General features: G+C 36.0%; 13 protein-coding genes and 1 pseudogene across 13 annotated transcripts in view; 11 read left to right on the forward strand and 3 right to left on the reverse strand.

Moving 5' to 3' along the window:
- Window positions 1-537: 537 nt before the first annotated feature.
- Window positions 538-1,593, forward strand: LOC148657846 (olfactory receptor 52D1-like). The gene has a single exon (XM_088641885.1). The coding sequence runs from the start codon at window positions 538-540 to the stop codon at window positions 1,525-1,527; it is 990 nt and encodes a 329-aa protein (XP_088498011.1). The 3' UTR covers window positions 1,528-1,593.
- Window positions 1,594-7,089: 5,496 nt separating this feature from the next.
- On the forward strand, window positions 7,090-10,319 carry LOC148657847 (olfactory receptor 51E1-like). Its single transcript, XM_088638291.1, has 2 exons — window positions 7,090-8,059; window positions 10,027-10,319. Exons 1-2 carry the CDS (start codon window positions 7,090-7,092, stop codon window positions 10,317-10,319), a joined length of 1,263 nt encoding a protein of 420 aa, XP_088494417.1.
- Window positions 10,320-14,746: 4,427 nt separating this feature from the next.
- On the forward strand, window positions 14,747-15,736 carry LOC148657848 (olfactory receptor 51E1-like). Its single transcript, XM_088638292.1, has one exon. The coding sequence runs from the start codon at window positions 14,747-14,749 to the stop codon at window positions 15,734-15,736; it is 990 nt and encodes a 329-aa protein (XP_088494418.1).
- A 2,798-nt stretch (window positions 15,737-18,534) lies between these two features.
- Window positions 18,535-19,503, reverse strand: LOC148657849 (olfactory receptor 1E16-like). The gene has a single exon (XM_088638293.1). It carries the CDS (start codon window positions 19,501-19,503, stop codon window positions 18,535-18,537), a length of 969 nt encoding a protein of 322 aa, XP_088494419.1.
- Window positions 19,504-20,972: 1,469 nt separating this feature from the next.
- LOC148657850 (olfactory receptor 52L1-like) lies at window positions 20,973-21,962 on the reverse strand. The gene has a single exon (XM_088638296.1). It carries the CDS (start codon window positions 21,960-21,962, stop codon window positions 20,973-20,975), a length of 990 nt encoding a protein of 329 aa, XP_088494422.1.
- A 6,272-nt stretch (window positions 21,963-28,234) lies between these two features.
- Window positions 28,235-29,236, reverse strand: LOC148657851 (olfactory receptor 52D1-like). Its single transcript, XM_088638297.1, has one exon. The coding sequence runs from the start codon at window positions 29,234-29,236 to the stop codon at window positions 28,235-28,237; it is 1,002 nt and encodes a 333-aa protein (XP_088494423.1).
- Window positions 29,237-36,454: 7,218 nt separating this feature from the next.
- LOC148657852 (olfactory receptor 52K1-like) lies at window positions 36,455-37,512 on the forward strand. The gene has a single exon (XM_088641886.1). It carries the CDS (start codon window positions 36,455-36,457, stop codon window positions 37,436-37,438), a length of 984 nt encoding a protein of 327 aa, XP_088498012.1. The 3' UTR covers window positions 37,439-37,512.
- Window positions 37,513-40,614: 3,102 nt separating this feature from the next.
- Window positions 40,615-41,598, forward strand: LOC148657853 (olfactory receptor 52K1-like). The gene has a single exon (XM_088641887.1). It carries the CDS (start codon window positions 40,615-40,617, stop codon window positions 41,596-41,598), a length of 984 nt encoding a protein of 327 aa, XP_088498013.1.
- Window positions 41,599-44,815: 3,217 nt separating this feature from the next.
- Window positions 44,816-45,798, forward strand: LOC148657854 (olfactory receptor 52K1-like; annotated as a pseudogene).
- Window positions 45,799-48,620: 2,822 nt separating this feature from the next.
- LOC148657855 (olfactory receptor 52K1-like) lies at window positions 48,621-49,604 on the forward strand. The gene has a single exon (XM_088641888.1). The coding sequence runs from the start codon at window positions 48,621-48,623 to the stop codon at window positions 49,602-49,604; it is 984 nt and encodes a 327-aa protein (XP_088498014.1).
- Window positions 49,605-51,242: 1,638 nt separating this feature from the next.
- LOC148657856 (olfactory receptor 52Z1-like) lies at window positions 51,243-52,226 on the forward strand. Its single transcript, XM_088638298.1, has one exon. The coding sequence runs from the start codon at window positions 51,243-51,245 to the stop codon at window positions 52,224-52,226; it is 984 nt and encodes a 327-aa protein (XP_088494424.1).
- A 1,966-nt stretch (window positions 52,227-54,192) lies between these two features.
- Window positions 54,193-55,197, forward strand: LOC148657857 (olfactory receptor 52E8-like). The gene has a single exon (XM_088638299.1). It carries the CDS (start codon window positions 54,193-54,195, stop codon window positions 55,195-55,197), a length of 1,005 nt encoding a protein of 334 aa, XP_088494425.1.
- Window positions 55,198-61,010: 5,813 nt separating this feature from the next.
- On the forward strand, window positions 61,011-62,020 carry LOC148657858 (olfactory receptor 52E8-like). Its single transcript, XM_088638300.1, has one exon. It carries the CDS (start codon window positions 61,043-61,045, stop codon window positions 62,018-62,020), a length of 978 nt encoding a protein of 325 aa, XP_088494426.1. The 5' UTR covers window positions 61,011-61,042.
- A 3,743-nt stretch (window positions 62,021-65,763) lies between these two features.
- Window positions 65,764-66,317, forward strand: part of LOC148657859 (olfactory receptor 52K1-like) — a 1,011-nt gene continuing 457 nt past the window's right edge. Inside the window, exon 1 of the mRNA XM_088641889.1 lies at window positions 65,764-66,317. This exon is cut by the window's right edge and continues 457 nt beyond it. Coding sequence (XP_088498015.1) covers window positions 65,791-66,317 — 527 coding nt within the window. The 5' untranslated portion in view covers window positions 65,764-65,790.

The following is a 66,317-nucleotide window of genomic DNA, read 5'->3' on the forward strand; positions in this document are numbered from 1 at the left end:
TCCCCAAGCAGGAGAATCCAGTATAAAACAGGGAAGAAAGTGCTGCTTGTTAACACTGCAGGTCCACTGTGAGCCCCAGCTCATGAGAAGATTTTTAAGGTATGTGATTAATAATGTTAAATGTGACTTGCTATGTTAAACGATAAAGACTTGTTATACATATTAGACAAATTATTATAACTACTTCTACCACTATTATTATAAAATGTGTACAGTATATTGCTTAGGGCCCAAAACTTATGTTTTACTAGAAATTGTAGGGAATTTGATAATCTAATAATAATTGTAGGGTATTTAATAATCTATTTTTTTCTTTAATAATAATGCAAGGCTAATGACATGAATAAAATAATAAAAAAGATATAATTCTGTATAATTCAAAATAGCTCAAAGTATACATTTTATCAAAACGATAAGGTGATTGATAAAGCTGAAAATGGTGAGATGATTGATTTGTAAGAAAAAATTGATACCAATATGGGATTGTCACACATTTCTGTTTCTAGGTACCTTATGCTGAAGCAGAGGACAATTACAATGCAAAACACTTCCTACGTGACAATATTCTTCCTGACAGCATATGACAACAGTGGGGGTATTAGATATTTGTATTTCACAGCTACTCTATTGGCCTTTCTTTCAATACTCTTTGCAAATGTCATTCTGATAACAGTAATCATCAGGGAAAGGAAACTCCATGAACCCATGTATATATTTATTTGTAGCTTGTCTCTGAATGGGCTATACGGTAGTTGTGCGTTTTATCCAAAATGCATGGCTAACATTCTGTCAGACTCCCCGTCCATATCTAGGATTGCTTGTTACATTCAAATATTTTGCATTCACTTCTATGTAGGCTTTGAATATTTAATTTTGGCCCTGATGGCGTATGACCGATATGTGTCTATATGTCATCCACTGAGATATAACAGCATCATGACCCCATCAAAGGTGACTCAGCTTTTAGTGTTTATATATATGTGGTCCCTTTGCATTTTCTCTGTACTTATATCTTTAACTATTAGGCTCCCACTGTGTGGGTCAGTCATACACAAGGTTTATTGTGACAACTGGTCGGTTGTCAGACATTCGTGTGTGGATGTGTCTGTGAACAGTGGCTATGGTTTGTTTGTCACAACAGTGTTTGCTGGGTCATCATTTCTTCTGGTTTCATACTCTTATCTCAGAATCCTTCTAGTGTGCAAGAAAGCTTCAAAAGAAGCTCAAGCTAAAGCGCTGCAGACCTGTACCCCTCATCTGTTGACCTTCATGAACTACAGCCTTATAACCTGCTTTGAATTTGTTTATCAGCGTTTTGACTTGAGTAATATTCCTAATGTTGTTCGTGTTGTTATTTCCATTGATTTCCTCTTGCTTCCACCTCTTTTGAATCCCATCATATATGGGATCAAACTGCAGGAGGTAAGAAAGAGGATAATAAAAATGTTCCACAGCATTAAAATTAACTCTCTTGCAGGAGTTATGGAAAGGGAGCAGAAAATAATGAGTCTGTCTGATACTAAGTAAATGACTTAGTAAATAATAAATGTCATTATGACTTTATACAGGAAATTCTGCTCTTCTTATAAAGTAGTATAAATATCCACCCCCCACCTCCAGAATTGAGGTCAAGGGCAATGACCTTCTTTAAACAGTTTAAAAGAAGTCACCATTTCACTAACATGTAACACACCACAATAGTCACTTTATGATAATCTTTGCCAATGAAAAGCTAAATTTGGCATGCTGAAAAATACAGTGATATGGCACAGTGAAGTGCTGTGGACAGGATTTTTTTTGTTCAGGCTGTATGCCTGCATTTGTGTGTTATGTGCAGTAAATTATGATTTAATACAAATGGATTATGTTCCAAGTGGTTATTTTCTATCAGGGGTAAGTGTTTTTGTCCTGAAGGGAAATTTTTAATGATTTTGTGACGATGCATGTGTGGATTTTTTTTTTGACAAGTAATGAACGATAACTTTTTAATGTTAACTGTATTTAAAACATGATCATGGACAATCCTTTTGTTTAAGTGTTATTTATGATTCAATGTCCACGTTTAACCTCTGATTACAACTCCAAGATAAAATGTCAAATATTCCCCAAGCATATTGGTTCAATAACCAAAGAAGCAAATTGTAAAATCCATTTACAATGTCTTTACAATGTATGTAACATTAATTTTGTGATGAAACCTTTATTTTGTGATTTTTGTGATTTTTGTCTTCTTGTGATTTTTGTGAGCTCGCAGAAAAGACGTTTCATTGCCTGCAACTACTGCTTCATGCTGTATTGTTGTGCATTTGATAAATAAACTTTGATTTGATTTGATTAATACAATGAAATAATTACATCTGGAATCAAGCCTATACTACTGTCCAATCATAAAATATTGGTTATGATTGCATAATGGTTGCATCATTGAATTATTACATGTCGTTTCCTACTCTTACATCAGGACCCTGGCAGCGAGTCTGAAGACTTTAAAGGAAACTTGATCTAAAGCTCTACAAACCAGCGCCCCTCATTCACTGACTTTCACGAATTATTGATAACTATTTACTATAACAAATGTCCGGTTGTGAAGATATTAAATTACAGGGTATTAATGTTATTTGACACCTAATTTTTTTAGGTACAAAGGGAAAGGCAGCAATAAAAACAGTGCAAAGAGAGAACACAGCACCTTTTTTTTAATGTGGCACAAAAGCTAGAGGTAGCAAAACAAGAACATACTGTATGCTTCCCCTAGTCCTCTGATTGTTTCCTCTGTAATGACAGCCAAGCAGCTGTGCCACTTACTGTATAAGCTACAATTAAACTGCTACATACAAGAGGCTCATCTACCAGAGAAGGAACATATTTATTGTGTATTAACTGAATTTTACACTATTCTACATGAAGAAAGATATATGATGTGTAGAAGGGGTTAACTGATTCCTTTCTGCACAAGGACTGGACTTCTTGTGACACCAGACATTCCAGGTTTAGAGTTATGTAAGGAAAGGGGGATTACAGATAAGGATTGCAGATACCCCCTTCTCAAGGAAGGAAACCCAACACTGACCATTTGGCCAAAGTCTGTGAACTGTCCGAACACCGTGACCTCCCCTCATTACCATAATAATGAGCTACGTCAGAAGCAGCAGAAAGGGGCTATATAAACTGGAAGTTTCGTACCAGCACTTTGAACAATACTTCGGTTTTTTTGTTTCTTGCATGCAATAAAACTCATCTGTTTAACTTCATCTCGGGATCCAGAACTTATTTGTGTTACAACATACACAATGTCTTGTACATTATGCCACTATAATAAAAAGTTAAATGTTTAAATTAAGGAATTTCCTCTAAGTCTTATCCAGGAGAAGACATAGTGCAGATTTTGAGAGTTTATAGAAGACAATAGAATTTGCAGTATAATCTGAATTCTAAGAAACATATTTTAATTAGAGTAAAGCAACCTAATTCCACACATATATAATCCATATTATAAAAAATCCAGACAAGGATCAAAAGTCTTCTTATTAATTGCATAAGGTTACATGGGGAGACTATATCAGTAGTTGAGCCTTCATTGCTAAACATTATCACAAGCCAGACAACCCATAAAACACTTCTGATTATGGAGAACTAACGCAGACCTACTGTATGTACAAACTTCACTTAACTTGAAATAATCAAAGCTAATAGTTTGGCATTTGTATAAATTAATTAAATTGGATGGTAGCTCATACAAAGAGAGGAACCTTTATGTTTTTGCAGTAATGGGGATTGAGCAGCAATATTAAAATCCTCAATAGAACCCTTTACCATGATTGCACGTAATATGTCCAGCAAAACAGAGACTAACAGCTTTGGATAAAATTCAGAAATACTGTATGTCAACATGATCCCTTGATTTTTCATATCCTGCACCTCTTCTTTTGGTACTGACAGAAATATAGCTATTTTTAAACTATTTTGACTCTGGAAATGAGATGGAGATGTAGGCATCCTCTCACGGGGCACCAATAAATGTAGGGGTTTTGTGCTTGACTGGGACAATTATTAATTGTAGCATTAAGTCACAAAATGATTCTTTGATGGCTATTAGAATCAACCTTGCAGGATAACTCAAACAACGCACACACACGGATACTATTACACGAGAATACATTTATTAATGCATAAAATGTGCATATAAACATAACAGATCTTATAGTGAGAGTTAGCAGAGTACAAAAGGTATATACTCAATCACGAAGAGTTACAAACCAAGAGGGACATATATTCAGTATATCATTCATTTAGACCGCTTCGTAAATGCACTTGGTTACAACTTCTACACTAGATACTCAAAAGCAAGTACTGTTTATCACTCATAGGAATTAAATTGATATCAACTCAGGTTGAGGTAACAATTGAATTCTCGAGCTGTAATGCAGAATGTTGAATACCCATCCAATCTGTGTGGATTCAGATCTCCTGCGGACACAAAGAAGCAGTGGCAGGCTTGTGTCCAATCGGCGCTCTCTGGCTCGGTGCCAGGCAGTGCTGTTGTGGCTTCCAAAAAGTGGGAGAGATTCCTGCTGCGATGCTCTAGCAGTGGGCTCTCTGAAGACTGGCTAGTTAGTTCTGGCTTACTAACAGAGTTGTGCACATGAGAAAAGTAATTTGTGGGTCCAAGCAAGTCACATTGTTTAGACAGAACGAAGACCGGTTCGTTCGTGATGTAGCGCTAGTTCTGAATACTTAGATTCAGCTGTCCACAGCTCCGACCGTAGTTCACTTGGTGATCAGGTGAGCTTTCGCGGTGGGTTCACGAGGCTTGCTGCTGATGCTAACCTCAGGTGGATCCTTTGGTTACGCGCTGGAAACCTCCATTCTCGACTCTTAGAACAAAGGAAAGTCCTGCACTTGGACACACTGACCGTTACGTGATTGTCCGAGCTGAGTCTGAGGATGTCCAGGAGGAGCTGAGTTGAGAATGTCCAGAAGGCGCACGGAGGCGCTCTGTGTTGCCTGTTTTACCTGGTGGAACTACGGCTGTTCATTGGTTGAAAGTTTCATGGGCATTCGAGACCCACGTGGGGTTAACCTGCCCTACCAGTTCCTGATTGGCTGATGATGAGTAACAATGCCCTCTGACCTTAGAGTTGTAAACAACTTTGAATAAGACTCTCCCTTGGAATCTCAGACAGTAAGGCGCCAGAGATGACCATTCATTAGGGTGGCTGATGTGTCTCAGCTTTGGGAGTTGTTCCTTATCAGGACACTCTATCAGCTAGAAAAACACCTTAATTGTGAACCAAATGGAATGGCCTCTCTGTATCAAGCACCAGTGAGATGAAGGAGAGAGGGACTGGCAAGGGAGCAGCAAACTTAATTACTGTACTTGAATAAGCCTTGATGCTACAGAGAATTCCCAATGCTTCCTTGATTACATAGGATGTCTGAACTATAGAATTGATCTACACAGGATCTACTGGTAATTACATGTTTGACAAATAAATTGTCAATTATCTGCAAAATATGAATAGCAAAAAAAATGCAGTTAGTTGCCATGTCGACTTGTTCACAAATTAATGTAAATCCACCAATAAGAAATCCACATGGATTAAATAGTTCTATTTTGTCATTTTCCTTCTGTTGTATTTTACTTTAACTATTTTGTAATTATCTTGAAATATTTATTAAACTAAACCTTGAGAAAATGTAAATGTGTTAAGCAACAAATCAGCCCAATGGAAATACTTGCTTGTTCCTTGCTCTGTTAGCTTTTCTAAATCAGCGTACCTGTAATATCCTCAAAATTTCTTAGAACTTTATTATAGCAACAGGTCAGGTTTTTGAAGACATAGAGGCCCTTAGCTTGTTTGAATAAAACCTAGTGTAGACAGATCTAAATAGCAACCCTGTTGTTTTGAATGTTAAGGTTTTCATCTCTAGGTCAACATGTATGCCCTGAACAAGTCAAAAGTATACACCGTGCTTTCAATATCAGAAAGCCTCTATTCCCAGTGAATGTTGCAGTAGCCCAGAGTTTGTTGGGAAATTCTGACTATCACAATGCCAGAGAACAAACAACAGTATGAAGCAGCCAATCAAAAATTATTGGCATGAGTTTTGGAATATGGGTGAAAACTGGAGCACCTGGTAAAACACACAGGAACACTGGAAGAACATAAAAGTCCATGCAGAGAAAGTGCCCCTGTCCTGAAGGAGAGTTGTAAATTAGCAAAATCATTGAACTAATATCCAGTACTTCACTAAGTTCAATTCTGGTTAAACAGTATAATTGATGTGGTTTGATGATGTTTCATAAGTGTAATATTATTTTATCAATAAAACCGCTAAGGACATACCTGCACGTGACATTTTAATCTTTACAAATGAGCTCAATATCAAAGGAATTGAAGTGCACAGAAGATCCCTATGGTGTATTTTCTGTCCAGTTTACACTTCTCACTGTTACACAGAGTTATTTTGTTTTGTCTTTCTGTTTTCATTAACAAGATAAGGACAAAGACGTAAGGTCATCAGCAATTAAGTGATTTCCACAAGGAAAACAACAGAGCAGAAGATATTCCCCAAGCAGGAGAATCCAGTATAAAACAGGGAAGAAGGTGCTGTTTGGCCACAGCTCATGAGAAGATTTTTAAGGTATGTGATTAATAATGTTAAATGTGACTCGCTATGTTAAACGATAAAGACTTGTTATACATATTAGATTAATTATTATAACTACTTCTACCACTATTATTATAAAATGTGTACAGTATATTGCTTAGGGCCCAAAACTTATGTTTTACTAGAAATTGTAGGGAATTTGATAATCTAATAATAATTGTAGGGTATTTAATAATCTATTTTTTTCTGTAATAATAATGCAAGGCTAATGACATGAATAAAATAATAAAAAAGATATAATTTTGTATAATTCAAAATAGCTCAAAGTATACATTTTATCAAAACGATAAGGGAATTGATAAAGCTGAAAATGGTGAGATGATTGATTTGTAAGAAAAAATTGATACCAAGATGGGGTCTCTGTTTTCACACTTTTCTGATTCTAGGTACCTTATGCTGAAGCAGAGGACAATTACAATGCAAAACACTTCCTATGTGACAGTATTCTTCCTGACAGCATATGACAACAGTGGGAGTATTAGATATTTGTATTTCACAGCTACTCTATTGGCCTTTCTTTCAATACTCTTTGCAAATGTCATTCTGATAACAGTAATCATCAGGGAAAGGAAACTCCATGAACCCATGTATATATTTATTTGTAGCTTGTCTCTGAATGGGCTATACGGTAGTTGTGCGTTTTATCCAAAATGCATGGCTAACATTCTGTCTGACACTCCATCCATATCTAGGATTGCTTGTTACATTCAAATATTTTGCATTCACTTCTATGTAGGCTTCGAATATTTAATTTTGGCCTTGATGGCGTATGACCGATATGTGTCTATATGTCATCCACTGAGATATAACAGCATCATGACTCCATCAAAGGTGACTCAGCTTTTAGTGTTTATATATATGTGGTCCCTTTGCATTTTCTCTGTACTTATATCTTTAACTATTAGGCTCCCACTGTGTGGGTCAGTCATACAAAAGGTTTATTGTGACAACTGGTCAGTTGTCAGACATTCGTGTGTGGATGTGTCTGTGAACAGTGGCTATGGTTTGTTTGCCACAACAGTTTTTGTTGGGTCATCATTTCTTCTGGTTTCATATTCATACCTCAGAATCCTTCTAGTGTGCAAGAAAGCTTCAAAAGAAGCTCAAGCTAAAGCGCTGCAGACCTGTACCCCTCATCTGTTGACCTTCATGAACTACAGCCTTATAACCTGCTTTGAATTGGTTTATCAGCGTTTTGACGTGAGTAAGATTCCTAATGTTGTTCGTGTTGTTGTTTCCATTGATTTCCTCTTGCTTCCACCTCTTTTAAATCCCATCATATATGGGATCAAACTGCAGGAGGTAAGAAAGAGGATAATAAAAATGTTCCACAGCATTAAAATTAACTCTCTTGAAGGAGTTATGGAAAGGGAGCAGAAAATAATGAGTTTGTCTTATACTAAGTAAATGACTTAGTAGGTATCCTTTATCTCTTCCCAAAGCAGGAAGATAATATTAATGAGTAAGTTATCTTTTCATTTTTAAATGTTCTTAAAGAGTACTATAGCTAAAGAGCAAATGTGACTTAAATATGAACTTTAATCTTTGCAATCTTAAGAGAAGAAGGTATAGTTCAACATTCTCCTTTAAAAATTAATTCAGTTTGTAGCAGATGTGTGATTCCAAGGTTGGTATCCTGACTTTTTTTTTACATCTATCTGATAGTAAGGAACTTATCAGAAATATTAGTCCAAGAATTAAACAGTTTGATTCAGATAGCTTGCCCTGATGTACCTTGATGTTGAATGATGTAGCCACTTGCTCATTAAAATTTGATTAATCTCTACATGACTGGATTTTTAATTTGAAAAGTTGTATAAAATATAATAGAAGGTAATAAAAATAGCTACATATTTTGTAATAGTAATAATTATAATTAACATAATTATAATTAGCAATGATAATGTACCAATATCTAAAAGTGTTCTATGGTCACATTTGTAAAAGAAACAGACAGACTGTTATTTTTTGGTCTCAAATGTAAATGGAAGAGGTTGTCTTAATTGTCTTAAAAGTCCAGAACAAAATCTTGAAACTAAAAAGTAAAACTAAACAGAATTTAGAACATACTGGATTTTTCAGCATGTTTTTTTTTTCACTAGGTCAGGCTTTCTTTCAGAAATGAACAAATAAGCAGAGATGTTTACATTGAAGAATGTACAAATTCTTTAATGATCACTGTGGTCTTTGACAGGACAGAATGTACTGTAAGTTAGAAATGTTCCTAAAATAAGCAATATTTAAGCCATGAGAGTCTATGATCAGATATTTTTACCAAATATTTCATTTTCTAACTTTAGCATTATTCATTGATATCCATGCTTAGATATTTTGATTTTCATGGTTTAATGCTTTGTCACAATAGTCTTTTGAATTTTCCTATGCACACACTGCACAATGTAGCTATACAGTACCATAAGAGATTGCAAACCCCAGAATGAGTGAATATCCTTGCTAGAATGTGAGTGCCTCTATTTCTTCAATTTGGAGAAAATGAAGTTTATGATTATGGAAAACAGGAGAAAGTTTAATTAATTAAGTACATACTGTAATTAAAAGGCCAAAAAGAAATACTGCATGCAGTGCCTATGGGGAAGTCCAGTATAAATGTGGAATTCCCTGTGGATAGGTCAGACTGTCCTCGACTGGACACTAAAATACAAGAATATCAGGATCTAAACAATCAGTGATGACAAAATCAAAATTTTATTGGAATTATTCTAGTATGCAATCTATCCTAAGGAGGAAGAAAGCAGAAAAATACAACTTTAAAAATCTGTGTTGAAATTGCCTTGGTTTGATGACTCATCTCCCCTGTCCCTTATAATCAAAGACGCATATCTAAAACACAGGGAAGTGATACCATTTACAATATTTGTATTTTGATCAGTTAGGTAATATTGAAATTCACCTTTCTTCCAGTGAAAGACAAAATTTCCATCGTGTGGAAAAACCTTTCTGTATATACAATTTCTGTAAATAAGATGTTTTTTTTTGGTTTTAATTGTTTCACTTTAACTGAGATTTGAGAATTGAGGAAATTCATTCATGTGTTCAAGTACTACAGTACATGTTTAGAAAAGCTATTGAAGTTGTTTATTGTAATTGTTCTGTTTATTGTTACTGTATTTTAAAAGAAGAGTAAAATAATAATGTGAGACCTATTATCCTTGTTTTATTTCCACAATGACTCGTGACTCATATATTTTTCAAACATTTATGAATCAATAGATATATTTTGTCCTGAATAAAAATATTTAAGTATTTTGAAAACACCTTCATCCCCTTAACAAAAAAATGCAGGTTTACAATTATTAAACTTTTATTAAGCTATTAAGTTCTTAAATTATTAAGTTCGGCAGAGCTGGAGTCGTGGCTCAAGCAATCCTCCCAGGTGTACGGCTTCAGTGGTTTTAGCCAAGCGACGCGGGAACAACTTGGAGAACTCGGAAAAACTCCAGGGGAGTGTGCAGTCGCCTGGACTACATCTTCGAGCGCATGACCTGCTCCCTGGAGTCCGCAGCTGTGTCCCCTGTGTACTATTCCGACCACGACTGTGTCCGTGGGTACTGGAAGCTGAACCGGGAGGTGCTGGAGGAAGACTGCTTCAAGGCACTATTCAGGGAAAACTTCGAGAGCTGGGCTGACATGAACTGCAGCTAGAGCTGGGTAGTGGAATGGTGGGAAGCAGTGAAAGAGATGACTGGAACCCTGGCGCTGTCCTACTGCAGATGGAAGGCGGCCAAGGAAACGAAGGAAGCTGCACAGCTCCAGAAATAACTGGAGAGGAGTACAGCTCAGCAAATGGGGGGGGGGGGAGGAGCCTTCAATTCAGCCCAAGCAAGGGACCTGAACAATCACCTGATTGAATGGACAATCACCTGATTTAGAAAGTTTGTTTGATGTGAGTTTGATCATTTGTCAGGGCGTGTACTTATTGCGAAATGTTTTTTTGTGAAATAAAGGTTATTGTGTTAGGAAAAAAAGTATGTGTGTGGCTGCCCCATGTTTCCCCATCCTGGTCTGTGGTTTCAGGTGTCCACCCTGACCTGCTTGGCCAGGGATAGTCAGGACTCCACATCTTCACCGTGTCTTACAGGTTTCTTCTTATTGGCTGGTGAGAACAGTCTTTACAAGGATAGTGAAACTGTACCATTCTGACTAATAAAATAGCACTTCCATTACCACTCTTCTGCGTGTTTATTACCCACTGTCACGACTATAGTCCCCCCTCCTTAAGGGTGCTCCAGCCCTTTCACTAAAGACTTCATTCTCTGCACCTGTTTCCCATTCCCTGCCCACCTTAAAAGCCAGGCGCTGACGCTCTTCCGGGCTCTGCATCTGATTTCCATATCGTGCGAGTCCGGGACCAGGAAGCGCCTGGTCCCATTAAGGTTTTAACCTCGGTTCCCGTTCCTGTTCCCCGTCCGCCGGTTCCGACCCGGCCTTCGTGGTTTTAACGTCGTGTTTTGATGGATCTCCTGGTTTTGGACTTACTCGTGTGTTTTGGATTTTCCCTAAGGATTACTCTTGGATTGTTCGCCTCGGCCACACCTCCCCCGTGCACCAGCGCACCTTGGACACGCCCCCTTGTCTTCAGCCCCGTTTTCCTGCATGACGTTTCCCCAGTGTTTCCCCACTCCGTCGGACTGTGTCGTCCGCATAGGGTCCGGAAAGAACTGTTCGTTACACCCACATTACAATAGTTAAAGCAATTTCATTAATGATCCCTACGGATTAGTTTCCAGTTACATTTTGTTTTGTAAAAAACAAAGCTACTGGTTCTTAACAAACACAAATTAACTACCAGTTAATTTCCTCAAGGAAATCCTGAATATAGATTTTTCCTCAAGCATAAGAACAGACTATAAAGCAGGGGGAAGACGCTTGCTGTTATTGTAACAGACCCTTCATACGCCGCTCTTCATGAGAAGACTTTTCAAGGTATTTTTGTTATTGATGATTGCTATGAACACGTAATTATAGTATATATTCAGTATATAGTTTTTTTGGCGTCACAAGAGATATTGAGTGAAACTGGCTTTTTAAATGAAAGTTAAGAAGCTTTTCAAATGTGAGCTCCAAATAAAGTAACAGACTGACAATGTAATTTGTCTCATTTGGTTCAGCATTTTATGTCACAGTTGTTAAGGTATATTTTTCACTTCACTTTTTCAGAGGAACTAATGTAACTAATATAACTTTGGTTTGTAATAAACATTATACAGCCTTATATGTAAGCCTTATATTTCCTTTCTAAGATATATACAGTATATATTTCACTAGGGTATAGTTTTTCATTCATTCATATTTTTCTTTTTATAGTGTACAAATGGTAAAATTACGAAGAAAAAAAAAGGTTTAATACGATAGCCAGCACACACGCATCTGTTTCGACTATAATTTTCATGAAAAATAAGCAGCGTTGGTGTACCAAGATCATATGTGGCAAATGTGTGCTTTTTCATGATGGTGTATTCTACAGTATGTGGAAATCCAAGAGGTCAATAGAGTAAGTATTGTCTGCACCTTATCAAAATGGTATAGAGAAAAGTTAACGATATGCATTACCGTTACAGAGTACTGGCCAGAACAGCTCTTCCCAGATTTCATGATTTAAATTAAATACATAGAGTGAAATGTTATTCAGATCTATGTGGAAATGTAAGTAACAGGTCAGCAGAGTTAGTAACATTTGCACCTATCAAAATGTTAATGGTCTGCTTTGTTGTTCTAAGGTACTGGTCTGAAGAGGAGAGTATGGACAACTCATCTCAGATTACTTCATTTACTTTAACTGCATATGGTGAGATAGGAAGGATTAAATATTTGTATTTTGTGATTTCGTTGCTGTTGTATGTAATTATAATTGTCCTAAATGTAGCTCTCATAACATTAATCTATAGAGAGAAAAGTCTTCGGGAGCCCATGTACCTTTTCTTGTGCAGTTTAGCAGCAAATGGATCACCACCTGCTTCGAAGTTACTCATCAGCATTTTGACCTGTGAAATGTTTCCAATGTTCTACATATTATCATGTCAATAAATTATTTTTTGTCACCCCCTCTTTTCAATCCAATCATATACTGTATGGGATTAAACTGCTGGAAATAAGAAAGAGGATAATAAAAATGTTCTTTTGCATCCGAATTAAGACTGTTGTTGGAGTTACAAAACCTTATCACAAAATAACCAACCTGTCTTCAACCAAAGCAGTTCTGCACCCTATCAAAAGCAGGAAAGATACATAAATGACTTGGTCATCTGTCTTTTGCAAACTATCCTCATTCAGGAGTATTGTGAGTGATAGAGATGGCACTTAAGCTCTTATTGACTAAACTCTACAAAAATATGAGACAGTGTGTCCATATTAATGTTCTTAATAAAACATAATGTCCTGTTTTACACTATCCACAAGACTGAAAATATGCTATAATCAAATGAATTCTAAAGGATGGACAGGTGTAATGAAGTTAAGGGAGTCCTCTTAAAACCAGGAACAATTTTGGTTTTACAGGACACATTAATAGTGTAAGTTATAATTTAGAGTCTGAAAATTAGTTGGAAACTAGTGGGAGCCACTGGACCTAATTTTCATTCATGTATTTTATTATATATTTCTCAAGAAATAATTATCTTTTTGTTTACCATTTAAGTATACTGTATGTGTTTATGTCAGCTGTCGGGTTCATAGTCTAGTGAAAATGTGTTTAATTATACCATAAATATTCTTAAAAGGATATGTGAATATTATCCTATCAGGTTCCTTGTAATTTAAATTCTCTCTGACTTTTGAGGTTGTAAGAGAGCAGACAAATTGCTGTAAAAGCTCTTTAAAGGTCTCATTGTAACCTGAGAATTTTCTCTTAATGTGAATAAAAGTAATTTCTTGTGTTTTAGTGTTCTCATTATTTTAATATACTTTGTGTCATATGTGCTGAAGCTTTCCATGTTTTGTTTTGCGCAATGTGACTTACATGACTATTAGCAAAAAACAATATTCCATTGCTTACACAAAACAACAGTAACTTTTAGACAGGCACACATCATGCGTTTCATTGTTTAAGAGAGTGCAGGATTAGTGCAGTGTACTTACCTGGGCAGAGGTTGGAGAGGTTTCGCCGTGAAGGCAAGTTGTGTTAATGCACCTGAGACTGAAGTGGCTGGAGAGCCCTGGGGAACAGATGTGCTAAGAGCTGGAGAGGAAGGGATCAAGGCAGGGAAGAATGGGAAGTGGGAAGCAGAGTAATAATCTAATGCACTGAGAGGGAGAAGATGGGCTTCAGCTAAAATCCGGTTAGGTGTTGGTGAAGCGCAATTTTTTTTGATTATTTATGATATTTCAAGCTTTCAATATTTATTCTCCACATCTTTTCTAAAACTTAGTATACAACATTCCTGAATGGACCCTTTGTAAATGTTTTGTTTTAATGATGATTTATGGAGGCACAAAACAGACTATTTTTCATTTCCTAGTACTGACTCAGCAATTTAAAGTATTATCTTTTAATAAGTCTTGGTTTTCATCAATAACATAAACCCAATGCCTTAATCTGAGCACTAATTAACTAATTTCCTCTAGGACATCCTCAGAATAGAATTCATGCATTATTCCCCCAGCGAGAGAAAACAGTATAAAATACAGAAGAAGGAGCTACAGTGTAGTTATCAGAGAAGGATTTCTGTTGGCCTCAGTTCTAAAGGTGAGTCCAGCATTTATACTATGTATTTTTGAACCACTGATGTTTACAAAAAATATGAATACATAGTGTTGAACTGTCAAAGATATACAACATTCATGAATGACAGATATTCAACATAAATAAATGATCTAGATATGTTAGGTAGTAACATAGAGGTAGTAAGAACATAATGCTTGGAAATTACCCTACTAATTGAGGAACTGATTGGGACACGTTGTTTTGTAGAATAGTTTGAAATTTATGAAAACGTTTTCTTATACCTAACCTTAATATTGTTGTTGTTCTCTTAATAATTTTATAACTGCGCTTTCACTATACAATTCTACCCTAATTGTTTATAGGTAAATTCTGGACAGCTGGAAGAACGTTACAATGTCAAACTCAACCCCCGTGACCATATTCTTTTTTGCTGATTATGAGGCCACCGGCACTAATATGTATGTCTACCTTACAGCCACCCTATTAGCTTATCTTTCCATCATCTTTGTAAATATGCTTCTTATAACAGTAATTACCAGAGAAAGGAAACTCCATGAGCCCATGTACATATTTATTTGTTGCTTGTCTTTAAATGGACTATATGGTAGCTCTGCATTTTATCCAGAATGCATGACCAATCTCTTATCAGAAACCCCATCTATATCTAGGATTGGCTGTTTTATTCAGTTGTTTGTCATTCACACATACATTGGCTTTGAATATTCAATTTTGGCCCTGATGGCGTATGACCGATATGTGTCCATATGCCATCCATTGAGGTATAACAGCATTATGACCCCATCTAAAGTCACTCAGCTTTTATTGATTGTATATTTGTACCCCGTTTGTATTTTTTGCATAGATTTTGCTTTAATTGTTCAGTTACCACTATGTGGATCTCTCATAGAGAAAGTATACTGTGACAATGTTTCAGTCATCAAGCTTTCATGTGTGGACAGTTCTTTTAATAATGGATTTGGTCTGTTTGTTTCAACAGTATTTATCGCTCCCCCATTTCTAGTGATTTTCTACTCCTACATCAGGATCCTGACAGTGTGCCTGAAAGCTTCAAAGGAAGCTCGCTTTAAAGCTCTAGAAACTTGCACCCCTCATTTACTGACTTTCATGAACTATTGCATCGCCACCTGCTTTGAATTTGTTCATAAGCAGTTTGACTTGAGCAATATCCCTAATATAGTGTGTGTTGTCATGTCAATAGATGTTCTTCTGTTCCCCCCTCTTTTCAATCCAATTATATATGGGATTAAAATGCAGGAGATAAGAAAAAGAATCCTAAAAATTCATTCCAGTAGAAAAAATTATGCTGTTGAAAGAACTGTGAAAAATGAGCAAAAAGTAGTGTGTCTTTCACACTCTGTATAAACACCTTTGGCATTTCTTCAATAAGGACTATCTGCAAACTTCAGGCACTACGGGGGTTTTAACAGAGCTGGGATGAAAACATTCACTTGGGCTTTGAGAGTCATGTTCCTCTGTGAACAAATTCAAAGCCTTTAGCAGGCCTTCTGAAGCCCTGGTTTTGAAATACCGAACATAAGGTTTTATTTAAGAAAGGCATCATGGACTTCAGAGCAGTTTTTCATCATCTTTGGTTAGCTACAGGAAGTGAAGTTAGAGAGAAAATCCTTACAGATTCTATGAAATTCTGCTACGTCATGTTTGGACTTTTTTTATTGTTTTGAATAAAATAATATAAACCAGGTTTTTAGTTAATATTCAAATTGTGAGAAGTAAATGGGAGAACCCACACAAATTAGTGATGAAACGTTTTATTTGAAAGTACAGTATGTATTGTAGCATGTCATCATGACATATTATTCTAATTCTTTATTGAAATTCATAGCTGATTTTTCAAAAGCATTTCTAAATCCTAAATTATAATTAATCCCCCATGGATTTGTTTTTAGCTCCCAAATTATTTTAGATTTAGTTTCACATATTCAAAAGGTTACTTGTGAATAATTTGGCAGCTACAAAACAAGTACCATGAGAAATTAATAAGTTATTACTTAAATCTGTGGTTCAGTTAAATTAGGATGAACCGATGTTTTCATGTCATATGTGACTTGATAATGTTACATTTTTAAGCTCAGATCTAAATGCCTTTCAAACTTCTCAGGGTTCAAGTTTATAACTTGGCATGTGAACACACTACGACTGTTTTTACTGCACTGCTTCACCTTGCAGAAGGAGTTTTTGTATGGACTTTTGATACAGTTTTGACAGTGTTTCTGAACCTACTGTAACCGTTTGTTTTTTTTTTCATTTTTTGAGAAACTGCTAGAAATAGAAATGATATAAAGTACTAATTGTTCTGTGTAATTTACAAAACATTAAATCTGGAGATTACTTTAAATAAATATTGGCAGATGGTTTTAAACAATAACAGAAAGAATTAAAACAAAGCATTGACTCTTCGTTAGAGAAAATTTCAATTTTCTCTCTCACTGTGCAGTAAAAGCTGATTGTTTCTTCTGAGTCCACATGATTTGAATCCTTGCATGTGTGCTGTCCAGCTCTGTCAGCAAGTAGGAGTTCAGCCTCTGACAGCCCCGATGGAGATGACATAAATCTCATGGGATGTTCCGTTTTCTAACATTTGTTTTTGTAAGCAATCTTGTATGATGTGCAATTGCAACAATTTGTATTCATTTTCAATGAAAGACGGGGTTTAATGTTTATGTTTTAAACATTGCCTGTTGTCTCTGTCGTTCTTTCCTATACAATTGTATTGTTTTTTTGTACTACTTACCGTCTGAGAGCTAGCTAAATAGCATTTTGTTATACCATATACCTGTGTATGAGTATAATGAGAATAAACTTGAACCTGAACATTAATTAAAATGAATGTAAAATAAAATGCTGATTGAAAAATCATAAAATAAAGAACAAACTGATTATATAATTTCAACAGGAACTGGAATATGTTTACATACTGTATCACTGTTTTGCATTGGAACTTTTAATGTGCTTTAAATTCAGTTAGGATTCAGTTAGGAAACAATTCTACTTGAAGGATTTTTAGGATCTGAATTAAGCCTGAAAGTTCATTTTATAAAATGTCCTGTCAGGAATTAATACTGTTGATGAATGACAATAATGCACAAACATTAGTTTTTCTTAAAAGTGGAAATTTATTTGGTAACATTTACAATAAAAGTATAAAACTCAAGGCTGATTTCTTTACAGTACCTCAACAGGTTTTGAGAGACCTCTAAAAGCTTCTAAACATCAGGGTCAGTGACACTGACAGAGTAGCAGCGGCACAAAACAACGAAAGCAATTTTCAGACTCACACAGAAGACATTTTGTAAAACCCGGCTATGCAGTTTTTTGTAGAACAACAAAACTATTTTCCCTGGATGCATGTATGACATCAAACTAACAATGTTAATAGAAATAAATTAAAATTAAACAACCCATTAGTAGTATTATGCTATTATGCGTTTTTCAATTCGTTGCTGCAAAAAAAACTTTTAAACTAGCCACACAGTAATTGTGCTTGGATCAGTCCTCAGAGGTAAAAAAAAAAACTCCACACCTGAAGAAGGTCGAAACCTTGTGTTTTCTCTCTTCTCTTCTCAGCGGGGAATAAACTTATTACTTATTCTTCTTAAGTATGTGTAATACATGCAAAACGAGTGAATAGATTTACTTGCTTTCTCAGTGACACAATAGATTTTCTCTGCCTGCTCCAGGATCCTGTCTTCTCTACTGGGTATAATGTATTTTCTGTCATGTATAATTCATTAGACACGGACCAGTTAGACCATTATAACTGGACTGGAAAAGCTCAGTATCTTCCTGTCCTTACTGCTTCGATGACAAGCAGGAGACTTTACTGCTTGGTTTTAAATGAGGCGTATCTGGGCTGGGAGATGAATTGTTACAATCGAGGGAGCGGACTGGCATTGGAATTCGATTTCATCCATTCACTTCAGTGGCTGGACACTTCCTCAGTTAAAAAGCCTATAGTTGTATAAATATTTCAGAATACAAAAGTACTTTTTTGTTACAACACATTCTTTTCCGTCAAAGAATTCACAAAGATTAGGTGTTTTTTCATAGCATAGCATTCATGTCCCGATTTCAACATTACTATATAGCATTAAATGTTACTATATGTCTCTACAAATGTATATTGTATCAATCCAGTATACCTAGGAAGTTACATGACATGAAACAGATGAAACAGTGAAAAGTCTTCTGGTACTTAGCATCTTTAAAATAGATTTCCTAATTTCTTGTGTTCGTAACCCATATATTACAGGATGTAACAGAGGGGGAATTACCACAATATGTAATGACATCATTAGATTTACATATGTCGGCACGTAAAGTTCCAATCGATTGTAGATAACAGAGAAAAGAGTTGCCATGGAGAAATTGGCAAAAGTGATTAAATGGGGGGCACACGTGCTCCAGGCTTTCCTCTGTGCTTCCTTTGAAGCTTTCACACTTACTATAAGTATCCTTTGATAGGAGAGCACCACAAGAATGAAAGGCAGGACTACTAAACCTGTCGTGAGCAACAGGCCAAATGCATTGTTCAGTCTCGTGTCCGCACAGGACAGGTTCACAACTGCTAAGTTGTGACAAAACAGTTTATGGATGGTAAATCTGCACAGGGGAAGCCTTGAGGTCAACCACACATGTACAGATATGCCAGAAATGGGAAAGAAGTAGGAGAAGGCCAAAAGTTTCCTTACTTTTGCAGGAGTCATAATGTTGTAGTACTGCAAAGGTTTACAAATAGAGATGTAGCGGTGGTATGCCATTACAGTTAGAATTGCATATGCACAAGTGCCATAGGTAATGATGCAAAACACCTGGACTAGACAGCCAACATAGGAGCTTCCTTGAACATCCGAGAGTAGATGGTCCATTAGCTTAGGATAGAAAGCAGAGCTTCCGTACAGTCCATTCAGTGCCAGGTTAAATAAAAAAATATACATGGGTTTGTGGAGACTTGATTCCAGGTAGATCACTAGCATGAGAAAAACATTAGCAAACACTGTTAGAAGGTATGTTAATAAAGCAAAAGTAATGTACAGGTACCTTAGGTTGCCTAAAGAACCATATGAAGTAAAAATTAAAGTACCATAATAGGACGAAGAGGAGTTGCTCATTGTGCCAAATCAATCTGTCAAAAAAAAAAAAGAATTCTGAGACAGATAAACACCATAGAGAGAAAATGTAGACAAAAAGAGAAATTTTGAAAAACGTTCTGTTTTCCGATATGGGCTTTACAGTCAACCACATTTTATACACATTTATACTTAAGATATTCACTGAAATAATTCCAATATTGTGGAGGTAAAACTATAAAAAAAATATTTCAATTTAAAATCTGAATTTAAAAAATGTATTTTACTGCTACTACATTACCGTGACTGTGATCTCCTTGCTAAGGATGATGTGAGTAATGACTGCCAGAGAGCATGGTTTTATATGTACAGTCTTGTACCTCAGTGTATAGACACAGTTTTGTAATCTGATTCTATTCTAAACCCCCTCTGAGAACATTTCATTAACAGAGTACATTTGGGTTTAATTAGAAGAAGAGTGAAGTTGAACAGTAAGGGTAATCTTGAAAAAAGAATCACAAATATATTCCAAATTAACTACCTAATAAATATAATTCAAGTGAGGGGCTGCAGAGGGTGTGAGCTGAAGTGGAGATAGTAGATTATTAAAGTCAATAACGTTATTGTCATAATTGTCATTACTTTTATTATTGGTACTAATGCAAATAACAAAAATACCCAATTGGAAAAAATTATCAATTGAATGTTTGGTATTTTGGTTGATTAAATAGGATCTCTCCTGTCTGTGTGGCCTTTTGTAGATTTTTTTAACATCACAAGAAATTCACAAACCTAGTCGCTGAATCACAATGGATTGATTTCCTAGTGATATAACAAAAACGACTGCACACTTGTTACTTTGATGATTTTATTCTATGACTTTATTTTTACAGTTACCATGTAGCAAACCTTAATGTAAGCAAGAACATTGATAGTCTAGTAAAGTATGCTGTAATGGAATTTGCTGATCTGTTAAATTAGCAATCTATAATCGGATAAGAAGGAATTGATGAGGGACAATATCCTTTAATATGGGTACAATATTCTTTAATAAAAAGATAAACAATCGTATAAGTTCCTTAAAAGTGATACAGCCGTACACATTTCTCCATGACTCTCATTCGAATATTAACACCATAAAAATAAATCGTGTGTGAGTGGAAATATCATTTATCTAATTATTTAAATTTTGATTTAAAATTAATTTACAAGGAGTCTAAACATAGTCTATTTAAACACTTTTTTGGCAAAGCCAACAGCTGTGCTATGCCCCCATTCCAGAGCTTACTTTTATTCCTGAATTCTGGAATAGAATATAAATAATGCCATGCAGGATCATGTGCTGAAAATGTGGGCTGTTGATACTTTCAACTTGTAGTTTTCCACGTCGGATGAGAATGTCGTCACTCACTAACATTGTCTCCCCTGAGTCTGCAAGCTCCACAAAGAGACACAGTTCAACGTTCAGTCATTAATGGCACTTTGAAATGTCCATAGAGACCTGAATCTCTTTAATTTTTAATCACAGCTGCTAAGGACATTTTGTGAATTGGCACCCTTGGTTTATCATCTACAGCTGTTTTTCTGAAGATTTTTAGAATGCTTTTCCAAATATCTTGTGTTCTTATTCCATATATTATTGGGTGTAAAAGCGGAGGAATTACAATAAAATGCACTGACATGAAAACATTAATGCTGGTTGGCAGCTGATAATCAAAACGATTATAAATGACAGAGAAAAGAGAAGCCAAGGTGAAATTGATGAAAGTGATCAAGTGAGGCGCACATGTGCTCAAAGCTTTCCTCTGCGCTTCCTTTGTAGCTTTGAAACACACAAGCAGTATCTGGACATAAGAGTGAAGAACAACAACAAAGGGGAAAGCTGCAAAAACCACAGTCAGAAACAAACCAAAGACATTGTTGGCATTCGTATCTACACAGGACAGCTTGACAACTGCCCAGTTGTCACAGAAAAGTTTATGGATGGTAAATCTGCATAACGGAAGCCTTCCTGTTAATGTAATGTGGATCAACATACCTGAAACAGGAAGTAAATAAGCCCCAGTCAAAAGGCCCTTTACTTTTGAGGGAGTCATGATGCTGTAGTATTGTAAAGGTTTACAAATGGAGACATGCCTGTCGTATGCCATTACTGCAAGAATTGTGAATGTAAATGCACCATAAGTGGTTACACAAAACACCTGAACAAGGCAGTATATATAGGAACTCTCCTGACCGCCTGAGAGTAAGTTGTCCATTAGTTTCAAATAAAAAGCAGAGCTCCCATACAGTCCATTTAATGCCAAGTTAAATATAAAAATGTACATGGGCTTGTGCAGACCTGGTTCCAAGTAGATCACTAGCATAAGAAAAACATTTGCAAACACTGTCACAAAGTACAACAGCAAGGAAAAAAGTAAATACATGTACCGCAGGCTGTCAAGAGAGCTGTATAATGTAAACAAGAGGGCCCCATAGGTGGATGAAGAAGAGTTGATCATAACGTCAGAGCGAAAGCACCTGTGAAATAAAGCACATTTAAAACACAGTTCCACAAATGCAGAAAAAACAAGCAAGACAAGCACACACACACCTAAGATACAAAGGCATGATAACAAAATCAGAACTTCAGCCTTGCATTGTGTTTTTTTTTAAAAAAGCATTGTCTCTTCTGATGCAGATAATGTCCTGCCATTACCTTATCTGTCGTGGCGTTTGTTAGGCCTTGATTAGCTGCTGTGTAAAGAGAGGGCTAGGGATGGAGCTTTATATCTTTCTCCTCACGTGGCCACTCTTGTGTTATGTGTTTCCACTGCTCCCTGGTTAAAGGCTTTTCCTTCATCATTTTCACTGTAGCTTAATTAGTGTGCGTAGGGAAGAGAGCTGGGGGAAATACATTGACCTCTGAACACCAGAACTGCTGGCAATGTCTTTAACAATTTACATTAAAATAGCTCTCAAATATTTCATTATTAGTTTTGCCATTTTTAGCTGCTAAATTTGGAGGTATTTACGGTTTATCAGTAGGCTCATGACATACAATGTGTAAAGCTGGGCTTTTTATTTTTTATTTTTATTCACTAATTTTATTAACTATTTTTATTTATTTTATTTTTGCACTGAAGGGAGAAAAAAAGCTTAAAATACATTGTATTATGCCTTTCATATAACATACTTTGTGCCATGGTTTGGTACAGTATTTTAAATGTTAAAATTGTCCTCTGTGCTTTCCTCATGAGGACAATACTAGTGTAGGGCTTTTCTTGGGTATGCATTACCTTCTGTAGTACACTAAGCTCAAAAATAAAGTTTGAATTTTTCACTTTCCTTTTAAAGTTTTATACCACTGCTAATGCAAGAGATGGTGAAGTTCACTAGAAGAAGGGTGCATTATCTGCATCTACATTCTTTTCACTTAATGTTAACCATAAGGTTTTATTTTTTTCCTACAGTATACAGTTAGGACTTGCAATGAGCAGACAGTAACAGGTGAAGTCTGACAGAATGCAGGTAACAAATCATAGGGGAGTGTTAAAATCTGGGCAAGGGATGGGTTTCACAGATCTCTGACTTTATACTTGAATTTAAGCAATTTAAAGGTACTGAGAAAAAAGACGTAGATAGAAAAAAAAGGATTTTACACAGATTTTACACTACTAGAAATGATTATTTTTTTTATCTGTATTTATTTTCCTTGGCAGTTTTTTTTTTATTTTGAACTCTAATAACAAAGAGAAAATATTCTACTCATTCATTTTATGTTTTTTTATTGATATTTATTTTTTAAATAAAATGTTGTCAAAAGTACATAAAACAAGTTTAGCTATGCAAAAGTAGCAAGGGTTCTAATTAATAATGTACTGTAGTAAGGATTGATGTAAGGTACAGCAAGTATGAACTCTAAAGCGTATGGTGAATCAGATTAAAGTGTATCTACAAATAATTTAGTGACATAATGCAGAACCCTGAGCCTGTAACTGACTGTAAAAAGATTATTAAACTCTTATTTACAAAACTTAATCTAAAGTGATAACCCTTGCCCTAGTGTAAATTATATGGAAATGTACAATATTACCATTGTATTTTTTTCCATTTGGAAAGGAACTTAAAATATCAAATGACCAACAAAAGAATGGAACACTCTGGATGGTATGGGCTTTAATAGAAAAGTGTCAAACAGAAGTTCGGTAAGGAGGTCAAGTTCCAATCTCGTCTATTTTTTCCTGCCAGCGTGAAAATATCATGCTCATTGCAGAACCCCGATAAAGATTAAGCTCATCTTCACCTTTATCAGCAGACTTGCAGAAGCTCCTTGTTTCATCCGTCATTAAAGCAGGGAGTTCTGGCATCCACATACATTTGAAGCTCACTGTTCAAATCACACCTATTTTCTAACTTAATTCGAGCTTGAGCAGGCTATTAAAATACTAGTGTAGTGATGTGGAGTTATTATTTACTGCAACAATCAGAAAATCTAATGGTTAATTAAAAGAGTACTCGACAATGGACCTGAGGTTTTGGGAAGAAAATGGACTACCGACTTGATAGTGTCCATCTGCACTATACTGTAATCCTTATACAGTATGTTCAGCTTTGATGCAGTTTTACGATGTCACTAATCAAAGGGGCCCATAAGCACATTCCTCTACATTTAGAGAGGCCCATACTGCCTTATCAAGGCAACAGAAAGATTATTAAAAATCTTTATTATCACTTAATTCTTAGTGTAACAATAGGTCTTGTTACTAAACAAGTTAAGATTCATTATGATGTGTTGACACTACACACTACAAAAAGAGGGTTTTACTTTGAAAATACAGGTTGAGAATCCCTTATCCCAAATTCCTGGGACTGAAAGTGTTGCGGATTTTGGATTTTTTCTGATTTCTGAATATTTTTAGATTGATTGCATCTATAAAATGGGACAGCTTGGGGATGGAACCCAAGTCTAAACACGATATCCATTTACATTTCATAATAAAGCTTATTCATATACCCTGAATGTAGTTTTATATAAATTTTTAATAATTTTTTAAACATAATACCATCAGAAAGATAAGATATCAGTCTCCACCTACGATGTCATGTTTTGATTAAAAGGTTACAGTACACGTACGCCACTTGTATTTTATTTTTTACTATAAAGGTATTAACTTTTATGTAAGGTATAAAAACAAAGCATTGAATATGATTACAAGTAAATAAAATGAAAACTCATAGCAGTGTACAACAGCAGTGCGTGGTGGAACTATCCCGCACTTTGTAGAGGTTTCCATTTGTGGCGTGTCATGTCAGCATAAAAAAAACTTTCAGATTTTGGAGGTTTTCGTATTTTGGAATTTCGGATTAAGGATTTTCAACCTGTATTAGTTTCGAGAAGATATCTGCTTTAGTGCAGGTTGAAAGACAGTCATTTGTTCCCTTTAAACAGGAACAATTTATTTTAGAACTGCTTGTATTTTATTTAAGATTTTTATTTAAGTGAAAAATTCTCTTGTCAATCTAAACGGCGCAGTTTTGTTTGTGACAAGAACTGCATTTACCTACACCACATTACTTTGCAGAATGACTATGGGCCTGAATTCTGTACAAGCTGTGCATTACTTCTTCATGGAATATTCTTTATATGTAGTAAAATCAGATCGTGTTAACTATGTTATATAAATGTCTCTAATTAATGTTAATACAATGAGAGAGAAAAAGATTTTGCAAAGGAATAAAATACTGCCAATTGCAGTTTTTCAGGTTTCAGGTGCAGTTCTAGGTCATATATCCACTACATTAAACATTATGCAGTATTTTGAACAGTGGTGCCTCAAAACAAAGACTAGAGATTGTTTTCATCAGGGCTGGGGGCAATAATTATGGTATTGCAGCAGCATCTGCTGTCTGCTTTTGTTAACCTAAGGAAACCATATCATTCCCCACCCCAGCTCATGCAAACTGACTGAGACCTGATTGAGGCCAGTAATTATGTGATTACTGCGTCATTTGAGAGATTCCATCTAAACCCTGTTTGTGATGGAGGATTTTAGATTTAGAGAACAGAACAGAGTGCCGAGTCCCTGGCTATACTCACAGTTTTATTCCAAGCCGACTTTAATCTAGAAGCCTGAGCCTGCAGTGCTTTATAAAATAAAGCATGAAGCAAAATCCAGTTTTGCTTAAATCTAGAAGCTAGTCATTCATGGTCAGTGCTTATTGGGTGCAGAGACAAAAAACAGTGCCAGGTGCAGCAGATTGTCATTAACACTGCAGAGACCAGATGTCAGCACAAAGGTGAGCAGGAGGTATTGTTAAAATCCAGGTGAGGGTTCTTGCCACTCCCAAAGGAATAAAATGAGAGGGACATAAACATATGAAAAACAAAACATAAGGCAGAGGTATTAAAGAACTGTTTATGCCACATACAGTACAGTACATAAGTTTCCTTCTGTTTATATGATGTATTTTTACATTTTACAATCATAGTTTTTGTTTGGAAAATTAAAAAGTCTCATGATAAACAATGATCAACATTGCCATCTTCCATAACCTTTATTTTATATAGCATGTTTTGGAACGCATCAAAAAAGTAACTTATATTCACTTATTTTCACAAAGTGAAATTTATATAGGTTTTTGTTGTTTATGTAGAGCAACAATTTATCTACTCTGCAATAAATGTGTCAAATGTGTCTTAAAAAAAGACTATATTACATTTTACAGCTTTACTGTAAATGTGTGTTTTAAAAAACATTTAAATAACTGTAGTGCTGAAATAAATGATCAATTATAGTCTCATGCATTTCTATGCTAAGTGTTTACTTAATTGTTAAGTATTTTGCAACAAATGGTCCTAGCTTAATATATTTACATTTCTTTGCATTGATCTACAGTACAAAGCACAAAATGTTTTCACTAGGAATGACAACGCCCAAGATCAAAGCTGGATGAGCTATTGAACTATTATGGAGAGGATCTTGGCTTAACCTGCTTAGCCGAGAGCTGACCTCCTGGCCATAGGACAAGGAGTAGCTGCAGAGGTGGAGGTGGGATGCAAAAGTCACACGCGAGGGAGAGTAGGAAATCACGTTGGTATTTATAAAGTTTGGTGGAGGAAGGATGACAGGAGCGATTGCTAACTACTGAGAGCCGAGTACGATTGACCACGGTTGTCACCCCTCCCGAACTTTTGTTATAAACTCCGTTTATCATAATATACATTTGTACAGTATTACTAACAGAAGAAAATTATAAAAAATACTGCAGCCTCATAAACAAAGATAATCTAAAAATATAACTATGTTTTAACATACAGTAACATGGTACAGTATGAGATCTGGTATGGTATTAGACCTGACAAAAATAAAGAATTAATTGTATTTATCTGTAATTAATCTATTACGTATTATGTCGAGACTTGAATGTTGAAGAGCTGCATTCCTTGTTTACTCCGTTACTGGAATGAGTGAATGACTTTGTCAGTTACAATTCACATAAATTGTATTTTTGGTAAAAGGACTTGTCTGCCCTTTTAAGTGTTGTCTAGATATTGTAATGGTTTTGTTTCATTTTTCTGTAAACAAAAAATACCCTGGAGGAAATACAGGGCAGAATGGTAGCTTCATTTCTTAAAAACACAGTTTCATATTTTATCTCAAAATGATCATAGTGGCTATTTAAGAAAAAAAAGGTTCATACAGTAAGTGGAAAACATTTAAACATTTGTTTCATTTTTTACTTGAAAGTCATGAAGAACACTACACGTTTTGGTTGACTGGCCTGCCGTATAGTATGAAAAACACTGCAAGTTTAAAAAAAAAATTAACATAGCTCTTACAAATAACCCAAGAAATCAAATAGAAATGAGAGCAGATCCAGAAAATTGCATTGTAGGGTTTAATGTCCTTCATGACAACAAATAGATCATACAGGCTGATTGCTGTGAGCACGAAAAGTGTTACACAAGATACTGCTTAGACCGGGATGTCTGTAAAATGATCACAGGAGAGGAAGTTTCTTTTTTAAAGCCATTTACACCATTCTCTCACTTACCCTTTCATACTACTTGTTCTCACATTTCAATAAAGCAAGATACCGTGTTTACTGTCTACATTACTAATACAGTATAATTACTTTATGTGAGTTGAGGATATGTCTTTTCTTGCTGTTGACCGAAAAAATTTTTTTTTCCTCTTTAAGCATTTAATAAATACTAAAACATTCACCCTTCAATCGTGCATCAGTAAGCCTATTTCTGGAAAGCGACACAGCAGAATTACATCTTGAACTGGAGATCAGTCCATCACAGTGCACAACACTTAGAAAATGGGCAATTTAGTGACATATGTAAAGTAACTAACCTGGATAGGATGGGAGGTAGGAGGAAAACAAAACATCAAAGTACCTGGAGAAAAACTATGAGAGCACAGACAGAACATCTCCACAAAGAAGGCCACCCAAGAGCTGTGAGTCAACAGCACGCCCCCCCATCACAAACGGGCCACTTAATACTAAAACAGGTGGAATTTCATATCATTAAAGCTGTTTTCACAAGATGGTTCAAAATCATACACTAAACATTGCAGATGTTCCACACGCCAAACCTGAGAACATTAACAAACTCCTGTACTGTCCTTCTGATTTTCTTTGTTTCAATTAAAAAGCAAACCTTAAATACTTACACAATTATTGTAGACTTGTGTCATTTTCACTGGCATATTATTTTTTTTACACTTTTATATTCCTCAGTGAATTGAATTCCTGCCAAACTTTAGAAAGTCAGATTTTATTAGCACATTGGTACAGTAATTGACGACGCTTTCTTAAAGTGAGCCCCGGGTTGAGTTATACTTGCCTGTTTACCAAGCAGCTTTCGAATACATTTCCTGATTTCCTGAGTCCTGATCCCGTATATAATGGGATGCAACAGAGGAGGTATCACAACAAAATGCACTGATATCATGATATTGACACCAGCTGGTACCTGCTGCACGTCAAAGCGATTGTATATCAAAGCAAACAGAACAGCAATGGAGAAGTTGATGAAAGTGATTAAATGGGGCGCACATGTGCTCAGGGCTTTCCTTTGTGCTTCCTTTGAAGTCTTCAGGCTTATCATCAGTATTTTAGAGTATGTAAAAATAACAAAGAACATTGGGAGGATGACAAAAATAACTACCAGAAGGAGTCCGAAGACATTATTCAAGTTGGTATTGATGCAAGAGTTCTTGACAACTGCCCAGTTGTCACAAAACAGCCTGTGTATTTTCAGCTCACACAATGGGAGTCTGGCTGTCAACACTGTATTAATAGATGTGCCCAACACGGGAAAAAAATAAGAAAACATTAGAAGTCTCTTCACTTTTTCATTCGTGATTATTCTATAGTACAGCAGTGGTTTACAGATGGAGACGTAGCGGTCGTACGCCATGACAGTCAGGATTGCGTACGCACAGGTCGCATAACTGCTCATGCAGAAGACTTGGACTAGACAGCCTACATAGGAGCTTCCCTGAACTTCAGAGAGAAGATTGTCCAGGAGTTGAGGATAAAAAGCAGAGCTTCCATATAGTCCGTTCAGAGCCAGGTTAAACAAAAATATATACATGGGCTTATGCAGGCTTGGCTCCATGTAGATAACCACCATGAGGAAAATATTCGCAACGAGAGTGATAAGATACACCATGAGCGCAAGAGTGAAATAGAGATGGTGGAGGGAGCTGAGCGAGCCATAGGAAGTAAAAATCACAGACACGCTGTAGTAAGGGACGGAAGAATTGTGCATTATCATTGTCCCCTTAAACTGAGACACCTGTTAAGAAAAACAGACCCAAATACATTTTAATAAGATTATTTTATTGTTACTATTGAATTTTAAAGTTCTTTAAAGAAACAAGCTTAAAGGATATATGTACTAGATTGCAATAAAACAGTGAATAGCTTACTAGAGTTTACAAGTCTGAACACAGAAATAAAACTTTAGCATTACACATTAAAGATGATCTAAAAAGAACAAGTGCATAGTAGCCTATGGAGCCAGTAAAGATACCTCTGTTCAACATGATCCTTACCTTCACCATTGCTGTGCTTTGGGCACTGGTATCAGAAGTGCTGTTAAATATATAGACATTTTATCTCTTTGGGAATAATAACATTCCCCGTATGCAGACTCTTTTTTTGTTTGTCCTTGGAGAGGCATCAAAAATGTATGAGGCTTTTAGAAGGTTACTAAGAGAAGAAGTACGTTTGGGACTTTCTAATACAACCACAAACAAAAAGCAGCAGTAACAGTAACTCCAGAAATATACATGTTGCAACACTTTATGAATTGTCAGAATTTAATTTGTCATGAGGTCTACTTGAGCATCAGTCATCTTTCTCTTCATTGCACTGAGACGAATTGTTAGAGGACACTGAAGTGACATTTGTCCAGATTTCAACAAGTACAGGGCATTTCTTCCTGTTATGGAAGGAGTACACGTAACTGTGTTTCCCTGCTGAATTCCCAGTTACTCCTTCCACCAGGTTAAGACAAATGTATTTGTGCAGTTAAGAACTGCTAATTAATCCCCTACTTCACACAGTTGCAAGACTTTGCTCATAAATTCTAAAAATACATTTGAATAAATCTATACATTCACAAACTCTTAGGCCACTTTGATATCTTAAAGAAACAATTGGGCTCTTGCTATTATATCAATTGCTTTTGAACTGTAAAAATATATAGATTATGCAATTTATTTTGAATTTAATAGTATCAAAATGTCACATAAGCTATTTTTATTATATAAATTGAAAATCTGCATATCAAGACAGTCAATGTTCAGTGTCACTCAAAATGTCCTACTGGTAGACACAAGCAAACAAAACAGCAGTTTATTTAGTGTCATCAAAGAACATAAAATTCTCACTGAGATGTTTCATATTTCTTAAGGGGTACATATACTAATTGATTTGGCTCCTGCAAATTAGAATCTACTGCTTTCAGTTTACAAATAAAAAATTATTGAAAGACCACATCCAGTAACTTTTATCCATTATATACAGTAAAACCATGAAAACAAACATGTAAGAAAAATGTGCTTTGTAACAATCCTGTGATTTCTTTGGTGTATGTTATCTTTTATTTTTCTAAAAAAAAAAAAAAATCAACCTTTTCCATTCAGAACAATTGTAAAGTTTTGTTACAACACTTCATGATGAGAAGGAAACAAACATGTGGACAGTTGAAAAATATTACTGCTCCAGGGCAGAGTGGTGGCTCTGTGGATAAGGAGCTGTGCCTGTGCCTGTGGCTGGAAGGTATCTGGTTCAAATCCCACATCTACAGTAGCAGAGGAATCCTACTCTGTTGGGCAAGGCCCTGAACCCCAGCTGCTCCAGGGGTGCTGTACAATGGCAGACCCTGTGTTCTGATACCAAGCTTCTCTCCCTGTCTGTGTGTCTCATGGAGAGCAAGCTGTGGTATGCAAAAAAAGATGAATTTCTAATACAAGAAATTATATATGGCTAATAAAGTGATCCTTTCACCTTTGAATTGTCTGTTCCCCATTTATAAGGTTTTAGCGCCATCTCGTGCTGTAATGAGCTAGAACACTGAACTCCAGAAAGATATGGTTTAATGCACATGGCACCTGATAGCATAACTAGAAGCAGACATTTAAATGTAATAAGCATCATAAAAAATTAGCTTAAAATTTTCATTTATTTATATGAGGGATTTTTGACTAAAGATTGTAAATGTCTTTATTAGGTATTAACTGAAACCTGTTATATATGTAATCTATATAAAAAAACAAATCTTACAATAATTTATAGTTTATAAACACCACACAATGCAAAAACACATTAATGATGAAGAATACTACAATGCATTATAAACAAATAGTAAAATTGTATTTATGATCTACAGTAAGTAGACATAATCTGTTTTAAAGTATTACTTAGAAAGTACACTTGAAAATGATTTACTGTAGCATGAATCTTTTTGATATATTAATTTTATATTAATTTTAATTGTATTTTTACATAAAGCAAAACTCCTTTACAGAAATATACAGTAACTGCGATTTCTTTAAAATATAGATATTTTAAAACACCACATATCAATGGAGTATGTAAAATGTTTAAAATATTGTACACAATTACAAAAACTACATGTAATAAAATGCTAGAACTAAGCATGAAGTGCAGCAAAGCTGAAATTTCATATTTTAGATATTGAAGTTTTATGCTTGTGGATCACAGTGAGTGCCTCTTCAACTACGGTCACAGAAATGCATGATTAACTTCTATGTCCACTAGATGGAAGCAAACAACTTAGGTAAAACAGATAAAAGGGTTTCAGTGAGAAGCAAGATTCTTCAGTTCTGTTCTTATTGGAACACTGTCGTCCTGGTTTCTTGGTTTCCAACTCAGCTGAGCTCTTAATTGCTGTGCATGTCTTGAGTAAAGTTTCTTTATGGATAAGTGTTTGTATCCCCTCAGTCCTCTGTGTCAGAAATACTTCCCGCTTAATCAGAATTTAGTTGCTCAAACTCATTTTAATCTTTAGCTGATTTAATAACTTGCTATCATACTGTATGTTTATTTATACAGACAACTCTAATAATGCACAGCTACAGTCTCATAAAAAGCATGGGTGTTCAAACAAGGGGTGTGCCAACACTTGAAACATCCTACAAAGTTAATACTATTTTCTAACCTCAAATTACATTATAGTCAAGTTAGCTTGGAGTTGTGCACTTCAGTAACGTCACAGTATATAGCTATTCTATTCTAGTTATATACTGTAGCTATTCTATAACAAAACACTTCACCTCATGTTTTCAGTGTCCCACTGTAATTCTCTGAAAACAAATGCACTGCAAATATTGTCTGTTTAAATCTTACTTTCCACTGTCAGGGAGTCACATAATGTACAGTATCTGGAAATTGTGAGAATGTAGTCAATTTTATAAATCAATAATGATTTTAATATAGTAATAAAATAATTCTTCACAAGAAAAAAAACTTACACGATCAATTTATATGTAGTATTTATCTTAGCATTTAAAAGATTAAAAATATTATAATCTTTAGAAAAAATGTTTGAAACTAAAAAAAATCGATGTATATTTTTATTTTATATAGGTCTATTTTATTTCACACACCATTGAATAAGCCACACTTATTATTATTACTCTTATTATTCAATACACAAACACAGGGTGCGGAGGACACGATTTGTACAATATTCGTTATATAATTACAGTTTTAAAATATGCACCAACTCGTTCATGAACGGTGTGCTGGATATTATTTCAACAAACAAAACCTTAGTGCTGGAAGCAGCTGAGGGTTAGGGCTCAGGACTCATAACTGGAAGGCTGTGTATTCAAGGCTCTGCAATGGCCAGTCGTCACCTAAAACGTTAGTTTTTTTACATTGCTAGGCCCAAGTACAATGTTGAGTTTTTCTCTAAACTGCAATGTTCATAAATTATTAAGATTATAAATCGGTAAAACCGAGAATTTATTGTCACTGGATTAAAAAGTAACCTGGAAGAGGTTCCAGAAATCATTGAAGCGTGTATAGGAGAAAAAATACAAAATTGAATGAAAATACCATAGAAATAGAAATGCATTGTAATGGCATTTGACAATATGGCAAAAATAGCCTACAAAGTAGGGAGCTGAAGCCAGAGACTCCAGTTTAGAATCAATTGGCATAAAAATGGAAACAGACATTCAATAGACTTGAACAATGCGACTGCTATACAATCACACTAATAACCCCTAGCTCTACCCAAGGAACCGCCCGAGGGGCCGAGCACTTGACGCCATAAGTCAATATTTACTTAAGACAAACATCACATTTCATAGTATCTCACTAACAAAACCCAAAACATCTTTACTAAAAAAACATATATCAATCGGAAATAGACAACCAGAGTTACATGCTAAGTAATCAATAACCCAGCAAAACATGACCGCAAAAACCCCAAAAAAGGAAAAGTTTTTTTCCTTGTTCGGGGCATCCGCAAGACTTGAGCATTCCTCGTAGCCAGATTTGAAGAAAACGGAGAGCTATTGGCTGTTGCAACTGAATTTTGAAACTGACCTCCTCGGAAAGGCTGGTCTGATTGGTGGAAAACACTGCCAATCATTGTATTTTCAGCCATTCATAGTCCTTACGGGATGGGACTTCCTCTAGGAGCCTCAGGCTGCATTCTAGCTGTAATCCAGCTGTCAGTCACTGACACAGCGGGTGGTAAGCAATCAGATTCATCTCAGTGGTCATTCTTTTCCAGTTTTTTACACCTACAGCATTTTTTTCCATTTCTAACAGAAGAAAAAGGCTCTTTAGCAGTGCCTAAAGGCTTTTTATAGGTGGATGCTGCACATTGGTGGTGGTGGAGGGGAGTCCCCATTACCTGTAAAGCGCTTTGAGTGGAGTGTCCAGAAAAAGCGCTATATAACTTATATAGTTATATATAACTCATATATAACTTATATAAGTGTAAGAAATTATTATTATTATTATTATTATTATTATTATTATTATTAATTATTTTTATAGCAATAGCATCTACACATTTTTATTGACTTTCAATAATTTTTATACGTTTTTCAAGGATGCGTGAAATTGCTTGTATTTTAAGTGATTTAATACCAGAATATTCTGTTTTTAATTTAAACATCAGTGAGCTACTTTGTTTTGGAAAATTTGAACTACAGAATTAGCCATTCAGAATGCACGCAGAGTAGTGCTGCAGATTGTGTTGTGCACATCTTAAGACACTGTAGCATGCAAACATTTGGATATTTAATACTTGATTTATATGAAATTGAATATTTAAATACTATGATATGTAAAATCATATATGTAAGGTATGAATGGTACATTAGGTATATATTATGTTATACTTCAGTTCTTATTTTCAGCTACCCAAATTTCCTTTACTTGGAAAATTCCATATAAATATTCCATATTAAGAGTATTGAAACACAGGAGAGAAACGCATCATAAGTGCCACTTATCGATTGTCTTTGGCCAGTGAATTACACAACGCAATGCACCGAGTTACGGGGAATGCTTTTGGAAGAAATACTGTGCATTCTGAGTATAAATCATTTGTAAGATCATACGGGGTTGATACAAGCGGATGTGAAAAATTGTGATGGAGCTTAATAAACAATTTATATTTCTCAGATGTGGTAACCTTTAACAAGATCTTTATTTTTTGGTATTTCAATTAAGAACACTGGGCTTTTTCTTCCGGGCCAAGCAAAGTCTGAAACAGAGCTCACCTCCTGTCCAGACCTGCACTACTATTACACTGCTGTTCTGTACAGTATGTAACGTGAATATGCACAGTATTTGCTTTGGATAAGCAGAGCAGAGCAGATCAGAGGCCTGACCTCATATTTTCATGATACATTCCAGCGGTTAGTACTGTCTCATACTTGATGAATATTGTACCCTAAAATGGTTCAAAATGGACAAAAAAACACATATATCAAAACCTAAGCAAAAATAAATATAGTTCTGCACGTGAGCCTCATCGCATTTCCTGCATTCCTTACCAAATTGTGTGCAGATGTCTGCTGAAAATGTAATGTCCAGACCTGTTTTTTATCCTATTTGACTTTTGTCATGTGAGTCTAATTCAGGAACCCTGAAATCCAGAGAAGGTCCATATTTTTACCTGCTTTAGATTTATCTAAAGATTACCTATTGATTCATTTACATGACTGCAGGTAGCATGAAAACCAAGGTCCATGCACAACGATTCAACCCACATGGTACTTCCGCAGTTCAATTACAAGTGTAGATTCTTTCTATGTATTTGTCCCCTTTGATGGGATGAACTTTAGATTTAATAAACGATCTTAGAACTATTTTATGGGGTCCCAATAAGAAAAATAATACTTTGCTCTAAAAATTAGAATGATCATGTAGGTGGTTTTACCTGTGCTTTTACCTGTTTTAAGCTGCTGACCATTTACAGTAATGGAACAGACTTTTATTATAAGTAGTTTTTTGGTGGATTGCTCATGGATGATTAGAGTTCTGTGTCAATAGGTTTCATCATGTTACACTTCTATTGCTGCTGTGTATAGCTGAGATGTTGTATCCACTGAAGAGTCTGATAAAAGCCCTGTAGGAATAACTGGTGCATATTTTGAGAGTGGAGCCCTGGGTTTGTGTCATCTGTCCCCGAGCCTTAAGAAATGTAGCCTCATATACTGTATTATTACTAGGAAATCCAACTAACAACAAGCTACAACCTCATCAGGGGAATATGGCAAAAGGGTTTAAGAGCAGTGCAAGTTGGATCAGTGTGTGATGCCAGACAGAGGAGAAAGTGTTTCTTTTGAAACTGTAAGTTGTCATTGCTAATGCTGCTGATTATATTTATTTCCCAATTTGGCTGAAAATCAAATGTGATTGTAAAATGCAACGTAAAGGATCTTAAATATAATTGTTGTACAGTAATGATTTTTTCTTTAACTTTTATTTTTAAAATGTACCAGCCTTAGATTATGTTTTCAGATTACAATAAATAATCCCAAAAAATGAAACAAATATGACTAACTACAATTATGTCTTCTTGACATTTTGTTTCAATTGAAAGGGATATGTACAGTATACATAAACTATTCATTTGTGTTTAAATATACAGTACGTGCATGAAGGTTTTATTACACTTTTGTATTGTGTTTATGTACAATATAGATTTTAATACATTCTCTTTAATACTTTAATACAAATATTGTTGTAGTATGACATTTATTACACTTTATATTGTGTTTATTAATATATTTTAATAGATTCTGTTCAATACTGCTATTTTGTGGTAGTGTGCCATAATTATAGAGGTTTAAACATGTTTTAAAGCTGCATGGTTTTTTCTCTAACACCTGCCCTTTGAAGCTCATGTTCAACTAAATGAAACACATTAATTAAAAGCAGTTCTCTCATTTACAGGTAACGGTAATTTCAAATTACCAGCAGTGAGATTGAAATGCAGAAACAAGAAAGTGGAAATGTTTCCCACACTGAATTTCTTTTAATAGGATTTTACGGACTTGAAGAACAGCGATGGCTTCTATTCTTCCCTTTCTTTCTGATGTTCATGTTGTCTACTGCTGCTAACTCATTCCTTATATTTGTCATTAAAACACAAAGGAGTTTACACTCTCCAATGTGTGTTTTAATAGGAGCCATGGCATTTGTAGACCTGAGTCTGCCAGTATTTTTTGTCCCTAAAATGCTGCTGAGCTTCTTATTTAACTGGAATGGTATTTCTCTAGTAGGGTGTTTGGTCCAAATGTTTTTCATTCATTTCTTTGGCACATTTCAATCATCCATTCTCCTGTGGATGGCTCTGGATCGCTATGCTGCCATATGCATTCCGCTGCGGTATAATGACTACATGAACCCTTCTTCTTCTGCTAAATTTGTTGTTGCATCTGTTCTCAGAAATGGTATTTTCATTTTGGTTATTGTCATCCTCGCTGGTTATCTCTCTTACTGTTCCTCAAATGTCATTGACCATTGTTTCTGTGAACACATGGCCCTGGTAAGTTTGGCCTGTGGAAGCACGGCTGTAAATAGTATTGTGGGGTTGACCACAATTTTCTGTGTAACAACACTTGACTGTGTGATTATGGTTGTCTCTTATGTCAAAATTTTCATTTTGGTCTTTAAAACAGCATCAGGAAAATCTTCCCAAAAAGCAATTCATACCTGTATTACCCACATAATAGTCATGTGTGTTTCTTACTTCTGTGCTATGACAGCTTTTTTTGCATACAGGATTAAAAATTCTATCTCTCCCAACGTCCGTGTACTAATAAGTACAATGTATCTACTTTTTCCCAGCTGTTTTAATCCAATAATTTATGGGATCAGAACAAAAGAGATAAGAGAGCAGATACTCAAACTAATTAAAAGAACACAAGTAGCACAAACCTCTGTTAAAGTGTCAAGTGTGAATCACAACTGACATGGAGGAATGATTGACTCGTTACTGTGAAATATACTGATTCAGCATAATTTCAAATAATGACATTATTTTAAATGCATGGAGATAATATAAAAACTAAGAAGTACAGTATATCAGCGATGTCCTTCCAAAATTGTAATAAACTGCAACAGTCCAAAATCCTGTACCTTCTTTTATATAATCTTTAACAAATGCATTTAAAACTCAGTAATTATTTTTTATTTATTTTTGTTCTTATTTTCTTCATTTGAATTTTGTTTTCTTTTTGTAAAAGACCAGGATGAACTGTATTCTTGCTTAATTTAGGTACGATGACATTTTCCAAAACGGAACATTCTGTCAGGCTTTCACACTGTATTACTTTCAGCTGGGTCCTTAATCACTGGTGACCATTGATGCATGTTATTGATCTGCTTAATTGTTTAGATGTCTTCCTACACTTTCTCCTTGGTTTAAAAAATACCCTGAATAAATTGTGTTTTAAATAACTTCAGTATATAGAACGTGAACTTCTTTATTTGCAAAACAAAGAAACATTTTGCAAAATTTGCTTTCTTTATTTTTTATGAAAAATCTTTTAGTGATCAATCCATTATTGACAGCCACAGGTGAGAATGATAATATTTCAAACAGTTGCTCTGATTTATCTTTCTACAAACTGGTTATATTGAGAAATTTTAGAACTCAGGAACTGGCACAGAGAAACCTTTTTATGACGTGGAAGATGTTTTAAAATTGCACCTAAAATATAAAATTCAAAATCAATTTGCCTGTGATTAAAAACATGGATAGGTAAAAAACACAAGAAGTCACAGCGATGCCCAAGGACTAAGACTGATAGCTACTGCTGCAGTATAAACTCGTGAACTAAACATATGCATTAACAGTCTTATTACTTCCTTCTCTGGATTTTTAATTTACTCGTATAAGAGTAAAGAGTCTATTAGCAGTTCACTTCATTATATTTTCTATCTGTATTTAGGTAGAAATCCCAGACAATTTAGCTGATGTAATGATGTAACCTTGCTCAATTCAGTTTGGAATTCAGTTTATGCAGCAAGCCCTGGAGTTTTGTGAGCCCTCATGAGAATGTGACGGTTTCCCAGGGAAACCGCTAGATGAGAGATGTCATAATGGGCACGATCATGACACGAAATAATCATTTTAATTAATTGCTTGGATTTTAATTAATTATTTAACGCCAGCACATTCTGTTTTTCTTTACACACCCGTGAGCTGCCTTGCTTTGCAAAAATTGAAGTAAATCATTTGCAAGATAATATGGGATCGATGCTAGTACATGAAAAAGACATAGTGATGGTGCTAAAAAACAATTCATATTTCTCAGTAACCTTCAAAAAGATCTTTTCCTTGGTGTTTTCATTATACGGATTGGGCTTTTTTTTTCCTGAGTAAAAAAAGAGACAAATCTCAAAGTCTCAAACAGAGCTCACCTCTTGTCCAGACCATGCACCACTGTTACATTGTTGTTCTGTATGTAATGTGAATGTGCACAATTTTTGCTTTGGATAAGCAGAGCCGAGCAGATCAGAGGCCTGACCTCATATTTTCATGATACATTCCAGCGGTTAGTACTGTCTCATACCTGATGAATATTGTACCCTAAAATGGTTCAAAATGGACAAAAAAACACAAATATCAAAACCTAAGCAAAAATAAATATAGTTCTGCACGTGAGCCTCATCGCATTTCCTGCATTCCTTACCAAATTGTGTGCAGATGTCTGCTGAAAATGTAATGTCCAGACCTGTTTTTTATCCTATTTGACTTTTGTCATGTGAGTCTAATTCAGGAACCCTGAAATCCAGAGAAGGTCCATTTTTTTACCTGCTTTAGATTTATGTAAAGATTACCTATTGATTCATTTACATGACTGCAGGTAGCATGAAAACCAAGGTCCATGCACAACGATTCATCCCACATGGTACTTCCGCAGTTCAATTACAAGTGTAGATTCTTTCTATGTATTTGTCCCCTTTGATGGGAAGAACTTTAGATTTAATAAACGATCTTAGAACTATTTTATGGGGTCCCAATAAGAAAAATAATACTTTGCTCTAAAAATTAGAATGATCATGTAGGTGGTTTTACCTGTGCTTTTACCTGTTTTAAGCTGCTGACCATTTACAGTAATGGAACAGACTTTTATTATAAGTAGTTTTTTGGTGGATTGCTCATGGATGATTAGAGTTCTGTGTCAATAGGTTTCATCATGTTACACTTCTATTGCTGCTGTGTATAGCTGAGATGTTGTATCCACTGAAGAGTCTGATAAAAGCCCTGTAGGAATAACTGGTGCATATTTTGAGAGTGGAGCCCTGGGTTTGTGTCATCTGTCCCCGAGCCTTAAGAAATGTAGCCTCATATACTGTATTATTACTAGGAAATCCAACTAACAACAAGCTACAACCTCATCAGGGGAATATGGCAAAAGGGTTTAAGAGCAGTGCAAGCTGGATCAGTGTGTGATGCCAGACAGAGGAGAAAGTGTTTCTTTTGAAACTGTAAGTTGTCATTGCTAATGCTGCTGATTATATTTATTTCCCAATACCACTGAAAATCAAATGTGATTGTAGAATGTAATGTAAAGGATCTTAAATATAACTGTTGTACAGTAATGATTTTTTCTTTAACTTTTATTTTTAAAATGTACCAGCCTTAGATTATGTTTTCAGATTACAATAAATAATCCCAAAAAATGAAACAAATATGACTAACTTCAATTATGCCTTCTTGACATTTTCTTTAAACTGAAAGGGATATGTACAGTATGCATAAACTATTCATTTGTGTTTGAATGTACAGTATGTGCATGAAGGTTTTATTAGACTTTTTTATTGTGTTTATGTACAATATAGACTTTAATACATTCTCTTTAATACTTTAATACAAATATTGTTGTAGTATGACATTTATTACACTTTATATTGTGTTTATGAATATATTTTAATAGATTCTGTAAAATACTGCTATTTTGTGGTAGTGTGCCATAATTATAGAGGTTTAAACATGTTTTAAAGCTGCATGGTTTTTTCTCTAACACCTGCCCTTTGAAGCTCATGTTCAACTAAATGAAACACTTAACAGAATTAATTAAAAGCAGTTCTCTCATTTACAGGTAACGGTAATTTCAAATTACCAGCAGTGAGATTGAAATGCAGAAACAAGAAAGTGGAAATGTTTCCCACACTGAATTTCTTTTAATAGGATTTTACGGACTTGAAGAACAGCGATGGCTTCTATTCTTCCCTTTCTTTCTGATGTTCATGTTGTCTACTGCTGCTAACTCATTCCTTATATTTGTCATTAAAACACAAAGGAGTTTACACTCTCCAATGTGTGTTTTAATAGGAGCCATGGCATTTGTAGACCTGAGTCTGCCAGTATTTTTTGTCCCTAAAATGCTGCTGAGCTTCTTATTTAACTGGAATGGTATTTCTCTAGTAGGGTGTTTGGTCCAAATGTTTTTCATTCATTTCTTTGGCGCATTTCAATCATCCATTCTCCTGTGGATGGCTCTGGATCGCTATGCTGCCATATGCATTCCACTGCGCTATAATGACTACATGAACCCTTCTTCTTCTGCTAAATTTGTTGTTGCATCTGTTCTCAGAAATGGTATTTTCATTCTGGTTATTGTCATCCTCGCTGGTTATCTCTCTTACTGTTCCTCAAATGTCATTGACCATTGTTTCTGTGAACACATGGCCCTGGTAAGTTTGGCCTGTGGAAGCACGGCTGTAAATAGTATTGTGGGGTTGACCACAATTTTCTGTGTAACAACACTTGACTGTGTGATTATGGTTGTCTCTTATGTCAAAATTTTCATTTTGGTCTTTAAAACAGCATCAGGAAAATCTTCCCGAAAAGCAATTCACACCTGTATTACCCACATAATAGTCATGTGTGTTTCTTACTTCTGTGCTATGACATCTTTTTTTGCATACAGGATTAAAAATTCTATCTCTCCCAACATCCGTGTACTAATAAGTACAATGTATCTACTTTTTCCCAGCTGTTTTAATCCAATAATTTATGGGATCAGAACAAAAGAGATAAGAGAGCAGATACTCAAACTAATTAAAAGAACACAAGTAGCACAAACCTCAGTTAAAGTGTCAAGTGTGAATCACAACTGACATGGAGGAATGATTGACTCGTTACTGTGAAATATACTGATTCAGCATAATTTCAAATAATGACATTATTTTAAATGCATGGAGATTATATAAAAACTGAGAAGTACAGTATGTTAGCGATGTCCTTCCAAAATCTTAATAAACTGCAACAGTCCAAAAATCCTGTACCTTCTTTTATATCATCTTTAACAAATGCATTTAAAACTCCATAATTATTTTTTATTTATTTTTGTTCTTATTTTCTTCTTTGAATTTTGTTTTCTTTTTGTAAAAGACCAGGATGAACTGTATTCTTGCTTAATATAGGTCTGATGACATTTTCCAAAATGGAACATTCTGTCAAGCTTTCACACTGTACTACTTTCAGCTGAGTCCTTAATCACAGGTGACCTTTGATGCATGTTATTGACCTGCTTCATTGTTTAGATGTCTTTCTGTACTTTTCTCCTTGGTTTAAAAAATACCCTGAATAAATTTTATTTTAAATAACTTCAGTATATAGAACTTGTACTTCTTTATTTGCAAAACAAAGAAACATTTTGCGAGTCAATTGTCTTTTGCTTTTTCAGACACTTGGAGCAATTTGGTTTGGACCTGGTTTTGTCTGCTGGATTCAGACCCTATATAATACAATAATAATATAATATAATTCTCCTAATGCCTCAGTTATTACTAATGTCATGATATCCAATCCTTTTACAATCTGTCGTGAAACCAGCCCTCTCTCCCCTTTGTTATTTGATATTTTTTATTGAACTATTAGCCTTAGCAATAAGACAATCTGATTACATTACTGTTATCACTGTTGTACATACTGTACCAAATACAAAATTAGTACTGTATATATACTAATGATACTTAACTTTATTTACAAAATCCTAATACTATGAGGTGCCGTTTAGGACATTATTCAAACTTTACCTCCCATACACAAACAAAATGCTCTCACATTCACTAGTTTTACCTCTCACGTACACACAAAACACAAAACGTCTGTATGTGACTCAGTATTGTGCTGCAAAATAAAAATAATATTAAATAAGAAAAATACCTCAGTGGTTCCAAGTTATTACAGTCTCAGTTCTCACATGGCTTATGGAAAACGATAAGAACAAAAATTATAAGAAAGAGAATTTAGATAAAGTAGAGGAGCAGAGCAACTGGTTGAGAGTGAAGGGAGTAAGTAAATTTAATTTACTAGCCGGTTATTGTGCTATGTAAAAATTATATCACAGTACAGTAATGCTTAATTTTTAATAGTGATATGCAATAATTTAATTATAGAGGGCAACAATGTTTTTTTTTTAATTTTCAGTACTCATTTTCAGTTACTACCAGTAATTACTAGCACTATTTCTTAATCAGTTAATAGTTATAACAAAAAATACTACAGAAATGCTTGGTTTGCTAGTCACAGAACCAGACCCTATTTTTCCTATAAGGTTTTAAATTGCATATTTGTTAACTATAGGTACCTCAAGGTACTGAACCCTCACAAATTCTGAAATTTTACTGTATACATTTTCCTACAGATGCAGCCATTCAAAGTGCGCAGCACAGACACGTACCACGCGATGACGCAAAAAACCGTGGTACGTGATTGGTTGACCGACAGGGGACTTGTGATGCCTTGGTCGGTCGTAGAAAGATTTAAATGTCTTTACCGTGCCCGTTTTAGTATTGAACATTTATATGGAATTTTACCACTGAAGGGAAATCTTAGTATCTTAGGGAAATTCCGGATACTATTATTTTACTTGCGGTACCACGTGGTATTATGAGGTACTATACGAGAATTTACGGTAACTCGCGGTAGGCTGCGTCAAGCGCACCGCAAAATAATGCGGTATTGCCCGCTTGTTTTGAATGGCTGCATCTGTACATGTAGTGTAGGGATTTTGTGCATGTACTGGGACAATTATTAATTGTAGCAGTAAATCACAAAATGATTCTTCAATGGGTATTATAAAATCGACCTTGCAGAAGAACTCAGCAATGCACACACATGGATACTAATACACGAGAATACATTTATTAATACATAAAATGTGCATATAAACATAACAGATTTTATAGTGAGGGTTAGCAGAATACAAAAGTATACAAAACTCAATCACGAAAAGTTATAAATACCAAGTGATACATACATTCATTATACGATTCATTTATACTGTTTCATTAATTAGCTTTTTGATTAGCTTTTGACAACTTCTACACTTCATACTCAAAAGCAAGTACATCACTCATATGAATTAAATTGACATCAACTGGGATTGAGATAACAATTGAATTCTCGAGCTGTAATGCAGAATGTTGAATACTCATCCAATCTCTGTGGATTCATATCTCCCGCGGACACAAAGAAGGCTGTTGCTGCGTCCAATCAGCGTCCTCTGGCCCGGTGCCAGCAAATCCTGCTGTGGCTGGAGGTGTGGGGGAAGGAGGGAGAGAGTCCTGCTGCGGCGCGCTGGCAGTGAATCTCTGAAGACCTGGCTAGTTAGTCCTGGAGCATTCCTGCTCCATACCAAAGCCCGCGGTCGTTACAATATCATTCAGTTCTGGGTTTCATCGTGTAACAATGTGGGAGTGGGAGGAGCCGCAGTGAACACTGGTAAAAGTTGATGCCCCATCTGAGGGGGCTGAAGCACCAGTTGAGGCTAAAAACACAAAAAGGAAAAAGAAAAACATCTATTAGTTAATTGCATTTTTAGATGAGATAAGATCACTTTAATAGCCATATATAATTTCTTGCATTGAGAATTTGTCTTTTTGCACACCCCAGCTTGTTCTCCATGAGACACACAGGCAGACAGACAGGGAGAGTGAAGCTTGGGGTCAGAGCACAAAGTCAGACATTTATAAGGCACCCCTGGAGCAGCTGGGGTTAAGGGCCTTGCTCAGGGGCCCAACAGAGTAGGATTTCTCTGCCAGCCGCTGGATTTGAACCAGCAATTTCCAACCACAGGCGCAGATCCTTAGCCACAGGATTGATTTATATTCTTATTATTCTAAACTGTGTAACAGATTAATGTAATTCCTATTTCTGTTTCTCAGAATTATAGAAAGTATAATATATTGTGCCATCACATTCTCTTCTTAAATGTTTAGCTTCAAATGATCATTGTTAGAAAGCTGGTTATAATCTGTATTAAATGTAATAATGGAAGTGTTCTCTGATTTGCAGGTGAATGTGTTATTTGGAATCTTCAGCACTGAGATGCAGGATTACTCAGGTGGAAATATATCCCACACCGAATTTCTTTTTGTGGGATTTTATTAACTTAAACAGCATCGATGGCTTCTTTTCTTCCCTTTCTTCCTGATGTTCATGTTGTCTAGTATTGCTAACTCGATTCTTATATTTGTCATTAAAACGCAAAGGAGTTTACACTCTCCAATGTGTGTTTTAATAGGTGCCATGGCCTGTGTAGACTTGAGTCTGCCAGTATTTATTGTTCCCAAAATGATATTTAGCTTCTTATTTAACTGGGATGGTATTTCGCTACTGGGGTGTCTGGTGCAAATGTTTTTCATTCATTTTGTTGGCTCATTCCAATCATCAATTCTCCTTTGGATGTCTCTGGATCGGTATGCTGCCATATGTATTCCTTTGCGCTATAACGATTACCTGAATATTTCTAGCTCTCTAAAATTTGTTCTTGCAGCCATTGTTAGAAATGGTACATTTGCTGTTATTGTTGATGTCCTTGCAGGAGATCTTTCTTTCTGCTCCTCAAATGCCATTAATCATTGTTTCTGTGAACACATGGCCCTGGTAGGACTGGCCTGTGGAAATACAATTGTGAACAATGTTGTAGGTTTGTTAGCAGTTTTTTGTGTTACAACCCTTGATTGTTTGTTCATGGTTATTTCATATGTCAAAATCTTCATTTCAGTCTTTAAAACGACATCAGGAAAGTCTTTCCACAAAGCAATCCACACCTGTACTACCCACATTATAGTCATGTGTGTGACTTACTTCTGTGCCATGACAGCTTTTGCTTCATATCGGATTCCGAATTCAATCCCTCCTGACATTCGTATCATAATTAGCACAATGTATTTACTTTTCCCCAGCTGTTTTAATCCAATTATTTATGGAATCAGAACAAAAGAGATAAGGGAGCAGATACTCAACTGGTAGGAAGGACAAAATTTGCTCAAATATCTGTTAAAGCTTAAAGTGTGATTCACAATTAACACAAAAAAGGGGGGATGATGGACTTAACATAAAATTATTTGATATTATTAATACTGTATGACCAGCTCCCGTGACAGACCCCCTCTGAGGTCAGTACAGGTCAGCATCATTCAAGTTCTGAATAGTTTGGCTCTAGGGTGTGTACTTAAGAAGAAGATTGTATGACCTGAAATGTTATCAGGTCATCTGAAAAATCTAAAAATGTTAAAATTCACTCTTTTGGTATGCCCCAATATGTGAATACAATTTCCAGAGAAGAAAGGAGTGACCTGTGCAGAATATCCACATGGTACAGTATTTCAGGGAAATTTTAGCCATTGCTCTCTCTCCTCAGTTTTTATATTACTGCACATTCCCCATTATTCTTTGGGGAATGTGGTTCAGGCAAGAACCCCTGTCTTTTTTCCATTTGCCACTTTCCACTGTGCTATAGTATCATTTAAAAGATTCAATGCTACAAGTATAGTGGCAATCTTACCTACAGGTACATCTTGCACCATGGGCTGAAATGGCTGGAGATCTGCAATAGAAACTGACATCTTCAGAATTTGAAATGTCAAAAGACAGGCCTTCCTCTATATAAAGGTGGTTTACAAGGCCTGAGCACATTGAAACTCACACTGGGCTGAAGACTGCAAGACAAGGAGTCCTGATTCAACAAAACTCTTCTTACATTGTTCAGTTCAGTTCAAGCTTTATCATCTCCTGGGGGAAACTTGTTTTATGGCACAGCCCATTACTACGATACAAGGACAGAAAACATTACAGTTATGTTAGACAGTTAGACAACAAGCCTTTATATCCCAAACGTACAATATTTCCACCCACGTGAAAATGTGGTTTTATAACCCTTTTATAACCCTTCACTATTTATCTTTTATTTTAGGATAATGAAATAAGATATTTTAGCATTTATACCAATGTTCTCCTACAAAAATGAAAGTACCGAAAACTACGGATAGTGCTATACCCACTGATACTGATTTCTCTATACCGATTGAACTGAATGCTTATTATGTTTGGTTTGAGGGAATCATGGAACCACCGGTGCCACTGTTCCCAGCCGCTGATGACCTGTCAATGGAAAGAAATATACTGTAGGTGCCCCTAAGGGCTGTGTGCTTCCCCCCTCCCCCGCTGTATTCCTTGTTTACCCACAATAGTGTGGCCACACACAGCTCCAACTCCATTTACAAGTATGCTGATGACACTGCCATCTTTGGCCACATCACCAGTCATGATGAGACGGCCTACAGGGATGAGGTCAGGAACCTGGTGGAGGGGTGCCTTGACAATAATATCTCCCTCAATGTCAGCAAACCCGAAGAGCTGGTCATCGATTTTAGAAAACAGGGTGGGGACCACACCCCTCTTCACATCAATGGGGTGGCTGTAGAGATGGTTAGAAGCTTTATGTTCCTGGGCACCTTCATTACTAATGATTTAACGTGGTCCCAGAATGTAACTGGAGCTACAAAGAAAGCACAACAACGCCTTTTTTTTTACAGGACAGGTGCGAGTGAGAGTGTGCTCACATGTGGTTTTACAGTGTGGCTTGGAAGCAGCTAATTTTCAGACCAGAAAGCATTACAGGGGGTGATCAGGTCAGCCCAGTCCATCATACAGCTCCTCTCTATTGTGGACATTTTTACAACTCACTGTCTCAAGAAGACTGAAGGTATCGCTAAGGATACCAGTCATCCTGGTTCCTTACTTTTCTCTGCCCTTCCCTCTGGTAAGTGATATAGGAGCATAACGGCACAAACCTCCAGATTCAGAGACAGTTTCTTCCTGTAAACTGTCAGATTACTGAACTCTATCCCCTGATGTTTTTTTCTCTTCTCACACTGCTCTTGTGACTTGTTTTTTTAAATTGTATGTTATAGAACATGCTACTGCTGTTCTGTGTTTATGTTTTGATGTTTCCTTAAAATATTAAATTGGTTTACTATTACCCAAGCAGCCAGCTACAGACTGTTGTGAGGTCTCTAATGGGTCTCACATTGAGCTATTTATTATAATGGTAGTGTTACAATATTTTTGTAATTATGTAAGCACTAGCTCTGGCACACGACTTGTGTTCTTGTTATTATTGTTAAGGATTATTTTTAACCATGCTAGCACCTTATCAAGGGAATATGACACAGGGATTTAAGAGTAGCTGCTGCGAGGGCTGGATTAAAGTAAACTGAGACGGTGAGTTGTATTGGTCCTTATCATTAATATTATTGTTGTTGCAGTTATTTCACAGAATTAATGAAAATCGTCTGCTAAAACAAATTTACAAATGTAAGCACAAACATTTTGGTTTTCAGTCTTTCCTTAGGTAAATGCTTATTAAATGAAAACAAATTATTTAGGAATGAAGCATGGCTAGAAGTTGTGGGAAGGTGTGTAAATATTTTATGGGGTGTTGCTCCCATTACATTATATCTTCATGTATATTTTGAGTTTGTTGTTAGCACGTGTTGAAACATTCTTACATTCTTTTATAATTCTAATGAGATCACCTGTGGCACTTTCACAGGATGAAGATTCGCATATTAATTTATTTACTTTGTACCATGAATAATGAATCTTATTTTCACCTTAATTTTAATATAAAAATAGAAGAAGATTATTTCAGATTTCCAGAATTTTCACTTATTTCAACTGCATTGGCATACAGTATGCATGGTTTAAACATGTAGAGTCATATGCTATTTATTTGCCTATAAACTGTACAAGAATCTGGAATAGATTGTTAGTAATCAATGGAAATGTCTCTGATTTCCAGGTGAACTGGTTATTTGGAAACTCCAACTCTGAAATCACAGCGGACATGCAGGGATATCAAGGTGGAAATTTCTCCCACACTGAATTTCTTTTAATTGGATTTCATGAACTTAAAGAGCAACGATGGCTCCTGTTCTTCCCTTTCTGTCTCATGTTCATGTTGTCTACAGTCGCAAACTCAGCTCTTATATTTGTCATTACAGCACAGAGGAGTTTGCACTCTCCGATGTGTGTTTTAATAGGAGCCATGGCATGTGTAGACCTAAGTCTGCCAGTATTTTTTGTTCCAAAAATGCTGTTAAGTCTCTTATTTAACTGGGATGCTATCTCTCTACTGGGATGTTTGGTGCAAATGTTTTTCATTCATTTTGTTGGCTCGTTCCAATCATCCATTCTACTCTGGATGGCTCTGGATCGGTATGCTGCCATATGCATTCCTCTGCGCTATAATGAATACACAAACACTTCTTCCTCCCTAAAGTTTATAGTTGCAGCAGTTCTTAGAAATGGTATTTTCATTCTGGTTATTGTCATCCTTGCTGGTAATCTGCCTTACTGTTCCTCAAATGTCATTGATCACTGTTTCTGTGAACACATGGCCCTGGTAAGTGTAGCCTATGGAAGCACAGTCATTAACAGCAGTGTAGGATTGGGTGCTGTGTTCTGTGTAACAACTCTTGATTTTGTCTGCATTGTTGTTTCATATGGCAAAATCTTCATTTCAGTCTTTAAAACCACCACAGGAAAATCCTCTCGCAAAGCAATTCACACCTGTACTACTCACATAATAGTTATGTGTGTGACTTACTTTTCTGCCATGACAGCATTTTTTACTTATAGGGTTAAGAATTCAATCTCTCCTAACATCCGTGTACTTATCAGTACAATGTATTTACTTTTCCCCAGTTGTTTTAATCCAATTATTTATGGCATCAGAACAAAAGAGATAAGAGAGCAAATACTCAAACTAATTAAAAGAACTAAAGTTGATCAAACCTCTTTTAAAGTGTCGAGTGTGATGCAAAACTAAGAAGTTAAATAAGGGAGGAGGATAGACTCCATGTTATTAATTATGAGACGTTGATTGATTCGATATGATATTATTTGATATAGTTAAAATGTTTTTTAATTGCATGGAAATATGGAAATATTGTGCTTCATAAATGCTTAATAAATTGTATGTATTCAAAACATGTTTTATCACATTTATGATTAACAAAATCAAGAATATAAGTGTATTCTGTGTAAGAGATCGGCAATAGTTGTAGAACAGTTGGTAATATGTCATTTTTAAAAATATTCACAAACTTTTTTCAAACTTTCACGCAATAGTTTCTGCTGAAAAATAAAATGAATAAAGCTTCAAGAGAAACATATCAATCCATAATGTATGCATATTTTTAGAGTATATACAAAATTTTAGATATTGCTTACATATTTTTGGTATCAATTTAATTTTTGATCATCCATGACTGATCATGACACACTACAGTGGCCATGTTGCATAAGCACTAATACACCCCATTATAGAGAAAACTGATGTGCTAATATGTAAGGCATACTGAAGATATCTTATTGCTCTTACCAATTGGATGATAATTTACTATTCATCAAAATTTCTTTTTAAATAGAAGGATTTTTATTCAGTTTGTGAGCCTGTTTCTGGGAGGTGTTCTGTAAGGTCTTACCTTGAAGACTTAAGAATTGTTACCTCATGTATTATTGTTAAGGATTATTTTTAACACCATGCTAATACCTCATCAAGGGAATATAGAAAGGGGATTTAAGAGCAGCTACTGTAAGAGCTGGATTAAAGCACAATCAAAGAAGACAAAGAAAAGAAGGACTTCCTTTGAGATGGTGAGTCATTGCAGTGTCATCGCAGCTGTGGTCATAATATTTCACTTAATACTGGAAAATGGTATAGACTTGTACCAACCAGTTCTATAAAGATATTCATGGGATCTAATGGTGTGATTACTTCAACATTGCTTACATCTGTGTTTATATTTTAGTGCTGTATTTGTGAATAATTATTCTTACATTTTTCAGCGATATAAAGGCATTAACTCAAAATAAAAATATTCACTATTTTTTTCATAGATTCATGTAATTTACACTTTTATCTGAGCTTTGGAGTATTATTTTATCTGACCTACACATTTCAAGAATTATGCAAAATGGTGCTATTATCTTTTAATCAATTTAATAAAATATCTGGATTTTTATTTCACTTTGACATTATATTTTGTGTATAATGTATAATGAGTATTTTGTGTTGATGAGTGGCAACAAATCTCAGTTACATACGTCATGGTTCCATGCTGTAAGACAATAAAATGTGAAAAAGTCCAAGGGGGTTGAATACTTTTGCAAGACATTGTATTTTGTATCATGAGAGGATGATAAATAAATATGATAAAAATAAAAAAATGAAAATATCTTTCTTTCCTGTTCATTTTTATGTAAGGATACTTTTATTTTAATATTTCCAGAATGTTGACTCAGTTTAACTGTGCGATCGAATACAATACATAAACTTAATTGCTTATTATTTTCCTTCTTGCTTATTATAGTACATAAAATGGTAGTTATAGTAATGTAAGTTTTCTCTGATTTCCAGGTGAATGTATTATTTGGCGATTCCAGCATTAAAATTGCAGCAGGGATGCAGGAACGCCAAGGTGGAAATATTTCCCACACCGAATTTCTTTTCATTGGATTTCATGAACTTAAAGAACACAGATGGGTTTTATTCTTCCCTTTCTTTCTGATGTTCCTGCTGTCTACTGCTGCTAACTCACTTCTTATATTTGTCATTAAAACACAAAGGAGTTTACACTCTCCAATGTGTGTCTTAATAGGCCTCATGGCATTAGTCGATCTGAGTTTGCCAGTATTTTTTGTCCCTAAAATGCTATTAACCTTCTTATTTAACTGGAATGGTATTTCTTTACTAGGCTGTCTTGTCCAAATGTTTTTTATTCATTTTCTTGGCACATTTCAATCATCCATTCTCCTCTGGATGGCTCTGGATCGCTATGCTGCCATATGCATTCCACTGCGCTATAACGACTACATGAGCCCTTCTTCTTCTGCTAAATTTGTTATAGCTGCTGTTCTCAGAAATTGTATTTTCATCCTGTTTATCGTCATTTTTGCTGGTAATCTCTCTTATTGTTCATCAAATGCCATTGATCATTGTTTCTGTGAACACATGGCATTAGTAAGTTTGGCCTGTGGAAATACTATCATAAACAATGTTTTTGGGCTGGTCACTGTTTTCTGTGTCACAACCCTAGACTTCGTGTTTATTGTTGTTTCATATGCCAAAATATTCATCTCAGTATTTAAAACAGCATCAGGAAAATCTTCCCAAAAAGCAATCCACACCTGCACTACCCACATAATAGTCATGTTTGTGTCTTACTTCTGTGCCATGACAGCATTTCTTGCATACAGGATTAAGAATTCAATCCCTCCAAACCTCCGTGTCTTAATTAGCACAATGTATTTACTTTTTCCCAGTTGTTTCAATCCCATTATTTATGGTATCAGAACAAAAGAGATAAGAGAGCAGATATTCAAATTAATTAAAAGAACTAAACTTGCTCACACCTCGATTAATGTATCAAGTGTGATGCACATCTAATATGGTAAGCATGGATAAATGATGAACTCCATACTAATAAATGTAATTGTAATCCTATTCAGCATCCAATCATTTAATATAATTCCAATGTCTCTTTTAATTGTGTGAAAATATATTTAGTATGTTCTTTTTTACAATGCTGAATAAAGTGCAACAGTTTAAAATATATTTTTGAATCACCTTATATGTAAATCCACCAAATGCATTTGAAACTCAAGACTTCATTTGTTTGTTTGTTTGTTTGGTTATATAGTATGTTGTATGAGGCCAAGAATACATCCAGACTTACAGTAATTCAGTTAGTAGGACAAGCTTTTTTCCAAGCTTTCACACTGAGAATCAAATATATTAAGCTTCTAAATAAACATGACACAACATAGTGTTGTTACAAAAAAATGAAATGTACAGATTTGATTTTGGACATGAATTCAATGATTTTGGCATCGATCTGTAGAATGGGGTCAGGTGACAAAATGTTGAAACCTGTCAAGCCTGGTAAAATTCAAATAAAAAACATTTTTATTATATTTATTATCATTTATTACTTAATATACTCATTTTGTCAAAATATGTTTTTTTTGTAGAAATAGGAAATACCTTAAACAGACCGAGTGGGCAAATCCATAATTAAATATTATGGATTAATTGATTCATTAATAATTAATCCATGATTAATAAGTAACCAATATCATTGATACTGTATGTCATTTAGGACATATCTCAATTCTGTAATACCAACGAGAGAAGAGTATGCTACGGTATACAGTAGCTAGCAAGTAACTAGTGTAGCATTTTTTTTACTTCAAACATTTCTGTCCTAAGTTTAAACACCCTTCTGTATTTATATATTTTTTTGCTTATGTTCAGTATTCCTCAAATCCTTTATTATTATTAACAAATAATTATGTCTCACCCACCAGTATCCACTGGGGTTTTAAATAGTGGCATGATTAGCATGTTTTTATAGCATGGTTCTCGTAGTTGCCCTATCAAATATCTTCTACTTCTAGATGAGGATGCAGTCTTCAAAACACACACTCACATTGTCAAAACCCGAGTACACAATAAAGTAGACTAACTCTTTTCACAGTCCCCTCACGAGACTGTGTGCCGATATCTATGCATGAATGACACCTAGGCCTAGTGGGTGTCTGCCTAATCTGAATCCAGCTCAGGAGTGCTGGACTCCAGAGAAATCCTTAACTCTCTTCAGATTCATCTAACAAGATGCAGGTATCTAATGTTTGTCTGTGATGGGCTGGTCATTTCTTTTTCATTAAGAATGAATTGTGCCTCACCTTTATGATGAAAACATTATTACTGTACCTCGTATATTATTGTTATGGATTATTTTTAACACCAGGCTAGTACCTCATCGGGGGAATATAGGAAAGGGATTTAAGAGTAGCTACTGCAAGAGCTGGATTAAAACACAGTCAAAGAAGACACTATCACAAGAAAACAGATAGAATAAAGGTTTCCTTTTGGCTTGGTGAGTTATTAATATGGTATTGATGCTGTGGTTGCTTTTATTTCATAAAAATAAATATCATATATACTGTATCTGTAGCAAAATCTGAAACTGCTCAAAGAGTAATTAACTGTGATTACATGCAATTGGAAGATACCGTATATTAACATACTGACAGTGTTTTTTTTATGTTCTACTTCAACTGTACCTGCTATGTTTTTGATGATACAATAATTTATACATTATTTGAGTTCTATTGAATTCTGATTTCATAGCAGATAAATGAAGATTTAATTTCTGTTTAATATTTAGCTTTTTTTCAAAATTGCGTGAAACTGTGCCATTATATCTGCAGCCCAAGTATCCATTTGCAAATGTTCATTGTTTGCCAGTTGTTCTTTATAACACAAATTAAATGGGATAGTAATCAATGGAAGTGTTCTCCAATTTCAGGTGAATGTAGTACTTGGAGACTGCACTGAAATCGCAGCAGGGATGCAGGGATTCCAAGGTGGAAATTTCTCCCACACTGAATTTCTTTTAATAGGATTTTATGAACTTGAAGAGCAACGATGGCTTCTGTTCTTCCCTTTCTTACTGATGTTCATGTTGTCTACTGTCGCAAACTCAGCTCTTATATTTGTCATCAAAACACAGAGGAGTTTGCACTCTCCGATGTGCGTTTTAATAGGAGCCATGGCATTTGTAGACCTGAGCATGCCAACAATTTTCATCCCCAAAATGTTGTTAAGCTTCTTATTCAACTGGAATGGCATTTCTCTATTGGGTTGTCTGATCCAAATGTTTTTCGTTCATTTTGTTGGCTCGTTCCAATCATCCATTCTCCTCTGGATGGCTCTGGATCGCTATGCTGCCATATGCATTCCTCTGCGCTATAATGACTTCATGAACCTTTCTAATTTTCTAAAGTTTACTGTTGTAACTATTCTCAGAAATTGTACCTTTGTTGTGATCGTTGTCGTCCTTGCTGGTAACCTTCCTTATTGCTCCTCAAATGTCATTGATCACTGTTTCTGTGAGCACATGGCACTGGTAAGTATGGCCTGTGGAAGCACAGTCACAAATAGCATTGTGGGGTTGGTAGCTGTTTTCTGTATAACAACTGTTGATTGTGTGTGTATTGTTATTTCATATGTCAAAATTTTTTATTCTATCTTTATAAAAGCATCAGGAAAATCTTCCCGAAAGGCAATCCACACATGTACTACACATATAATAGTCATGTGTGTGAGTTATACCTGTACCATTACAGCCTACTTATCGTACAGAGTTAAGAACTCCATCCCCCCGAACATTCGTGTCTTAATTAGTATAATACACATTCTCATTCCCTGTTGTTTCAATCCAATTATTTACGGTCTCAGAACAAAAGAGATTAGAGAACAGCTAGTGAAACTTGTTCAGGCTCCAAGAATTGGTCAGACCTCTGTTAAAGTGTCCAGTGTAACATACAATTCACATGAAAAGACTGGGGAATGAGGGACTTCATCTTATTAACATCATTTATATTTGTTATTCAATATGAAATTATTTGATGAAATTATTTGAAGAGAATTGTCTTTAAGAAATGTATGAGTATAATGTCAAACTAAATTAAAAACAAGAAAACACAGCATGAAAACTTCAGTAAAATATCCCTGATAGAGTATCTGTACTTACAGTATGACTGTATTTTATAGAAATATGAACTGTTGACTTTCCTAATAATCTAAGCAACATTTTCAAACATTTCTACTCAATAGTCTAATATTTACACCATGGAAACAGACACATGAAGACAAAACCAATATTATTTTAAAATTAATTTGTATTGCATGCCCATTGTCGCTACTGTACATCGTTAAGTTACTGAATGCATTTTGTGAGAAATTAATCTTTTAAATAAGACTGGTAGAAAATTAATAAAGAGGATAGATACTCTTTCAAAAACTTGTGTTTAAGTATTAGTTTTCTCATTTTGTCTATCATCTTCACAGATTGTACACTGAAAATAAAATTAAGAAAAATATTCAGTACAATGTGCTTATGTACTGTAGTTCAGGTGGGTAGCTGTGTCAGCATGTGTAGGCTGCAAAGGAACAAGTAATAGGTTTATTCCATGCGGAAAAGAAGAAGAAAGAAAACACAATGTTTCGGCCGTGGAGCCTTTCTTCAGGTGTGAGAAAGACAGGGCAGTAAGCAAAGGTAATGCTTACTTGTAGAGGTCAGTGACATAGTCAGTGTAAGAAGCGAAGAACCGTTCTTCTACCCAGCCAACAAAAATATTGGCATAGCTGGGTCACATTCTGGTGCCATTGCCAACTCCACTCACCTGTTGGTAAAAAAAAGGTTATTGCATATAATACAGCATAATACAGCATTTATTTAATTTCATTTATTTCATTTAAAATAAAGTGTATTGCTGTATATCTATCAATTTACTGTATAATTTAGCCTGTCAATAAACAATTGTACTGTTCTCTAGTGTGCTACATTTTTAATTTGAAAACAGTTAGGTTTTCAAATTAAAAGATTAACAAAGCAAGGAACATTTTAAGAAGAACTTGTTACGCCTCCTGCCATCCCTCCCACAGGCTGTCATGGAAACGGTCCATGCTGGAAGGTCAGAGTTCCTGGAATTGCTTTGCAGACATGCCTTGCCCAGGTGCAGAGTTCAGTAACGTCTTGCATCAGATAGCGCTCGTGCGTGGCTACTCTATGTCATTCTGCCTTGAAGCTGGGCTCTTCCAAACCTGGTTCGCTGCGTACTTTAGTTGGGAGCTCTTTGGCCGCAAGACCAGGTGAGGGCGCCACACTGCTCCCACCTGAGACATCTGGCGTCCTACAGACGTCGAATCACTTGGTTACATTACGTACAAAATCCTCCAGGCCCCGCGGCACCTGGCAAGTGTACCCAGTGAGGCGAGGTGGAGTCTGGAGGTCTTTCCCCTCAGCTCCCCCACCGGGCTGGTGAAATCTGGACCTAGCTGCTCCCAGGGCTCCTCTTCTCCCTCCTGTTCCAGCACCCCCCTTGAGCCCTGAAGGGAGCCAGGCAGTCTCGATGCAGGATCACCACCTTCCCTCGCTTTCCAAGCTGGACATGGTAGCAGACCTCCATGACATCCCCGACTCCCTCCCACACCAGCGCCAGCTTCAGGCTGAGGCCCTTTGTGGCGCCGTGGGTTGTAGACCCAGACAATGTCCCCTGGTCTAAAGGGGGTCCCCCTGCAGCGCAGACTATAAAACCTCTTCTGCCTATTCCCAACCTGAGCTAGGATTCCCGCCGAAGCTGTGTATCCGCAGCATCGGCTGCTGCAGGTCCCATTCGTAATCTGGCCCAGCTGGCTGCGTCAGCTCTCTTCCCGGTGGCGAACCGAATGGCAGGTCCAACGGGATACACATCTCCCTGCCCAGTATGAGCAAGGCTGGAGTGCACCTGGTGGACTCTGGCACAGCTGTCCGGTATGCCCAGATGGTGAGGGATAAGTGGCAGTCCCAGTCCTGCTGGTGCCTTGAGACCAAGATGGCCAGTTGATGGGAAATCTTCCGATTAAAATGCTCCAACAACCTGTCACCTGAGACTGGAAATCCTGGTCACTATGAAGCTCCTCCATCACCAACAGGGCATCAGCCACGGTGGTTGCGCTCTGTTCCAGGACTAGCATCACTAGCATCAGTATCTAGCACATAGGGCAGCAACGGATCCGAGAAGGTCAGGACAGAAGCCACCACCAGTGCCTCCCGCAGCCCCCGGAAGCCCGTCTCACATTCTGTGTCTCACACGAACTGGCACCCCTTCCCGGTGAGGCGGTGCAGCACGGGGCAAGGCTGGGAAAGTTCCAGACGAACCTCTGGTAGTAAGACACCAACCCCAGGAAACTGCAGAGTTCCACCACGGTGCGGGGTGTCGGCCAGCTGCACACCAAAGCGACCTACTCCTCGCGGGCCGACCACATGCCAAAGGAAAGTAACCTCCCCCTCAAGAGCTCGCACTTCTCGGGGATGAGCTACAATCTGGCCCTCCGCATACAAGCCAACACTAACCAGAGATTCACCAGAGCCTTCTCGAAATCCCGAGCATGCACGAGCAGGTCATCTGGGTACACCACGCATTTGCTATTAACTGCCAGAGTCCTTGGCCGATGGAGAAGGTCGTCTTTCGGCGAGCCTTGGGAGAGAGCGAAACCTACCAGTAGCCGCAGTGGAGGTCAAGCGAACTGAACCAGGTCAACACGGAAATGTAATCCAAGGTGTCATCTGTCTATCTACCTAGGATAGGAGTCCTCCTGGGTGACCTCTTTCAGTTTTTTATAGTCAACACAAAACCTCCACGAGCCATCCTTCTTCCGGATGCAGACGACCGGAGTGGACCACGGGCTCGCGGAGGGCTTGATCGCCCCCGCCACAGCCATCTAATGAAACTTCTACTCCTCTGATTTACTTTCACAAAAATACTGAACCACATACACACTTATACCAACAGATATAAATATATATTTTCTTTCCTTCTTTTACCTACTGTATGTCTGGTTTCACTTAAAATTTTTGTCAGTATTGAACTATAATAAAAAAAAATATTTGGAAAATATTCCTCTATAAACTCTTCATTTGTTGCTGTAAAACTTAACTTTATTGTATTTTTGAAAGGCTAAGGCTAAATAAATTATTAACTTTGATTACATATTAAAATATCATTTTTTTAATAGACTTACATTATATTTAAATTAATCCTCATCTAACATATTAAGTCTCAAATGTACATTGTTTAATGTTTTGCAAATAATGTAGTATAGAAATTGGAATATAAAATATATAAAATAATATTATAATAATTAATGGAAATGGTATTTACATATCAATTGTTCTCTGATTTCCAGGTGAATGTGTTATTTAGGGACTACAGCACTAAAATTGCAGCAGGGATGCAGGGATATCAAGGTGGAAATTTTTCCCACACTGAATTTCTCTTCATTGGATTTTATGAACTGGTGGCCTCTATTTTTTTCCCGTTTCTTTCTGATGTTCCTGCTGTCTACTGTTTTTAATTCAATTCTTATTTATGTTATTAAAGCACAGAGAAGTTTACACTCTCCGTTGTGCATTTTAATAGGAGCCATGGCATGTGTAGACCTGGGTCTGCAAACTATTTTCATCTCTAAAATGCTGTTAAGCTTCTTATTTAACTGGAATGGTGTTTCTCTACTGGGATGTTTGGTGCAAATATCTTTAATTCATTTTGTTGGCTCGTTCCAAACATCCATTCTCCTCTGGATGGCTCTGGATCGGTATGCTGCCATATGTATTCTGCTTCGCTATAATGACTACATGAACACTTCTAATTTCTTCCTGTTATTATTGAAATGTCACAAATACTGTACTTTCTGTGTATTTTTTCTGCTTCAATGCACTGTGTAGTATGGAGAGGCAATAATAATTCTTCTAATAAAAAACTCATTCTTTTCCAGATTCCGCAGCAAGAGATGACAGCCCCCCAAGCAATTTCCCTGTATAGAAAACAGCTTCTGATTCTCACTGGGGTAATAAGGGATTCTGTGGAAAAGACACTTTAATGCATACTGTTAGAACTTTGTATTCACCTGACCAGGTGAATGCATATCTCCTAGGAGGTGCAAATCAAGAAGATTGACTTTAAGCAATCAGACAGATGCCTACTAGGTCAAGGAACGTTACATGCTCAGACATCTATACACAGTGATAAATACGTGAAATTAGGTGATCTTACAGTACTTTACAGTAAAATTTGCTTTGGGTTGAGAAATTGTGGTTGTGTCCATTGTGATCACCGTTAGTTTTAAAATGTTATAAAACACCAATATTTATTCCATCTGTCCATCCATTTTCTAACTGCATTATCCAATACTGAGTCCAAAGCCTATCCTAACAAATTACAGGTGCAAGACAAGATACACCTTGAACACACACAGACATGCACACACTCACTAAAGACCAGTTTTCACAGAATGTCTAATAGTATGTCTGGACTGTGGGAGGCAACTGGAGCACCCAGAGGAAACCCACACAATCATTAGGAGAACATACAAACTCCACGCAGAGAGCTGAATGGAGGGCCGCCAATATTTATTTCGGTTATTTTATTTTTTTCAATTCATTATTTTATTTTAGGAATACATTTGTCTGTAATAAGATCATCAGTGCAGATTTTAGGAATAAAAGATTTCCTTAGGTCTATTTTTCTAACAACCCTCTGTTAGAAATGGACATCTGTCTGCATTCACAATACAGTAAGATCTTCAGCAAAGGTCTTTCTCAACAGACATAAAGTTTATGCTCCTGTAAATCTTTGTACTGTTCATGTTAGGTCATGTGGGGTCTGAGAGAATTGTAAGAGATGTGGAGAGGTTATTCTAATCCACCAGTAGGCCTTACTACTTTGACCTCTAAAAGATGTTGCAATTCAATTCATGGAGCTTTAGTTAAGTGTCCTAATCGACACTCACTTGCTCAACTTCTATACTGTAAGACTCAGTCTAAAAACTAAAATAATTTTATAATTTGAATTGGAATTAATGGCTCCTACTAAGGTGGTAATTTCTTTCTGAATTCACTGTGTAACTTTTCGATTGCTGTCCGGTGTTTCTGTGTGCTGTTCATGTAAGGTCTAATCTGGTGACTTAAGAACTGTCATCTCAGGTATTATTATTGAGGATTATTTTTAACACCAGGCTAGTACCTCATCAGGGGATTCATGGAAAGGGATTTAAGAGTAGCTTTTGCAAGAGCTGGATTAAAACACAATCAAAGACAAGAGACAGAAGAAGGGTTTCCTTTTTACATGGTAAGCTGTCGTTAAAATTGTTATTGATGTTGGGGTTAACATTATTTCACAGAAACACTGGAACTCGTATACACTATTACCAACAATATTGGAGTTATCATTTATTTTTTCCCTCTTCACCTTAATTATATACAGTATGTTATAAGTATCTAGGGTCAAAATTATACTGAAAGTATGTAAACTGATGGGGTTATTTTACTTTGCAATATCTTTTCATTTGTGTTTCAATAATGATTTAAAACACTCTAAGAGTTTTTCAAAGCTTAATGATATAAATAAATGATTTGCTATGATTTTCTATTATATTTATTTAGCATTCTAAATATGTGACAGACCATTGTCCTTTTCATTTCATTAGAATTTCTAAAATAATTCTGACGAAAAAATACTAAACGTTTAGTCCTGAATACTGTTTACTTTGATGTAATTCATATACTGTATAAAATCATAGTAATAATAATTAAAATGTTCTCTGATTTTTAGGTGAATGTTTTATTTGGAATCTCCAGCACTGAAAACACAGCAGAGATGCAACAATATCAAGGTGGAAATTTTTCCCACACTGATTTTTTTTTTACTGGATTTTATGGACTTGAAGACCAGCGATGGCTCCTGTTCTTCCCTTTCGTACTGATGTTCATGTTGTCTACATTTGCTAATTCAGTTCTAATATTTGTTATTAAAACACAGAGGAGTTTACACTCTCCAATGTGTGTTTTGATAGGTGCCATGGCATGTGTAGACCTGGGTATGCCAACAGTTTTCATCCCTAAAATGCTGTTAGGCTTCCTATTTAACTGGGATAGTATTTCTCTACTGGGATGTCTGGTCCAAATGTTTTTCATTCATTTTGTTGGCTCATTCCAAACATCCATTCTCCTTTGCATGGCTCTGGATCGGTATGCTGCCATATGCATTCCTCTGCGCTATAATGACTACATGAACATTCCTAATTCTATTAAATTTATTGTGGCAACTGTTGTCAGGAACGGCATATTTGTTGTGATTGTTGTCATTCTTGCTGGTAATCTCCCTTACTGCTCCTCAAATCTCATTGATCACTGTTTCTGTGAACACATGGCCCTGGTAAGTTTGGCCTGTGGAAGCACAGTATTAAATAGTGTTTTTGGGCTGGTAGCAGTTTTCTGCATAATAACTGTTGACTGTATTTGTATTGTTGTTTCATATGTCAAAATTTTCTACTCTGTATTTAAATCAGGAAAGTCTTCAAGTAAAGCAATCCATACTTGTACTACCCATATAATCGTTATGTGTGTAACTTATACTTGTACCATGACAGCATTCCTGTCTTACAGGATCAGGAATTCACTCTCTCCCAATGTACGTGTCCTGATCAGTATAATGTATATGTTTCTTCCCTGTTGTTTCAATCCATTTATTTATGGCATCAGAACAAAAGAGATAAGAGAACAGCTGTTGAAATTGTTTCAAAGTCCAAAAATTATTCATTCCTCTGTAACAGTGTCAAGTGTAATAAGTAAATAAGTTAGGAGGAATTTAGGATATTATTAATATCATTAATGGCAGTGATTTAACATGAAATTTTGATACAAAGTTTTTTTTTCAAAAATTAATGCATGCAGAAATTGTTAGAGAAAGTGCATGCATTCAGAAATTGTTAGAGAAATTGAAATTAGGATCAAGCATGCAAACCAAAATTTTATAAAATTGCTCCTGTTAGAGGGTCTTGCATTTACTGTACAGCCAGAATCTTTTTTTATTGTGTGGCTTTCAAGTTCCTTGACTGGAAAACTGTATAAATTGTTTTTTTAATAGGTCTAGAGTGGCTGGTTATGGCCCCAAAGAGCCACAGTCCTGACTAAAGTACTTAAGTTATCCCTGTACATTGTTGCATATATATATATTAATTTATGAATTAAGTGAAATCTGAAATATATGGTTCTTCAGGAATATCACTGGCCAACACATAAATATTTATTTTTAAAATATAAACACAATCACAGACTGAAACACTTAACCAAATGTTTTCTTTAACATTAATTAAATATCCTGGGTAATTACCAGAAATCATCTACAAATAAAGACTAGCTTTAAAAGGTTTATTAATCTCCTTTGTCTGTGTATCAGAGAGACAGAGAAACTCTGCTAAGTCAGAGAACACTTCTGAAATGTTATTAATGTGACTGTTACCTGGAAATACAGTAAATTCAATTCAATTCAATTCAACTTTATTGTCATTAAACTTACACAGGTGCATAGTATAATGAAAAGTGTTTCTCATTAGTCACTCAGGTGCAGTATATAAATAGGACAGAAGATAAGACAATAGACAGTTACACAATAGCAATAATAGTAACATGTAATAACATAACATAAATAACATGTAATCAAGTAATCAAAACTGTGCAAAATTCCGCAAACAGAGAAAATTTAACAGGACAAAAACAGTGCAAGGTAATTCTTGGAACAGTGCAAAAAAATAGTGTGGTTAAAAGTAGTATGGTTAATTAATATTAAATATTATTATGCCTGTTACAATTTTACTGGGCTATCGAGGGGACAGTACAATTTCGGCTTACATGTGTGTGTGGTGGTGTAGGGGTACAGTCGTTGTGGGTACAGGAGGACGTTAGGAGAGATCATAATAAGGTGGAAGGGAGTGGGGGCGTCACCAACTTGACAGCTCTGGGGAAGAAGCTATTTTGGAGTCTAGTTGTGTGCGACTGGAGTGACCGGAACCTTCTGCCAGATGGTAGGGGAACAAACAAGTTATGACCGGGGTGAGTGGGGTCAGACATAATTTTGGTGGCTTTTTTCAGACTCCTGGTGTTGTATATTTCCTGGATGGATGGTAAGGCACTGCCGATGATGTGTTGGGCAGTTTTGACCACCCGCTGTAGTGCCTTACGGTCGGATGCGGTGCAGTTGCCGGACCAGACTGTGATGCAGCTGGTCAGTATGCTCTCCACCATACATCTGTAGAGGTTGGTGAGGATCAGTGGGTCTGATGAATCTGCTGTGTCCTTATGTTTACACAAGAATCGAATCATGGCTTTTTCAGATGTAGCATATTTGACGTGAAAACACTCATTTTTAAAACATATAGAATTACAGAAAATATATAATAATAGATTTAACAATCTTTAGGAAATAAAATACTGTAGATGTATATGTATTTTCCTTCCACAGTCCAAAGACACAGGAGTTATTGAAAGTGGATGAAGTGAATGAGTAACTTGATTTGCTAATGGATTATTATACTGTAGATATCCCCATTATACTGTGGATGTTAGGAAAATAAAAAGACTATTAATATTAATATTACTATTTAATGTTTACATTAGAGCAATTTTAATTATATTAATATTAATTATTATTAAGTAGGAGTTAATACAAATTATAAAATAACTCAGACAGTGATGAAAACTTATATTTGTGAAACTCATCCATTTTTTATATCAGCCATTCACTAAATGTGGTTATAATGAAGTGAGTGCAGACTGAATACTGACAACTTTCGATCCACCGAAAAAAGCTCAACATCACTGATATCAGAGTGGACAACCCGGGGAAAGCCAGGCACAAGACCCGCTCACAGGCACGGATGCTGAGAGAAGCATCCCGCAATAGAATAGGAGAACTGCAAAAAAAAAGCTCAGAGAAAAAAAACCGCGGGAAGACAAAAATGCGCCGCTCGCGGGGTCAGTAGGTGGCTCAGCATTCTGTCACGGTTGTCGGAAGGGACGAACCGTGGAGAGGCAAGAGAGCAGAAAAAGACCCTATGCGTAGCAGCGGGACGAGGGTTAGCCCGGGCTCAGCAGTTCAGGAGTCGTATAGGAACCTATGCCCTCAGGCAGTGACGTGGGGCGACCTGGTGCTAGGCGGGTCTCAGGACATCTGAACATCAATGCTGAGCGAAGAGGAATGAGTGACTAGGAAATATATAGCCCCAGAAAGAGAGACACCGGAAGGAGAGCAAAGCACAGGAAACTAGGGACAGGGTAGAGTAGGAGTGCCCTCTGGCTGCAGAGGGTGTGGCACAGACATCTCACATTTCACATTATAAACTTTTTAGATCAAACAACAGAGTCATCACATCCCCTGTCTCTCTTATTCTTCCTGCACTTCATTATAGTTAGCTTAGCTACCTCCAGGAAAAATAGCCCGTTGTTGTTATATTTCCCCTTTTGGGGTACTCAGGTGAACACTATGTCAGAGTACTCTATGTCATGGTTTGCAAAAATGTCCATGAGAGTCTCAGGCAGTGGCTTTAATCAATTGTGGGCAATATGTGGAGCAATAGAACACTGTTTCTCTCTGGAAAAAAAGAAGCACTTTTCTTCATTAAACCATTCAAACAACTTCAATACTGGGGAGACTACACCAATTTCCTGGTAGACGTTTGTGACCTCTGACCTGTGACTGGGGATGCACTTTAATTGAAGCGGCTCAGAAAGTGAGATCCACTGTACAACAGTCTTAATCAAAATTCATCACTCTTTACCTTTAAGATGTAAGGCTAGGACTTACAGTATGCAAGTTTAAAAAATGGTTTATAGCCACCAAACTAGATGCTATTGTCAGGTACCCAGTGGCTCTCATTGATGGGGTTTGCTAGTTTGCTTATCATTATAATTACTTTCTGTATAGATTGATTAACATGTAGGTTGTAGGCTTGTGTTTTTGTCTTGGTCCTGTGAGGCCTTACCTTGGTGACCTAAGAAATATCACCTGTATTACTGTTAAGGATTATTTTTACACCATGCTAGTACATCAGGGGAATATGGGAAAGGGATTTAAGAGTAGTCTTAAGAGTAGTCTTACAAGACTATGCTGGATTAAAATATGATCAAAAACAAGAGACACAAGAAGGCTTCTTTGTGAAAGAGTGAGTTGTATTACTCTCTGTCATGAACATTGTTAATGATGTTGTGGCTATTCCATTAATTTTGTCTTACTACTGTAGGTTTAATTTGCAGGTGGCAATAATATGTTGTTTGATTTATTCTTTGTTTTCTGTTTGATATATTCTTTTTTGAGCTCTAATGAAGTACTGTTTGCTCACTAATGGTATTGTATCACTTATCTAGTTATGTTGTAACTCGTGTTAATATTTTAAGGTTCATATGGGTTCATTCGGTTCATTTGTGTATTGAGATATTGTGTCACTGCTGCTCATTTCAAGATGTAAGGTGGTATTAGACCTTGATTTTATTACATAATGTCCTTTTTATGACTAATCACTTTTTTCATTTATTACCAGATAAATGTGATATTTGAAAACTGGAATCAACATGCAGGGATTCCAAGGTGAAAACTTTTCTCACACAAATTTTTTTTTAATTGGGTTTTCAACACTTAATGAACAGAGATGGCTGCTTTTCTTCCCTTTCTTCCTGATGTTTGCCTTGTCTGTTGCAGCCAATTCAATTTTGATATTTGTTATCAAGAAACAAAGAAGTTTACACTCTCCGATGTGTGTTTTAATTGGTGTCACATCCGTTGTCAACCTGTTTCTGACCACGTCTTTCATCCCTAGAATGTTGTTAAGCTTTTTATTTAACTGGAATGATATTTCACTGACCGGTTGTCTGACCCAAATGTTTTTTATTAACTTCACTGGTTCATTCCAGTCATCCATTCTCCTCCTGATGGCTGTAGATCGCTATGTCGCCATATGCATTCCATTGCACTATAGTGATTATATAAACACTTCTAATTGCCTGAAATTTTTTTGTGCATCTTTTATCAGAAGTGCTTTTTGCTTTGTGGTCCTTTGTTTCCTTGATGGCAGGCTCTCTTACTGTAACTCAAATGTCAT

Source organism: Lepisosteus platostomus, chromosome 7, assembly GCF_059453375.1.
Source record: "Lepisosteus platostomus isolate fLepPlt1 chromosome 7, fLepPlt1.hap1, whole genome shotgun sequence".
NCBI lineage: Eukaryota > Metazoa > Chordata > Actinopteri > Semionotiformes > Lepisosteidae > Lepisosteus > Lepisosteus platostomus.

What these genes read in the sequence shown, in the direction of transcription:
- LOC148657846 (XM_088641885.1), top strand. Translation starts at nt 538, where the DNA reads ATGCAAAACACTTCCTACGTGACAATATTCTTCCTGACAGCATATGAC.
- LOC148657847 (XM_088638291.1), top strand. Translation starts at nt 7,090, where the DNA reads ATGCAAAACACTTCCTATGTGACAGTATTCTTCCTGACAGCATATGAC. An exon ending in AAGGGAGCAGAAAATAATGA is followed by an intron (nt 8,060 to 10,026) that starts GTTTGTCTTATA and finishes TAAATTATTAAG; the next exon opens with TTCGGCAGAGCTGGAGTCGT.
- LOC148657848 (XM_088638292.1), top strand. Translation starts at nt 14,747, where the DNA reads ATGTCAAACTCAACCCCCGTGACCATATTCTTTTTTGCTGATTATGAG.
- LOC148657849 (XM_088638293.1), bottom strand. Translation starts at nt 19,503, where the DNA reads ATGAGCAACTCCTCTTCGTCCTATTATGGTACTTTAATTTTTACTTCA.
- LOC148657850 (XM_088638296.1), bottom strand. Translation starts at nt 21,962, where the DNA reads ATGATCAACTCTTCTTCATCCACCTATGGGGCCCTCTTGTTTACATTA.
- LOC148657851 (XM_088638297.1), bottom strand. Translation starts at nt 29,236, where the DNA reads ATGATAATGCACAATTCTTCCGTCCCTTACTACAGCGTGTCTGTGATT.
- LOC148657852 (XM_088641886.1), top strand. Translation starts at nt 36,455, where the DNA reads ATGCAGAAACAAGAAAGTGGAAATGTTTCCCACACTGAATTTCTTTTA.
- LOC148657853 (XM_088641887.1), top strand. Translation starts at nt 40,615, where the DNA reads ATGCAGAAACAAGAAAGTGGAAATGTTTCCCACACTGAATTTCTTTTA.
- LOC148657855 (XM_088641888.1), top strand. Translation starts at nt 48,621, where the DNA reads ATGCAGGGATATCAAGGTGGAAATTTCTCCCACACTGAATTTCTTTTA.
- LOC148657856 (XM_088638298.1), top strand. Translation starts at nt 51,243, where the DNA reads ATGCAGGAACGCCAAGGTGGAAATATTTCCCACACCGAATTTCTTTTC.
- LOC148657857 (XM_088638299.1), top strand. Translation starts at nt 54,193, where the DNA reads ATGCAGGGATTCCAAGGTGGAAATTTCTCCCACACTGAATTTCTTTTA.
- LOC148657858 (XM_088638300.1), top strand. Translation starts at nt 61,043, where the DNA reads ATGCAACAATATCAAGGTGGAAATTTTTCCCACACTGATTTTTTTTTT.